The sequence below is a fragment of the Cornus florida genome, unplaced genomic scaffold (genome assembly GCF_030987335.1).
Source record: "Cornus florida cultivar Cherokee Brave unplaced genomic scaffold, ASM3098733v1 CherokeeBrave_3.0.0_Hap2_Chr10, whole genome shotgun sequence".
Classification (NCBI taxonomy): Eukaryota; Viridiplantae; Streptophyta; class Magnoliopsida; order Cornales; family Cornaceae; genus Cornus; species Cornus florida.
The window spans coordinates 87,114,123-87,183,282 of record NW_026775580.1 but is presented as its reverse complement, the minus strand read 5'-3'; the positions used below and the strand labels follow the sequence as shown (position 1 = coordinate 87,183,282).

The 69,160-nt window shown below is 34.0% G+C and overlaps 5 protein-coding genes, 2 long non-coding RNA genes, 1 other non-coding gene and 1 pseudogene across 10 annotated transcripts in view; 4 read left to right on the top strand and 5 right to left on the bottom strand.

Annotated features, from left to right (window-relative positions):
* Window positions 1-10,407: 10,407 nt before the first annotated feature.
* LOC132278665 (uncharacterized) lies at window positions 10,408-12,177 on the bottom strand. The gene is made up of 2 exons (XR_009471101.1): window positions 11,793-12,177; window positions 10,408-10,734 (listed from the first exon to the last, which is right to left on the bottom strand). It is a non-coding gene; the product is annotated as an uncharacterized LOC132278665 (long non-coding RNA).
* A 537-nt stretch (window positions 12,178-12,714) lies between these two features.
* LOC132278066 (class V chitinase-like) lies at window positions 12,715-14,905 on the top strand. The gene is made up of 3 exons (XM_059779893.1): window positions 12,715-12,825; window positions 12,937-13,047; window positions 14,351-14,905. Exons 1-3 carry the CDS (start codon window positions 12,715-12,717, stop codon window positions 14,903-14,905), a joined length of 777 nt encoding a protein of 258 aa, XP_059635876.1.
* Window positions 14,906-14,920: 15 nt separating this feature from the next.
* LOC132278065 (G-type lectin S-receptor-like serine/threonine-protein kinase At1g11303) lies at window positions 14,921-17,409 on the top strand. The gene is made up of 4 exons (XM_059779892.1): window positions 14,921-15,386; window positions 16,393-16,492; window positions 16,638-16,812; window positions 17,125-17,409. Exons 1-4 carry the CDS (start codon window positions 14,921-14,923, stop codon window positions 17,407-17,409), a joined length of 1,026 nt encoding a protein of 341 aa, XP_059635875.1.
* A 4,821-nt stretch (window positions 17,410-22,230) lies between these two features.
* On the bottom strand, window positions 22,231-24,854 carry LOC132279769 (uncharacterized). Its single transcript, XR_009471396.1, has 2 exons — window positions 23,114-24,854; window positions 22,231-22,943 (listed from the first exon to the last, which is right to left on the bottom strand). It is a non-coding gene; the product is annotated as an uncharacterized LOC132279769 (long non-coding RNA).
* A 53-nt stretch (window positions 24,855-24,907) lies between these two features.
* LOC132279768 (ABC transporter I family member 1-like) lies at window positions 24,908-32,117 on the bottom strand (annotated as a pseudogene).
* A 1,635-nt stretch (window positions 32,118-33,752) lies between these two features.
* LOC132278982 (uncharacterized) lies at window positions 33,753-35,814 on the bottom strand. Its single transcript, XM_059780898.1, has one exon. The coding sequence runs from the start codon at window positions 34,804-34,806 to the stop codon at window positions 33,949-33,951; it is 858 nt and encodes a 285-aa protein (XP_059636881.1). The 5' UTR covers window positions 34,807-35,814; the 3' UTR covers window positions 33,753-33,948.
* A 9,687-nt stretch (window positions 35,815-45,501) lies between these two features.
* Window positions 45,502-45,626, top strand: LOC132280635 (U6atac minor spliceosomal RNA). Its single transcript, XR_009471642.1, has one exon. It is a non-coding gene; the product is annotated as a U6atac minor spliceosomal RNA (small nuclear RNA).
* Window positions 45,627-61,589: 15,963 nt separating this feature from the next.
* On the top strand, window positions 61,590-62,291 carry LOC132278063 (uncharacterized). The gene is made up of 2 exons (XM_059779891.1): window positions 61,590-61,658; window positions 61,932-62,291. The coding sequence occupies exons 1-2, from the start codon at window positions 61,590-61,592 to the stop codon at window positions 62,289-62,291; spliced, it is 429 nt and encodes a 142-aa protein (XP_059635874.1).
* A 6,689-nt stretch (window positions 62,292-68,980) lies between these two features.
* The window catches only part of LOC132279766 (ABC transporter I family member 1), a 7,276-nt gene continuing 7,096 nt past the window's right edge, over window positions 68,981-69,160 (bottom strand). For all 3 annotated transcript variants that reach the window (XM_059781806.1, XM_059781807.1, XM_059781808.1), the window contains one exon: window positions 68,981-69,160. This exon is cut by the window's right edge and continues 991 nt beyond it. The gene's annotated coding sequence lies outside the window, so the exon portion shown is untranslated.

Sequence of the window (69,160 nt, the reverse complement as noted above, 5' to 3'; positions counted from 1 at the left end):
GCCTCTAACAGGGACAAGAAACCATCTTATATTAGGGACTGTGTTTCTTTTTTGGGGGTGTATTCGTTTTTCCATTTTGGATATGAACAATTGAAGAACACATTATATGGTATTTTACTTACCGATTTGCCCCACAAGCAATACACACACACTTCTATATGGTATTATTAATGCTTAGTTCACTACATATTATTCCTCTCCTTCAACAGTTCAGATTGCGGAGGTACTATTTTGTTGTGGCTGATGTCGATCAACGGTTTAAAGACCTCAAGTGCCAATTCTATATTAATGGGCATTATAAGTACAATGCATTTACCTCCTAATCCCACCTTTCTCTCCCCAAATAGAGGAAAATTTTAAACATCACTGCAAAACCCATAGACGGCTATAGATGGTATATTTTATTAATTGAAAATTTTTAATTGCTAGTGGTCTATTTTGCAACTTTAATATTTGGTGGTATATTTTGGTACATTATAAGTTATTTTCATTATGTATATAATTTTTTTTTATGATATATATATTTTTTTCCAGTTTTGTGATGAATAATGAAATGAAATTGAGGATGACCTGAAACTATAGAAACATAAAAGATAACATGGAGTTCAATCACATCATCTTGAAGTTTCAAGTTCAGCCATGTCAAGTTTAATCAAATTATTCTTTATGTTATCAAATAATTGCAAAAAAACATTCTATCTAAGGGTCAAATAATTATTTCAGTAGTAAAAAAGCTTCAACAAATATTTTTTCAAATAGATAGAAAACCTCTTCTGCCATTAAAAGCTATTTTAAAATACGGTTTCCAAACATCAACACATAAGCCAAATGGGAGTGAAAACTTTTGCTTCTCTTTTACTTTTGTGTAAAAGCAGAAGCAAAGGCTACGCCAAACAGGCCCAAAAACTCCTTTCTAAATCTCAAGGAGAGAGTTTAAGGGTGTGTCAACGAGCAATTTTTAATTGTCTGGCAAGCAATAGAAACTTCTGCTAACTCTGCTTATTTCCATGGAAATTGTTTTTGCATTGAATTTTTCTCAAGAAACAAATGTTAACGAGTTATTTTTAATTGTCTAGTAAGCAATAGATACTTCTGCTAACTCTGCTTATTTCCATGGAAATTGTTTTTGCATTGAATTTTTCTCGAGAAACAAATGTTAATGTGTAGGCATAAAGGGAATATTGAAGCAAATTCAAAAGCCACAATAATGTTTCCATGCTTGGCTATCTATGATACATTCATTGTAACTATTTCCATGAAAAAAAGGTCTTTTATCTTTGTTGTTTTCTACTTGTTTATCTTTAATTTACTTGTTCATCTTTAATTTTTCTTGCTTGAGTAATTTTCTCTTTTCGCCTTATCCCTCAGTTTTATTTCACCTATATTTTTACCAATAATTTTTTTTACCTCCTCTTTATTTAAAAAAAAAAATCTATTTCCATGAAAAAGGGAGGGTTTAACTTACTTTTACTGTTAAAAGTTGTGAACACAAGAAAGTTTTTATCTTTTTTATAAAATGAATAATTTCAATAGGATAAAGAATTTCCATCACTTTTCTGTATTTCTATATATAATTGCTTTGAGCTGTTTCTTTGGCTTACTGAATTTTCATAGAATATGTTGGTTGTCATTACTGGATTTAACTAGCGTTTAAGAACTACCAAACGTCTTTTAGTTCTCCAACAAAAAGATTTAGAGGCTGAACAAAAACTAAACGTAGAAATGCTAAATGATCTTTATATGATACATTTCTTCACAGCTCGAGGTTGGTGAGGATCATACAAACAAGCTACGCTTGTTAATAATATTGCTTACCACTGGAGCATCTGCTATTCTCCTACTAAGTGCCATGATTTGGTATCTGCGGAAGAGAGTGCTTAAATCAAAGGTAACCTCTGCCAACTGTGAAAATTCACCATCTTTTACCATGATTCAAAGAGACTAATACTTAATTATTTGGACCTTTTGTGTTTTATTTTTCTTTTTGTTTCGTTTCCAGGAACGGGGACAGACAAAATCATTCAAAGTCTAAACTAGGAATTAGTATGACGGCTGTTGGAAGTAATAATGCTCCTAATTTGCAAGTATTTAGTCTTGGTGACATTGAAGTAGCAACAAACAAATTTTCATTTGAAAATAAGCTGGGAGAGGTGGATATGGCTCTGTATACAAGGTAAATATTTGATCTCCATATTTATGCAGAAGCCTCGAAAGATGCTCTACATTTTTTTAGATTAATAGTATCCTTAATTAACAATGGTACAAGTTTAAAATGTGTAGTTTGAGGAATAGGCAAAATTGAGTTAAAAAAGGTGTAGTTGATATTTAAGCGTGGAAAAGAAGTGATCTCATAATGGAAAAAGTAATCAGTGTATAGTCTCGGGTATGCTTCGTTGAGTGTTAGTTCTATCAAATTAACACTAGGCATACTAAAATAGCTAAATTTGTAAAATATACAAAATGTGTGATGTTTGTTTTGGCAGGGTACATTACAGAAGTGACTACAATTAGATAGGAAAAATCTCGGACTCCTATATCTCCAAGAATACTCGAGACTCACAGTAATTCATAGAGACCTGAAAGCTAGAAACATTTTATTGAACAGTGAGATGGAGCCTAAGATATCAAATTTTGGTATGGCTACGACTTTCCAAAGAAATGAATTTGAAGCAAACACAAGCCGAATTGTGGGAACATGGTAAGTAAAATCTCTCTCAATAACATCTCAAACGGCACATAACAATTTTAGGTACTTATTATTTTTGTTGTTTCATGCAATGCGGTGGTTATGTAAAACATGGTATATACTCCATTATAGCTTCGGTTTCTGGTTTTGCAAATCATCAGTTGCAAGCAGAATAACTGTCTACATGGTCTCCAAGAAAATTTAAACCTTTCAGATCATGTAAGTTACTCTGGAGACCTTAAAATGGGTAATGAATGCACTTCAAAATTTCTCTCCCCAAATCATATAGATTCACAATATTGTATTGTTTCAGACATATGAGCTCTGAAAGAAGGCAATGGGATGGAGTTTATGGATCCGTCACTGCACGATACACATTCTTCGTGTAAATTGATGAGATGCATGCATATAGGTATGTTATGCGTCCAGGAACATCCGACAGACCCACGTTGGAAGTTTCATACATGCTAAAAAATGAAACTCCGAAATGGCCTGCTTTTTCTATAAAAAATGATATATGGAAAATGAATCTGCATTGCTGCAAGAAACTTGGTCAATTAATCAGACTAACAATTACCCAAATGGTAGCGCGGTCAATTAATCAGACAACAATTACTTAAATGGTAGCGCCATAAACGTCATTCCTCTTTTTTGTACTGTCGTATATAGTTCATAAAAGATATTAATCAAATTTTTGCTTTAGTTTTCCTAACAAAACACTGTTAATAAAAGGGGATTAAAAACATTTATCGTCACAAGAAGTCACAAGAAGTAAAAGCCCAGTTCTTACTTCATATGAAGGGGGTTACCTTACTTCCATTACCAAACTAAAGAAATTCCATCGATGCATACAAAGGGTAAGAGACCCTTTTTACAAAGCCTTACAAATTAAAATGTATACTATATATATATATATATACATGTATATAAGCAAAAATGGTGCGGCTCAGATCTGCTTTTGATCAGGGCAAGAGTATATCCCACCGCCATGGCTGCAACAACAGTTGCCTGTGAGAGAAGAACCAAATCTCTCTCCCACAGACCCTCTGGTTTGCCCTGCCAACAAACGGATCCGATTCTCAATGCCAGTATGATCCACTCAGAACATATATCATCACAGCCTCTTATAATGATGATTGATGATGATGGAAGAAGAAGGATATATATATATACATACAAACATACATACATACACAAAGGGCTGTTGATTCTGTAGGAAATGAAATCATTGGATCTAGATGAACTTCCTTTTTTTGTAGGAGATCATCGTTTACAGAGAGGGGCAACCACCCTTGGAAACATCCCATCCCTCTGAACGAGCCTCATTCTTCTTTTTCCGAGTGCAAACCCTACCCTTACTCAAAATCAAGATTACACTTGATTTTATGATTTAGTTTGCAAAACAAGAATTACAGAGCTTGATTAGTTGATTTAGGAAAAAAAAATTAAAACAAAACCCATACATACAAGTTAGCAGTTGCAGAGAGAGAGAGAGAGTGAGAGGGGGGGCAAGTTTGAGAGTTGAGAGCCAGCGGCTTAAGCTTGTGAACGGCGAACCCGAACTGGAACAGCGGGCGATGGGAACCGAAAGATATGGGTTTTGATTTTTTGAACAATCTGAAATGATATGCCGATATGGGTTTTGATATAGGTAATAGATCAGATCAGACGAGATTGTGACACAACCATGGCTGCAACAACAGTTGCCCTTGAGAATACAAAAAGCATCTCACAGACCATCCGTGTCGCCCTGCCACGAAACGAGTCATCTTCTCGATGACTGATTTGCTCAGATATTTTTCATCACACCCTTTTGCATGTAACAAGCCACCACCACCACCACCGGTCCACAACCACGAGGACAATAAAATCCCACACGCACACACACAAGACATAGATACACACACACACATATATATATATACACAATCTCACTCAGAAAAGGGGTTTTCCCTTTGAGAGTGAGATTGTGAGAAGGGCTGTTGATTTTTAGATGAAATCATTGGCTCTGGTAATCAACCGGTTTCAGAGAGGGGCAACCACCCTCAGAAACATCCCATCTCTCTGAAGGAGCCTCATTCTTGAGCTAACCCTAGTTTTCCATCCAATCCCTCTATTTATATCGGCCCACCAAATTTATTTCCATTTTTACCCCTATTTACATCTTGCGGTTGGCTCAGTTGATGGTCATTTCCGTCTTTTAGAAGGCATCTCAAGTGTCAGAGGAATTGGGCAAGGCCCAAACTTTAGTAGCGGGTCCAATGATATTTGCGCTAGAAACCTTGGTAAATTATAAGAAGGAGCAATTAAACACACTAATAACCTGGTGGATCTTGCAATTTCTAGAAAAGAATTCACTGAATGGGTTTCTAATATATTTTGATGAAAGGAATTTAAAACAAAAAAATTTGTTTAGTGAGTAAATTTTTTAAAGCTCTTTTAATTATTAATATATTTTAACTTGACAATTATATTCTTAATAAACTATGAATAATAATAAAGAGTTGAATTGAAATGTTAAAAAAAAAAAAAAAAAAGGAAGGAAAGGAAAAAAAATATATAATTTAAGTGATTGAGTGAAATTGCTAATTGTTGGGGAAGAAATCAGCGCGGCCTGGTATGACACCGTTTTTCTACAAAGAAGAGAGTAGAAGATTGATAAATCTTGACGACGCCGGTGTGGTGTCTGCCAAGAGTTCTCCGACGATCAAGTTAGTCACCGGAGGTCTAAAAGAAAGGCAGGGATTTAATAGTCGTTTTTCGTCATACCTGATTGACTGGTGTCTCATTCTTATAGCCGCTCTCCCTCAGTTCGTTTGCGAGATTAGAAGAGATTAGTTTGTTGCCAGATTTGTTGGGGAGAAAATCTATCCCTTTGAACTTGAAATTGTACCGAGGTTATCCTTACCCGGTTGAACTACATCATCTTATCTCTTGTATAAATTCTCCTTATCATCAGTTGCCCCACATTCCCAAGCTTGCTCGTCTGGCTTTGGAAATGTAATTTTTTTTTTTTTTACCCTCGTGCATTATTCCCGCGGGTACAAATTTTTTTTACCCTCTGTCACTGTTTTCGAGGGTATTGTTCCCGCGCGTACCTTTTTTTTTTTTGATTTCTTTTCCGAGGTGAACGGTACATCGAGATACTCTTCCCAATGGTGGAATTAATACAGATACCAAATCAATGTTTTGTTTTGGAAGGGTATGGGTTCAAACCCAAGGTTAATGACTCTTAGTGATGTAAAGTTGGATTTTTCTTTTGAAAATCCAATATTCTATTTGTAGATTTTATGGGTTTCAGTCAACTCATCCTTTTGGCAAGGGAATAATTACAGGCTCACTCAGCTCGTCCCTTTAGTAAGAGAATTAATTTTTACGAGTTTCACTCAGCTCCTCCCTTTAGTAAGGGAATTAGGTTTTACGAGTTTCACTCAGTTCGTCCCTTTAGTAAGGGAACTGTTTTCATGAGCTTTGCTCGCCTAATCTTTTTAGTAAAGGAGCTTGGTTTTTTGTTAGCTTTCTGTAAAACATTACTACATAGGTAGGTAACTAAAAACATAATATTTTATTGCGTAAAAAATGAGGGTCATCTATCTCATTGGTGATGGTGACTTTATTGGAAAACAAAATAACATTTGAGCGTGCTATCCTCCATTTAAAATGATTAACTGTCATGCCCCCAGTCTTTATTTTGAGTGACTTGATAAGGCTAATTTCAACCGTGAGGCAATTTTTATCATGCTAGCCTTCTGAGCCGAGTTGGATTTATTATTCCAGGTCTACTTATCCAGAGATGATACTAATTTCCTCAATTGATTGCTGCCCCAGAAGGCGCTTATTAGGGTTTGTCCCTTCATTGGCAACGAACTTTTGTAAGTGACCCAATTGAATCAGATTTCAATCTAATTCTTAAAGTCAAAATAATCATTCGTAGTGTACCCATGATCTCGATAGAACTTGAAATACTTATCTCGAGATCTTTTCACTGGATCAGACTTCATCCTCTGTGACTATTTCAAAGACGCATCGTCTTGGATCTGTAAGAATATATGGTCAATTGACATATTCAAAGGAGTGTAGTCGGTATACTTATTTGAGTCCTTCTCATGATATGTCATATCGTTTTGGCTAAGAATGATCTCTTATATTTGGTATATTTTTCATCCCTGGCGCTAGGGGCTAACCTCTTCTTGTCCTCTCATTCATTTTCCTTCCGTGTATTCATGGCGTCTTCAGCGTTCATGTACTTCTGCTCTCTGATCAATAACTCTGCCATGTTGGTGGGAAGTTCTTTTGATAAGGAGAACAAGAATCTGGAGGTTTGGAGTCCTCATATGAAAGCAGTCAAAGCTACCTTGTCATCCACCTCTTCTACCAACAACATCTCAATGTTGAATCGGGTGATATATTCCCGAATCGACTCTCCCTTCTGTTGCTTCACAGTTAGCAGGTAGGTGGCTGGCCTCCTATGCCTCTAACCTGTAATGAAGTGGCTCACAAACTGCTTACTCAGTTCTTCGAAGGTGTCGATGGTTCTTGGCTTCAACTTGTTGAACCAAACTCTTGTCGATCCTTTAAGTGTCGTGGGAAAGGCTCGACACATGATTTCATCCAGCATAGCGTGTAAATACATAAGAGCTTGAAAGGTCTCCAGGTGATCGAGGGGATCTTTGGTCCCATCGAATCTTTCAAAAGAGGGCATCCTGAACTTGCTAGGCATGGGGCATTTCATAACGGTGAGGCTGAACGACAAGTTGGTCCTCTGCACTAGGTTATCTATGGCTGTAGGACCTTTCCATTTCATAGCCTGCATTACATTTTCTATTTTCACCTTGAGATTCTCGATCTGTAGGTCGAAATAGGTAACTTTCACTGTCTTCTCCTCAACACAGAAGGTTGTGCCTGTCTAAGGCTGGGGATTTCACGGAGGCGGATGAGGAGGTTCTTTGTGTCAGTTCACGACTTGGCTTTGTTCTGCCTCGAACTCGTGAGGAGGATCGTTATCTTGGTCCTCCCCATTTTCTCCCCTATCATTCATAGTGAGAGGATATGGGTTGGACAATTCTTGTTGAGGTGGTGGTCCTGCTGGGATAAGATGTTGTAGGATTGCTGCATTTTGCTGGATCAACTGGTCCATACCCTGATTCAGAGTTTGGACCTGTAGTTCCAACGCTGTAAGCCGTTCCTGGTCGTTTGGGACATCTGGGTGTTCACTCGACCCTTTTCTTTGACTGGATCCCTACAACGATTTTTTTTCTCCAGTTACCATACCAGACCGCAAATGCATATACCTAACAAAGTAATTTATTGATTTAAGAGAATCATCGTTTCCCACAGACGGCGCCAATTGTTGGGGAAGAAATTCGTGCGGTCCGGTACGACACCGTTTTCCTGCAAAGAAGAGAGTAGAAGATCGATAAATCTTGACGACACTGGTGTGGAGCCTGCCAAGAGCTCTCTGACAATCAAGTCAGTCATCGGAGGTCTAAAAGAAAGTAAATGATTTAATAATCGTTTTTCGTCATACCCGATTGATTGGTAGGAAAAATTCTTATAGCCGTTCTTCCTTAGTTTGTTTGCGAGATCAGAGGAGGTTCGTTTGTTGCCAGATTTTTTGGGGAGATGATCTACCCCTTTGAACTTAAAATTGTGCCGAGGTTATCCTTACCGAGTTGAACCATGTCATCTTATCTCTTGTTTAAATTCTCCTTATCAGTAATGATGCAACAACGATTAATTAGCATAGTGAAGATCTAGGTATACAAATTTAACCCAATCTACATGGTAGAATTTTTTTCCCCCTTAACCACATGATAAAGGTTGAAATAGATGGAAAAAGAAAAGAAAAGAAAAATAAAACGAAAGAGAGAGATGACAGCAAAAATATTCCATTTTTATTTTTATTTATAACTATAAATCACTTTAATAGCGGAACGGGTAGCCTTCAAAAAAGAAAAAAAAAAAATTATATATATATATATGTGTGTGTGTGTGTGTGTGTATATATATATATATAGAAAGAAAAATTATTTTGAATTCTACATAGGATTGAATTTTGGATCAGAATTCATAAATCTTGGAACTCTTCAGACTATGAAGTCAAATAGGAGTCAATAATATTTTTTCCTACTACTCTTTAATCTTTTTGTTCTTCCTTTGTTGAATTATTTTTTAAAAATATTATTTTCAATAAAGTTATGTGAAATTTTGCTCAGCATTATTTTTTTTTATTTTTTGGGTAGAGAACGAAGGAAAAAGATGATATAAAAAATAAAAATATAATAAATAAAAAATAAAAATAACTTTTCAAAAAAAAAAAAAAAAGATGATACAAAAATAGAAAGATAAAAGTTTGCAATGAAATTTAGAAATGAAAATAGGTTAAATAATGGACAATATATGAATTTTTTATTTATTACTTAAAAAATTGTGTAACTTGCGGGAAGTCGATTAGGAAGCATGTTTTATTGGTTTTGGTCAATCGGACTTCTAAATCACTAAGACTTTTTAAAAATGCATTTTTAGAAATTTTACCAAACGCTCTTTATTATTTGCAAATGACTTTTTAAGCTTAGAAGTCCGTTTTGAAGTTACAGAAAGCCCAGCCAAATAGGCCTTAAAAGAACACATCTGCAAGCCATCTACTTTTTGTTCCAAAGGCCCATTTTGTAACTCCCCAGCTTTTTAAGCTTAGAAGTCTGTTTTGAGGCTACAGAAAGCCCAGCCAAACAGGCCTTAAAAGAACACATCTGCAAGCCATCTACTTTCTGTTCCAAAAGCCCATTTTGTAACTCCCCAACTTCACTCCCAAATTTAACCATATATATGTGTGTGTGTGTGTATGTGTGTATATATATATATATATATATTTATATATGTATATTTGTTTTTTGGATAACTAATGCTATGGTGATTAGGTAAATGTGTAAAGGGGTCTTTTATTGAAGAATCCCAGTTACTCCATCTAAATTTTTTTTGAATTTGGCGTTGGAACTTGGAATCAATTAATTGTCTACAAAGACCACTTCAAAATCATTCTACTTTTCTCCTATGTTTACAAGCAACGTTGTAGTTCCATTGTCACGTCCCAAATCCCACGACTCGGGTCGCGAAAAAAAGGAAGGAAAATAAATATAAAAATAAATAAATAAATAGATTCACTTGAGAAAATAAATAATTAATTGGAGAAAAATCGGTGTCATTTACCATATAAACAGCAACAACAACAACAACAACAACAATAATAATAATAAATTTTAAGGAAAATAATTTTTTGAAGGTTGGCAAAACAGTAGGCGTGAAATTAAAATGACAAATTGGCACATATGGCCAACAAGCTAGGTGAGTTGGACGATCTGCCAGTATGGAAAACATTGCCAGCCCCAAAATCCATTCCTAAATATAAATGGGAAAATAAACAAGGTATAAAATAATGCAGTATGAATGTAAATGTTATATATATATATATATATATCAGACCAAACATATTCATGGGGACAAGTTAGTACATGACTTTAATTAAAGGACCTATAATAAATTTAGATACATGGAAGCCACGATCACGATCCACTTGTGATTAAATTCATATCTAATAAATTATTTACATTAATCTAATTAAGTGCACCCGTGTTTACATACATCATATAGTGATTGTTTTAATTCCACCACAAGTCTAAAAATTTAATTTCAAGGTTATTAAATAGAAAATGGTACATATATAATCCAAGTAGAAATTATGGCCTCCATGGCCTCATTAAAACCATAAGGTGAGAAATAATGTTATGGGATTACATGAATTGAGATAAGAGAGGAAATTCCATAAGAACTCCAAAGATGGATGTGTGAGTTCCTAAGTCATTTTCCCCTTCCAACAGAATATTACAAACATGTATCATCAAATACATTATCCAAATACACCATGAGTTACAATACAAGTCTAAAAGTAAGCTACACAATGCATGTTACAATTATCACAAGTAGCTCAAAAATGTTGTCAATATCCCAATCAAGCTAGGGATGAGGAACCTCCTCTAGTGCAATGCCCTTTCCTGAAAAATATAAGAATCAACGGGGTGAGCAACGAATTGTTTCGTAAGAACGTCTTATGAATATAAACTAGGTTTCTCAAAATTCTATAAACATTGCATGGCCATACAATACAAGGAACATACTCCCTAACGTCTAGTCTCAAGGGAACCTAAATAGGATCATCCTAATCTAGCATAAATAATATTTATTCATTCATCAAGACAAGCATAAATAATATAGTGTAATGTACATAAATACACAAGTTGCAATAACACATAAATGTCAACTTGAAAATAAAAGTCGAAATCAATTAATGGGATAACTCGGAACACACCCACACTCCCGGTCACATAGCCATGCTATGCACCTAAATAAAAATAATTGTTTTTGGATTAAAAGTCTACCAGAAACTAACCGATTGACCAATATAAAGTGGGGAAACTCATGTTTCACCCGCGAGCGCCAAGCCCTCACATTCTCAAAGTAACAACCCCTGAGTATCTCCTAAAATCAACAAACAAATCCACAAAATAATTCATATACCATGATATGCCCAAATTGTACTTCACATGTGCACATAAATTATACTAATCACACAATCCATGTCCTATGGTCTAAGTCACTATAATGGCATACTCTTTGATTAATGTCAACAAATTGGGTATTTTTAAGTCATGTGATTTCATATTGTTATTATATCAAGTTTCAAGTATGTAAAAGTTTAATGTCATTAAAAGTTTAATGTCATTATAAAAATGTACATATTCAAAGTTAACCCTTACAAAATAACAAATATATAAAAATCCATGAACAACCACAAAATGTAAGACACTTTAATTACAAGTAATTGCACACACTAAAATCTAACACTTTAATAAATATCAATAATATAAAAAATGGAACAAATAGTATGTTACACATGAAAATTATCATAAAAACTCGATAAAACATTATGACATGTAATTAAATCATTATATAAGCTTTCTAATTCAACCCACACACACAAGTGTATGCATAACTCACACAATGGTCATAAAATTCCAAGAACTCCTAGGTTATAAGCACAATACACCCCTACCTCAAGCTAGGAGCAAACCTTAGCTACTCCAAAGGAAAAATGTGCTCCAAATCTGAAATTGATTGAGGGGTTTTGTTCCTCTCGTAGTCCCCGTCAACTTCCCTTCTATGCAAGCTCAAAATCTCAAAGGTTGGAGGTGAAATGGTTGAAGTAAAATGAACAAGAAAAGAATGGGAGAGAGAAGAGAAAGTGTCGGTGGAGTGGAAGAATGAGAGGGTTTGGTTTGTCTTTCATTCTCTCTCTCTATACAAACACACATATACATGTCACACACATCCTCATCCACATATATCTCATCCACTAGTCAATCTAGGCCCCATAACATAACAAAATGAAATAAAAAAAATGTATATAAAAAGAAAAAAAAAAAAAAAAACTTGGTCATCACATCCATAACTTATACTACTAGGTTTGAAAAAATTACCGTTATTACTTTGACTTATTCTGACATTTAGTACATGTGAGAACGACATATTGATACTCCTAAAGTTTTCTTATCGACAAATTTATTGACTAAATTTATTAAATGATGAATTTCTCATTTTCTGCTATAGAAAACAATACAATATATTATCATAATATAAGTAAATTATTAACTTTTCACATTCCAAGTCATTTTAGACAACGAGTGAATGGGTTTAGGAAATTTGTCCAAACATCAGGAAATGTGTGTAATTTCTGTACAAGTATAGATACGTACAAAGTCAATTGGGATGTGGGCTAAGGAAGACCAGGCCCAAAGCTAATCAAAAGCACTGGGCTGAATATTAAGCCCACAAAATAGCATTAAAGTATTAAACCGAAGGACCGTTAGACTCAACCTCTGTTGCTCGTCAGAGTTGCCACTAATTTTCGAATCCGGTGGACCACAAGTGGTGCTCACTGCTCAGCTTGCTCCTGTGTCGGAGCAGCTTAGAAAGAGATGTCCGGAGGGCCAACGAAGAAGGATGGAAGGTCTCAGTTGTGTCGAACTCTCCTAGCCGAAGCTGAATTTTTCATTGATGAGGGGCGTAACCTCTCTTTGATTGAGCCTGTGATTCTTGATAGAACCATATTCCTCTGAAGATTCTTCTATTATTCTCTTTCCGAGTTTGTTGACAGAGTTGCTGTTGTTCTTGGGTTTCCCTAGTGATGCGACATCCAGCCAATAAGGTCTGCCCCAATTGTGTTTGCAAAAAGTTCCAAATGGGCCGAACAAGTGCGACGGGGTTTCTGTAGAGGAGAGACAGAGGCTGCAGACATTTGGAATATGGAGGTACGTAGGCCATGGCTTTGCTGTCTAATATTGGAAGTCCGTTCTACAAAAACTGACAAACAAAATTTTGAAATGTTCTCTACTTTTCGAAGTAATCTGAAAAGTTAAAAACGTATATAAAAATTGAATCAAAATCGGTTATAAGATTCAAAGTTCTTGACTTTGCAAATACAAGGGATTTTATTGCATTAAAGTTAGTGTTAGTTTCTCCTTTGTCAGCTCAATTTGATTAATCAAATCATCTGATTCGGATATTATGTTGAGTAGCTGGTCCATTTGTGCTAAACATATTGGAAGTCGAACAAATCACCATAACGCTAATGAGGCAAGTGCGACCGGCCGGTCACACTTAAGTCGGGCCGATGGCACTTGTTCTTGTCATAAGCACTGCACTGAGTCCGATTGGTCGCCCTAGGTGACAACCCCAACCATAAACAAGTGGCCGATTAAAGAGTGATGGGTTGCGCGCCAGAGTCTATATTAAACTCAAGAGATTGGACGTCAACTATCCCTTTTATGGTTGATTTAGGCGATTGTGCAGAAGAGATAATAGGAACAACTTTCTACTAAGTTCTTACTTCCTTGATGTAAGGACTTGAAGGTAAAAAATATTAGAATGATAATAAAATAATGTGGGATGTAAATGAATTGAAATGAAAACTGCATAAAGGAAAATGGTTATAAAGAAATTGCATGGCTTGAAAATAAAATGGTTCCTTTATTTATAGTAAGTTCAACCCAACCTCTTTTTCTAATTCTTTGCTGCAGTATCTTCTTTCCTTGATCTTCTTTACTTTTTGAATTTGATTTGAGTCAAACCTTTGGTGAGCCAGGTCCTCTGCAGGTTTCTTCAAATATCATTCTTTTTCATTAGGACCTCAGTTGCTGAGATTGAGTTACCTTCCTCATACGTTGACTTGCTTCTTTGATTTACTCAAACCCCAATCCTTAAATATACGTGTTACCATTTACTGCCGCATGTGGTTCCCTAAGTGGCCAATTCCCATGGCTTCACATCATGGTCACCTGTTGCTACTTAATTCGACCACATGAAGTAAAAAATGTTTCCTTGACATTAAAGAATAGACTGAAGAATTACCCAGCCAATAGTTTTGACTGAATTGAGAATAGTGCCCATTCAACTTAATCCAGCTAGCTTTTAAAGGTTTGGACTGTGTAAAATAGTGAGGAGAATAAGTGCAGTTGAAAATGTTTGAAGCATAGTTTTACGTCCAAAATGAACTTTTTTTCAAGACCTAACAGTATGATTACCCTCTTCTCCCTCCTGTTTCTTCTTTTCCAGCTTCCATACTCAGCTTCTGGAACACTCACATGGATTAAAGCTGGTTACTGGTATTCTGGTAGCGAATTCCCTACCACTGATATAATTTCAAGTCTCTTCACTCACCTTATATGTGCTTATGCAGGCCTCAACTCTTCCACATACCAACTCTCCATCTCTGCTTCAGACGACAACTACTTCTCCACCTTCACCGACACCATCAAGCAAAAGAATCCGTCAGTCGTAACCCTTTTATCCATTGGTGGTGGACTAGCCAACTCTTCACTCTATTCTTCAATGATCAGCCAATCTTCTTCTAGGCAGTCTTTCATTCAGTCTTCAATAATAACAGCAAGATTCTATGGGTTTCATGGCCTAGACTTTTGTTGGGTTTCGCTGAGTACTGAATCTGACATGGCCAATATGGCCATCCTTCTTGATGAGTGGCGAATCGCTATAGAATCCGAGTCAAGAAACTTTCGTAGGTCGCAACATATTCTAACAATGGCTGTTCACTACTCACCATATCTTGGTGATTCGGTTAGTTTTCCAATTGAGGCTATGTGGAGGAACTAAGATTGGGTACATGTTATGGCATATGATTACTATATGCCTACATGGGCAAACAATACAGGGGCACATGCTGCTTTGTATGATCCAGCAAGTGATCAAGATACTGATTATGGTATAAATGCGTGGATTAATGATGGATTAGCAGCCAACAAGATGATTTTGGGGTTGCCTTTCTATGGCTATGCATGGACACTAGTGAACCCAAATGACAGTGCAATTGGTGCACCTGAAAAAGGTCCAGCCAAAACCAAAGATGGGTCGATGAAATATAAAGACATCAACAGTTACATTCAGAGGAATGGAGCTGTTTCAATGTACAATGCAACTTATGTGGTGAATTACTGCACTATCGGATCAACTTGGATTGGTTTTGATGATGTTGAGGCTGTCAAAATTAAGGTTGCTTATGCGAAAGAGGAGAATTTACTAGGTTACGTTGTGTGGCAAGCGCCTAATGATGACAATTGGGTGCTCTCTCAAGCTGGTAAGTGTTGTATAATTTATAATATATATTGTGATTCTCTCAACATGTACAATGTGGGAATTGACAAAGTCAGTTGAGTGGCCTTAATACTGATTTTTCTTGCTAAATGTTTTTAACATGGAATTACCCAAGTCAGTTAATTAGCAGGACTGTTCTTCATAATTTGAACTTTCTTTCAAACAAAGAAAATGACTTCTTTAATTGTTTAAATAAGAATTGGTCAAGGAGAGAGTTTAAGGGTGTCAAGTGTCAACGAGCTATTTTTAATTGTCTGGTAAGCAATAGAAACTTCTGCTAACTCTGCTTATTTCCGTGGAAATTGTTTTTGCATTGAATTTTTCTCGAGTAACAAATGTTAATGTGTAGGCATAAAGGGAATCTTGAAGCAAATTCAAAAGCCACAATAAAGTTTCTATGCTTGGCTATCTATGATACATTCATTGTAACTATTTCCATGATAAAAACATCTTTTATCTGTGTTGTTTTTTACTTGTTTATCTTTAATTTACTTGTTCATCTTTAATTTTTCTTGCTTGAGTAATTTTCTCTTTTCACCTTATCCCTCAGTTTTATTTCACCTATATTTTAACCAATAATTTTTTTTACCTCCTCTTTATTTACCGTAAAAATCTATTTCCATGAAAAACGGAGGGTTTAACTTACTTCTATGTAGGCATAAAAGAAAGGGAATCGTACTGTTAAAGTTGTGAACACAAGAAAGTTTTTATCTTTTTTATAAAATGAATAATTTCAATAGGATAAAGAATTTCCATTACTTTTCTGTATTTCTATATATAATTGCTTTGAGCTGTTTCTTTGGCTTACTGAATTTTCATAGAATATGTTGGTTGTCATTGCTGAATTTAACTAGCGCTGCAGTGAGAGTGTTGTTTTTCCATAAGAACTACTAAACGTCTTTTAGTTCTGCAACAAAAAGATCTAGAGGCTGAACAAAAACTAAACGTAGAAATGCTAAATGATCTTTATATGAGACATTTCTTCACAGCTCAGGAGGTTGGTAAGGATCATAAAAACAAGCTACGCTTGTTAATAATATTGCTTACAACTGGAGCATCTGCTATTCTCCTACTAAGTGCCTTGATTTGGTATCTGCAGAAGAGAGTGCTTAAATCAAGAGGCAACCTGTGCCAACTGTGAAAATTCACCATCTTTTACCATGATTCAAAGAGACTAATACTTAATTATTTGGACCTTTTGGTGTTTAATTTTTCTTTTTTGTTTCGTTTCCAGGAACGGGGACAAACACAATCATTCAAAGTCTAAACTAGGAATTAGTATGACGGCTGTTGGAGGTAATAATGCTCCTAATTTGCAAGTATTTAGTCTTGGTGACATTGAAGTAGCAACAAACAAGTTTTCATTTGAAAATAAGCTGGGAGAGGGTGGATATGGCCCTGTATACAAGGTAAATATTTGATCTCCATATTTATGCAGAAGCCCCGAAAGATGCTCTACATTTTTTTTGATTAATAGTATCCTTAATTAACAATGGTACAAGTTTAAAATGTGTAGTTTGAGGAATAGGCAAAATTGAGTTAAAAAAGGTGTAGTTGATATTTAAGCGTTGGAAAAGAAGTGATTTCATAATGGAAAAAGTAATCAGTGTCTAGTCTCGGGTATGCTCTGTTGAGTGTTAGTTCTATCAAATTAACACTAGGCATAATAAAATAGCTAAATTTGTGAAATATACAAAATGTGTGCATGTTTGTTTTGGCAGGGTACATTACAGAAGGGACTAAAAATAGCGGTGAAAAGGCTTTCGAAGACTTCTACACAAGGATTTGAAGAATTCAAAAAAGAGGTTATGCTTACGGCAAAGCTGCAACATCTAAATCTGGTAAGAGTTCTGGGATTCTGCACTGAGAAAGAAGAACAGATGCTGGTCTACGAATACATGGCGAACAAAAGCTTGGATTACTACATCTATGGTAAGCATAATTTGATGGTTCAAATAAATTTTTCTGAAAAAGTTGTGCAATTCTACATGGGGGTTGCACTTTAGAGAATACTTCTATTGTGCAATACCACACGAAGTTCATGTAAATTATATGAATTGCTGCATGTGTTTCTTCTATTTTTTGCTTCATAAAACTTCAAAAAGCTGCAACTAATCGTCATATTTAAATGTAATTTGATGAAGATCCAATTAGAAGGCTACATTTAGATTGGGAAAAACGAGTTCACATCAATGAAGGAGTTTCTCAGGGGCTGCTATATCTCCAAGAATACTCAAGACTCGCAGTAATTCATAGAGACCTGAAAGTTAGAAACATTTTATTGGACAGTGAGATGAAGCCTAAGATATCAGATTTTGGCAAGGACTTTCCAAAAAAATGAATAACAATTTTAAATACTTATTTTTCTTTTTGTTGGTTCATGCAATGCAGTCGTTATTTCTGCCCTGAATATGTAAAACATGGTATATACTCCACAAAATCGGATGTTTATAGCTTCGGAGTTCTGGTTTTGCAAATCATCAGTGGCAAGCAGAATATTATGTTAGTTACTCTGGAACCTTAATTTGGGTAATGCACTTAAAATTTCTCTCTCCAAATTATATAGATTCACAATATTGTATTGTTTCAGGCATTTGAACTCTGGAAAGAAGGCAATGGGATGGAGTTTATGGATCCGTCACTAGACAATACACGTTCTTCGTGTAAATTGATGAGATGCATGCATATAGGTCTGTTATGCGTCCAGGAACATCCCACAGATAGACCATCCACGTTGGAAGTTTCAGACATGCTAAAAAATGAAACTATTGCTATGAATACTCCGAAATGGCCTGCTTTTTCTATAAAAAAGGATGAAGATATGGAAAATGAATCTGCATTGCGGCAAGGAACTTGGTCAATTAATCAGACAACAATTACCCAAATGGTAGCGCGATAAACGTCATTCCTATTTTTTGTACTGTTGTATATAGTTCATAAAAGATATTAATCTGATTTTTTTTTTTCGGAAAGTATATTAATCAGATTTTTGCTTTAGTACATTCATGTTACTTCATGTACTAAAAATTTCAGTTTTCCTAACAAAACATACTGCTATGACCCATGATCAAGGGCTTAACCGGCTTGTAATGAATCTTAATTGTTCTACAGTCCATCTCCATATATTTTTTTTTATGGCTGTTAAAGTTCAAACACAACCCTTGTATTTTAATTTAATAAAAGGGAATGAAAAACATTTAGGCTCAGTTTGGAACAATGGAAATGGAGAAAAAAGAAAAGAAAGGAAATGAAAGAAAATAAAAAGTTGTATTTGGTATAAAACGTTAGATGGAAAGGGGTGGAACCAAGTTAAATAATTCGCTCAAACCACTGGCGCTCCATCGCTCCGTGGCGAATTGGCGTTTTGAGAGCGAATTCGCCAAAAATTCACGTTCTCATGTTTTTTAATTCACGCTCTCATGTTTTTGAATTCGCGAATTCAATTTAAGAATTCGTTGGTTTTTAAAGTTCAATTTGATGAATTATGTAAGGTAAAATCGCGTATTTTGTTCAAGAATTCGACGACTTTTGACAATTCTTGACTTTTGACAATAAATTCACGAATTTAGTGTGAATCTTGAGAAATTTCGATTTTACCCCCAACTTAAATAGACTAAATAAGGTTAATTATGTCAAAAAGTAATCAATTTAATTTAATTAAGTAAACTCTATCCTTTATAGGTAAAAATTAAATAATACAATATACTTAATATTTAATAATACTTATTTATTAGTAAAGAAATAAATGAATGAATAACTTTGCATATTCTGATTGTGATTTCTCAATTTTCTCTCTGCTATTAAGTGTCGGGTTTGTGATTCTTGAACTTCTTTCACTAGTAATTGACTCTTGATTACTCTTATAATCTTATTCTCGTTCCATCATTTCATATTCTCTCTGCTATTTCATATATTTTTCATATGTTTTTGAACATTGCTATTTCAAAGACAATGATTGTCATCTTTTGAACATTACTATTTCAAAGACAATGATTGTCATCTTGAGAGTTTAAAAAAAGTTAAATGTATAAAAGATAATATTTTTGAACATTACTTTTTCTATTATGTTCTATTCACTGTTATGTTTTTATTTTTATAAAGTAGCTTGTTTGATTGTCATGTTTGTTAATTTATGCATTCTTATAAAAAAAAGTTATATTGGTTGTAATGGACTCATATTTGATTCACTATTTTGTCTTTTTATTTGCATCAAATTTATTTAAAACATATATTTACTATTATAAATTAATATTTTATATATTTATAATGCGGCGCTCTAGTGGCGCTTCCGCTTTAAGATTTTTTGAGATATGTCGCTCTCGCGCTCCAGCTCCCGCTCTCGTTCTATGTGACTTAAGGCGGGAATGGTGGGGTTTGGAAGGAAAGACTAAAGTATAAAAAGTAACTTTTGTTCTCCTACTAAAAATAAAAGAAAAGGGGAAGAGAGGCTAATGTGATTTTGTTAATATCATATTTACTCTTACTTTTGGCCTGGTATTTTGACAATTATACTATTTAGGTTAGTCAAAATTAAGACTTTCTGATATGCTTCAGGTTCTGCTTCTTCAAGCTAGTTTAATTTTATTATAAACTGTTTTTTTTGACTCTTGTAACATCACTACATATTTATAACCCAAATTGTTGTAATATATCACATAGTCAATTATTTTACTGCTAATTAGGATTCATGGGTACTTCTAACAAATACAGATTATACAGGTGGTCACTAATGACAAATACAAAAGCGTGTTGCACCGTGTGATTGCTCAAACGGCGATAGGATGTTGATAGCTTCTGCTGATTTTCCAAACTCAGCTTTTGACATAGACGCTTTGTTTTGTGGGGTTCCTATTAATCAGAGTTCTAGTTGGTTTGTGAAGAGATTAGCAATGGGCTCATTTTTCTTTTTATTTTTCCAGCTTAGTTGTGGGTGTCATGCTAAAAAATTACATACTAAAGCTAGTAAAATATTTTTTTTTAGAAAATATATATATATTTTTAGATAAAATATTTATTTAATTTTTACTTTGTCAGTGTTTAGCAAAGATTTACGTCAAAATTGAGGTCGTCCAGTCCATCAGGGCATGTAAAATAATTTCGAAAATTGATGGTTAAATTATTTTTATAAAATTTTAATGTTTTATCAAACACCAGAAAATAAAAAAATATTTTAAATCCAATCCTAATCTTATACATTTACCTCTTAAATATAAAAAAGTATAATATTATTTCCTTTCTTTTCCTAATTGTTATCATTTTCTTTTATTTTCTTTATTATTTAACAAAATATTATCCTTTCCTTTTCTTTCCCCAATTATTACAATTTTCTTTTTTTTCCTTTATCATTTAACCAAACATTATACTTTTTACTACTTTCCTTTTCTTTTCCTAACTTTATACTTTCCTTTTCTTTTCCCTACTTCTCCTTTTTTTTTTTTTCCTAACTTTATACTTTCCTTTTCTTTTTTACTGTACCAAACATAGCCTTGTTGTCACAACATTATATATATTCAACTTGACACTTTACTGTAAAAACACCAATTCTTACTTCATATGAAGGGTGCCTTCCATTACCAAACTAAAGAAATTCCATCGATGCATACAAAAGAGTAAAAGACCCTTCTAACAAAACCTCACAAAAGAAAATGTATACACATATATGTAGTATACATTTTGATATATATGCATGCATATAAGGAAAAATGGTGAGGCTCAGATCTGCTTTTGATCAGGGCAAGAGTATATCCCACCGCCATGGCTGCAACAACAGTTGCCTGTGAGAGAAGAACCAAATCTCTCTCCCACAGACCCTCTGGTTTGCCCCGCCAACAAACGGATCCGATTCTCAATGCCAGTATGATCCACTCAGAACATATATCATCACAGCCTCTTATATTTTGATTGTTGATGATGATGATGGAAGAAGAAGGATTGGAGATGCACCAGTCCAGCGCGCGCACACAAACACACAAATATATATACACACACACACACACACACATACACAAAGGGCTGTTGATTCTGTAGGAAATGAAATCATTGGCTCTAAAAGATCTTCCTTATTTTGTAGGAGATCATCGTTTACAGAGAGGGGCAACCACCCTTAGAAACATCCCATCACTCTGAACGAGCCCCATTCTTTTTCCGAGTGCAAACTTAAGCTCGGCCCAAGTCATCTATTTATGGGCCCTGCTTTTCTTTTCTTTTCCTTGTTTGCCCTTTTTATTTTTTCAGGTTGGTCGATTTGGGTAGCCTAGTGTGAAGGGTATTATGGTCATTTAGGTTTAACAAAAAGAACAAGCATGACCTGTCATATTGGTAAAAGATGGAGGATATTTGAGCCATTTAATCCCCTATTCCCAACTAAAGTGTTGTTTGGGTTGGAAATTCTCAAAGTTCATTCGCCCATCAAAGCCATTCGACTTTCAAACACACATGTAAACAAAACCTGATTAAAAGAAAAAATGTGACACTAATAAATATGAGATAAAGGCAATTAGCCAACGCTAACTCTACATTAGTAGCTAAAGCTAATATGTATTGCTTTTTTCATTCCAATACCGCAATGCCACAATGTTTCAATTCCTAGGACACAATTTATTTTGCTGTAGTTTCAAAATGCAATCAAATTATGTTTTGGTCCTTATCCAACTCTGAAATCATTCTTGAAAAAATTGATGTGACCCTAAATGAATTTCTACAACCTGGAATTTTAAAAAAATGTCAACATTCCCCCTTAATTAAGAACAGTGAACATTCCAAAACTGATATTTTTCTAATCAAATCTAGTTTTTGTCATGCTTTACCCTAAACAAAGGGAATTTCGGTAGTTCAAATCTAAAATTGTCAGGATTTTAGAATCCAGCAAAACATTACATGAAATCACCAACAAATAATACATATATGCTGTACTGAAATGCAATGGACAATGAAACTACAATTTCTTTCAACTCTCAAGCAAACTAACTGCCTCCATGTTGAGGATTGCACTTCTCCCTGTTAGAGTTTTCAAAGCTTTTATTTTTTGCCAAACTTTTCAACCTTCCAGAAAGCCTCTTATAGTTCAGTCCCAGTTCTTGCAGGGTTAATTACATTACCAATTCAATTCTCTAACCAGCTCCATCAGGCATGTCTACTAAAGTCATCCTTCGAGGAAACCTTGGTGGCAACCTCAAATGCATTGCATCATCAATCTCAATTGGCAGATGTGTGACCACAATCACAATCCCTCCTTTCTTTCAGTACTCCACCAACTTAACCCCTTCAGTATCCAATGCTACTGAAGGCTTGCCTAACAACCAAATTGGCCGATCAATTGCCAGCAACCTTGCAAGCTGCACCCTTTTCCGTTGGCCCATTCAGAGCATTCTTGCTTTATCTTTTGCCAATCTTCCAAGCCCCATAAGCTCTAGTGCAGGCAGAGATCCCCCTTGCTTGCCTTCATGGGGGCAATCTAAAACCATCATCAAAATACAGCACCACCTTCCTAATATGCCTGTCGTTACACACCACCTTGCCCATGAAAGTTCCCTTCTGCCGGCTTAAATCGGAAAAGGAATATAGAAGTCCATAAACAACAATAAGAAAAAACCAGTGGCAAGCTAAAACCATCATCAAAATACAGCAGACACAGCATACCATGTACACGAAAAAGAAAATTCAATTCTCAACACTACTATAAATAACAATCATTCAGTTACTCAAACCTACCAAATGGTCTTTTAAGTTGAAACCGCTATAGAAATGGTCACTTCGACGACTTCAATCCTTCCAAGAACGCCCCCACGCCCTTGTTGAGTTTCTTGAGTTCTTCCTTAACTCCATCCACTGCAGCCTCAGCATCATCTTTCCTTACATACCTAGGGACTTCAGCACGTTTAGAACTATCACGCAAAAAAGAAGTACAAAGCTTAATTACATTCTCGTATCATCGAGCACCAAAATAGAAGGAAAAACAAAGAGTAAGCGTAACTAAAGTTTCAAAACAACACGAACCTCTTTGTGATCGAATCATGAAAATAATATGAACATATTCTAAAGTATTCATCCAAATCCAATTCATCACCATGTAAAGAAAAGCTGTAAAAACTATGTTATAGAACAGAACCAATATTTTTCCTCAAGTTTTTTATAGCTTCGTTAGTTTTTCTCAAGTCTCTTTTATTCTTATTGTTTTCTTTTCTTCCCTATGGTGTTTTAAGGGTTAAAATTAAGAAAAGAAAAATCACTCCCTTGAACTAAAAATAAAATTCAAAAGAACTACACTGAAAATTCATACTACAAGAATTTTCTGAATCTGATAGAATTGATTGGTCAGCTCTGTTGCCTAATTAGAGAAAGAGTATCCTACCCATCGGACCAGACCCGCAGAAGGGATTTTATGGCTAACTTTGACACTGCGTATAATTAACCTTCAATGGAGTGTGGTGGAGGCTTAGCTTTAAAAGTGGCTTCAGATTTTCTGCATCATGTGAGTACTGCGAGCAGAGATTTTGGTTCATAAACGAGCTTTAAAGATATTACTGACTTGGGGATATAGCAGGAATGTGATGGGATATTAAAGTTTTTTTTTTCTTCTGCGACAACACCTATTACTGCTATCCGAGAGGTTGCAATGGTGCTGATCATTGTGTGAGCAGAATTGCTCTTGAAGCTAAAAGGGGTGATTGTGACTTGGATATTTGGCCTTCTGAGTTGTTGGAGGCTTTGGAAATGGACTGTTATTCTTCTTGGGGAAAAAGAAGAAGTTGAAATAATGACATTAAATCCTCTGACTGGAAAAAAAAGAAAGAAAATTTTGGACAATTTCACATCCAGAACATAATACAAATGCAAACAATGTTAAGGGTCATTGAAAATTGCTTCAAGGCAAATATTAAAGCATGTTCAAGGTCTGCATAGATAAAGATACTGCAAGCTTGTGAATGCAGCTGATATAGCCTAACAAGAACATTCCAAAAGAGCAAGGCCAATGCACAATGAATGATTCACAGCCTAAAATGAGAGTTTTGCTTAGCCAGTGCTGCAACTAGATTCAACAAATCAAAATGAAAAGAAACTGAAACAAAAACAATATGCAAAATCACTCACAATGTTTGACAACCAAAGCATACACAGGGGACAAAGTCTTAGAGAGGAAAGCTATATCATGAACCACAAACTAAAAAAAAAAAAGGGTTAATGAGCAACAAACAAGTGCAGAAACAAAAAGTTACAGTTAAACAAACAACCAGGGCACACACTAAACTACAACTCACCACCAAAACAACGATAAACTACCAATAAGGCCATGGACATCAAGGATATAGCCCCAGAAATCTGAAACTAAACCAGAATGCAGTGAAATATCAACAGCCTAACAAGATAAATATGTGAATAATTGTACAAAAAAATGATTTGTATACCAATAAGGCTAAGGCCATGGACATAAGAGGGATGAATGTTACAAACTGCAGCAATAGTGTTTTTTTTTTTTTTTTGGGGGGGGGGGGGGGGGGTTGGGTGTATATGATGAGGTAAGACATGATGTTACGGTATTATCTGTGAGCATTCTTGGAAATCATCTTTGAGCTATTTTTTTCTCTTGTCAGCTTTAGTTACAAATTCAACAGAAAAAAAAATAAAATAAAATACATTGCCCAGTGCATTACGCCTACGTTGGCTGCTGGGAGGCGAACAGCAGAAAAAAACCTAACCTTTAGTATTATATAACACTATTATCAAACAAAAGAAACTTAACTCAACAGGACTGCAGCTAAGGAGCACAAGGATGCTTAGAGGCCACAGATGAAGCAAGCTAGTCTGAAGGGGGTAACAACCTGCAAATTGGAATACAGAAGAACCATCCAAACAGCTAGAAGTTGAAGTTCAGGCATATTTAAATACGAAACCTTTTGCTTCAATAATGAATATATAGTAAATATCAGTTACTTAAGAGTTAAAAAAAAAGAAGAGAATTTTGCTTAACCAGTGCTACAACTCAAAAGGAAATACACAGACCAGAGCATACTTTGGGGACAAAGTCCATCACACATGAAAGGCTTAGAGAGGAAAGCCATACCATGATTCATGAACCGCAGACTCAAAAAAAATAAAAATATATACACACACAGTTTATTAGAAACAAACAAGATTAGAAACAAAAAAGTTAAAAGTTAAACTAACAGGAATTCAGCAGCAAACTGAAACCCATGCACACACTAAGAATTGGGATGAAGAACGAAAGAAGGTTTTCTTATATGATGAGGTAAGACATGCGATTATGGTATTACCTGTGAGCATTCTTGGAAATTATCGGTGAGCTATTTTTTCTCTTGCTAGCTTTAGTTACAAATTCAACAAAAAAGAATTAAAATAAAATATATTCCCAGTGTTATTTTACACAAAGTGGCTCCTCTAAGACTTGAAGTGTTTCGAACCAAAGACTTGTTGGTCTGAGTTTTTACCAGTGTACAAGACAATGTATGACCCCTATATTCAACAGAAAATGTGTTTCCCAATACATTTTCACCTAAATTGCTAAATAAGGAGTGAATAGAAACTTCTCTAATTTAGTAACACAACAAGGTGGGACTGCAAACTTCTTTCACTGTAATCATGCTAATCAGATAAATTTCTGTCACAAACATTATCCACTTCAAGTCAAAAAGATGATGACAAAATAGAAGTGGAAGAGGACTTACTATTTGCTGAAGCTAAACGAGAATGCAGTGAAATCACCAAGAGCGCATAGGTAGACCAAACAAGACAACGTGTCGATGGGCATCAATCAATAAGAGCAATGGCAAGGAATGCTTCAAACTGCAGCAGTATTTCTGTTAGGAACAAAATCAGAAAATTTCAGCCCACTAGTGTACACCTTATAGTGTAAACTCTTTCGAATTTTGTTGACATCAGTCCTCTGCACACTTTCGAATTTCTCTGTGCAGTGCTTTATGAGTTTCTGCAATCTTTTGAGAAGCAAGATTATGAACTTTTAGTGGAATGACAAATTTCTTGGGATAAACTGTGTGAGTCAAAGGAAGAGGGTGGCTTAAATTTCAGGAATGTTGAAGCCCTTAATCTAGCTCTTTTGGCAAAAAATGCTTGGAAATTTGACGTGGACAACTCATTACTTTTCAAATTGTGCAGACAGGGAATCTTGGGTATGGAAATGTTTTGCAAGGTATGGAAATGTGAACTTGTCTTTGCTCACATACATTAGGGAGAGACAGTTGAGCTGGAGCTTGTACCGGTGGAAAACCCCTGATTCAGTTATATTGTGACCATTCCAGAGGATCTTACCAGCTGAGGGTCAAGATAATCCAGCTAACATGCATAAGAAATTACTTTTGCCTGAACCATTCGTGCCCATCAGCACAAGGGCACCGCCATCATGAATGGAGACATTTACATTGTTGGCTCTGAGATACATATATTACACTGACATCAAAAACAGGCTTCGCTTCTAACACCTCGAACAAAAACTTTCTTTGACAGTTCAGAAACAAACATCAAATACTTACTACCCAAAACAGGGTTTCCATATTTGGGTCTTTTTCGAGGGCCAAAAAAAAAAAAGAAGTAGAGAAAGATTAAATACCCAAAATTAAAGCAAGTTTAGTTAAGCAATTTACAGTTTATTTAATCAACGCCGCGAATGTAACATAGAAAATCATGTTTTGCCATGTAAAATTGTTTAATGAATAGACTTTGGGACATTTACTTATTACTTACTTTATTGCTTCACCTTAAAAAAATACATGATAAGAGTCAGCAGACACTATATATATTACAGTGTTAAATTTGATAAACATAAAAGATAACATAGATGTTCCACCCAAAATTCAAGAAAATAAAAAATGACCTAAAATTGCCACACAAAAGATACAAATAGATCACTAAATTTAAAGAATTGTCAATCCATTGAATAACAAAAATAGTTAATACCATAACAACTTACATAAACTATATATGAACTATGGTAGAGCAAAGTGATCGGCACATTGGGCAAGAATTGTTTTTTGGCAACCAAGTGCGCAAACAATCAAGATGAAATATATGCAAACATGGCGTGGTTGCGATCTCTGTCCTTGTCAAGGACCTTTGCAGGCATATTGAACAATTATCTACTGATGGTGAGGTATGATCATTGTTCAATCAGTTGACTTTCACTGCGGTCTCAATATCTTTGAAAAGAAATATTGGTTCACCAGACCTTAATGTGCTTATAATTTCCAAATGATCATTCCTTGGCACCTCCGCATAGTTTGAAACATTATTGTTATAATCCATCAAGTCCTCATCCTCATTTTCTTGTTCTAAATCATCAACACAGTCAACTTCATGTTCTTCTTCAACATTTAAATCCATTGAATCATAGTCCATGTCCTCATCATCTTCTTGATCTTGATTTTCCTCCATTGAGGAAACCATCTCTTGTTCTTCATCTTCAACGTTGCCATATTGGCATTCTTCTTCTTCTTCTTCTTCTTCATTACGAAAATCTTGGGAAGAAGTGGTTTTAAAAAAAGTACTCTCCGCAAAAATATCAACCACGACAAACAATTTTGGACTTTCTTGAATTTACTGTGGTGGTAAACTGAAAATTACTTACAAGGTGCTTAATTAAAAGTGCTGATAGAATAGATCATTAGTGTCTAGCAAGAAAACTTTCTGGGATTGGGTAGGCAAATCGAACATCGATTATAAGGATTCTCGAGGAAATAAGTTGTGAGACGGAATGGAAGAAAGATATCCTTCACTTTATTCTGAAATCAATCTTGACATCCCCAACAAGAATATCAGTTGATACACTGATCATCAAGATTCCTTCAGATTCTGAACCCTCGTTATTGAAAATCCTTTCGTTCCATTCGAACACACGAGCATCTGCTTTACGAATTCTTTCAACTACTGCCATCTCCCTGTTTCTCTCCTTACAGGACCAGCACTAGAAGAAGAATGACGGCGGGACCTGGGTTCTCCACTGTTTTTTTTCAATTGGGGTTTGGATTTGTGATGGGTGGAGGTTTTGGGTGGTGGTTGTGGTGTTTGCAGTAGGCGGTGATGGAGGTTTTGGGTGGACAGGGTTTTGCACCGGTGGCTGTGTAGTTCGGGACAGTGTTCGGCAGTGGCAGAGCCTTGGCTGCTTATTTGGGTTAGGGTTTGAGAGGGGAAAGAGAATAAAAGAATGAGGATAGGGTGGTGTCGCGATTCCGGTGGTGGTTTGGTCTTCAATTCTTCGGATTAGGATTTAGGTTCTTAGTGAGCCAGAAAATGGATGCAGGATCAGAGAGAGACGCTTCCTTCTCTACTCAATGATAAGATTTATACTAATATATTTCTTTGGTAGCAACTTTCTTGTCCGTCCTTAACTTTAAAACAAAAAAAAAAAAGTTTCTTGTCCGTACTGTCGTTTAAACATAAAATAGAACAATTTACTAAAATGCAATCAAAATAGGTTTTGGCCCTTATCCAACTCTGAAATCATCTTGATGAAGAGCATTCCAAAACTGATAATTTACTAGTCAATTCTCCTTTTTGTCATGCAACCAGCCACCAATAATTTACCCTACTAAATGCAAATTTTGGAAATTCAAATCCAAAATTCTCTGTATTTTTCAATCCAGCAAAATATTACATGAAATCACCAACAAATGATATATTACGCTGTTCTGAAATGCAATGCAGAATGAAACTACAATTTCCTTCAACTCTCAAGCAAAGCAACTGCCTCCATATTGAGGACTGCAGTTCTCCCTGTTAGACCTTTCAAAGCTTTTGTTTTTTGCTAAACTTTTGCACCTTCCAGAAAGCCTCTTATAGTTCAATCCCAATTTTTGCAGGGTTAATTACATTACCAATTCAATTCACTAACCAGCTCGTGGAAACCTTGGCGGCAACCTCAAATACATTCCATCCTCAATCTCAATTGGCAGATGTGTGCATGTGCCCACAATCACAATCCCTCCTTTCTTTCGGTGCTCTGCAATAATATACTCCAGCAACTTAACCCCTTCAGTATCCAATGCCACTGAAGTTCTCACAACCAAATTGGCTGATCAATTGCCAGTGACCTTGCAAGCTGCACCCTTTTCCATTGGCCCATTGAGAGCATTCTTGCTTTATCTTTCGCCAAACTTCCAATCCCCATAAGCTCTAGTGCAGGCAGAGACTTCCCTTGCTTGCCTTCAAGAACTTCAAACCACTGAACATTGTCGAGGACTGTGAACTTGTCTTTGATCAATGATCACATCCTTGAGGGAGAGCTGAAGCTTGTACTAGTGGAAAACCCCTGATTCAGTTATACCATGACCGTTCCAGAGGATCTCACCAGCTGAGGGTGCGCAAGAAACTGGTTTTACCCGAACCTTTGGTGCCCATCAGCACAAGAGCACCACCATCATGAACGGAGACATTTACGTATCGCAGGATTTGTTGTGCATTTCTCATGCAAGAGACCTGGTTAAGGAGGAGCCGAGGGAGTGGGGGTTTCCTGAAAGACATTGAGGTTTGGAAATGGAAATTTATGGTAAAAGATTTTGTGAAGAGGAATTTCAAAATTAAAACTGGGTGGGGGAGGGAAGTGAGAGAAGGTAATGGCAGAATCCAAAAGCCATAACTGTCCTTGTTTGATTTTATGCTTACAGGAGCTAATTGGTGTGCTACAAAGGAATTTCCCCTGTTAGAAATATAAACAAAACAAACCAAAGAAAAAGAAAAAATAACAATCACGATCTTGGATGGGTTTGAATTGGAAAATAGTCTGAAATCAGGACCTAAATCAAGAAATGAACAATTCAAAATAAGGTCTAATTAAGAAATAGTGAACCAAAAACAGGTGAAGGAGAAACCACAATCATCTGCCAGTCTAATAGAAAATGTGTTTATGCCATGGATGCACAAGAGAGTATAAAAGGAACAATTAGCAAAATGCAACGCCCAAGTCAGCAAACAAAACTAATGAGAATGTCAAAACCTGCAAAAATGTTCAATTTATAGAGGTTCCAGAGGTCCACTACTAAATATCGGCCCCATTGATTATAGTAGAGTGAGAAGTAAGGATTGCCTTCTTCACTTGATGCTGTTTATTTTCGGCTGAAAATTAAACAGCCAATAGTTATCAATACTCAGTTTTTTTTGAGTCATTTACAGTTCAAGCATCTTGTTTTGGCCAAACAATGAAGTCTGTCAAGGCAAAGGTCTACTACTTAAAACAAGTCATTCGTAATTACAGATTAAACTTAAAAGCAGAGCAATGTAGCTTTCTTGATAAATAGTACCATGATATAAACTCTTATATCATCACAAAACCATGCTTGAGTGTAAATAAAAATGACAATAATCTACTTCAAGAATTGAAATGTTAACTAGCAAGCTCTATGGTACATAAAAAAGAAGTCGATTAATTTCTTTCAATGCCAGACTTCTCAACAAAACAGATTCATTCTTCCGAGTTTCTTGACAGTTGGATTACTATACATTCATGGGCAAATTAGCTACTAGCTATGTAATAGAAATAATTGTAACACATTGCCTGAATTAATGAAACTAAAATCACAAAAGAGCCCAGACTATCTCATGTCAATAACTCAGACTCATTTACTTCAATGGTTTTCAGTCAGTTCGTTGTCAAAATCACCGCATAGGTTAGATAGCTTGAAACAGTAATTCCGAAACCTGATGCTCTATTGACTTCATCGAAAGAAACATAAATTAGTAGCTTTTTTCTAACTGGAATAACTACATTAACTGAGGCATTTTATCGAACAGTTATCATTCACTAAAAAGTTCAAGTTTTGGAGACGAGATGGGTAATTTTATTTCGATGATCATAGAGGTGAGAGTGGCATATAAATACCATATGTACGCCTACACTATGAACATCACTGAGATACATATACCTCATTGACACCGAGAATGTAACCGTAGTCATTGCCGTCGCCGACCGCCGCCACATGCCCCAAGCCGATGCTCCGCCTTTGAAGTTTGATTTCAGTCACCGATAATGTAGCCGTCCGGTGAATTCCAAGAATGAACAAGACTAACCAAGTAACCTCAGGTTACACATCACTTAAGAAACACACTTGTACCCCTCCCACAATTATTAAAAGGAAATTAACTGCAGTCCATTTCATTTTTTAGGACTAAAATTTTATTTTAATTATGCTTTTTTTTTTTTTTTTTTTTTTTTTTTCAAAACAAAAGGAGTTAGTGGTTAGTTATTAGCGGAAAAAAAAAAGGTGCAAGCATGAGCATAAAAATCAATCCAATTACTTGAACAACACTGACACAAATTTTTTTTTTTTTTTCATTTTTAATAAAGTACAAAGTATAAGAGCAAATATAATCTGAAAAATCATAAACTTTTTCTTCTTAACAGGGTTATCCTTTCATGATCCATTTGTTGAAAAAATTATAAAAATGTTTATGTGGCATCAATATTAATTTCATTTTTCAAAACAAATATATCATATTATAATAATTAAAGAAAATAACAAAGATGCCCATTCAATTGTGTCATCTATACCAATAGGCCTGTGGCCTACCGGTACAAGATTCTTACTTTCCAAAAAGAGGTCAGGGATTCGAACCGAAAAAAAAAAAAAAAAAAAGCAAATAAATATTGTGTCATCTATTAATTTTTAAATTTTTTTATTTCTCTGCTAATGATAAATCAAATAAATTAAGCCTTGACAATCAATCATCCAGACATTTCATCATCAAAGTTTAACACGGCCATCTAATAATTTATCCACTTAAAATTGGTAACATCTTAATAATTCTAAAAATATAATTATTATGCATAGTTAGGGAATACATATAAATTTTTATTTATCTACTAACATCATCTATGCATAACTATTATTAGTAATATATATGGTTTGCCATATTGATTAATACACAGTTTTTTTTAAAGTTCAATACGCAATTCGTATGGACTGTTTACAATTTTACACTAACTTTATCCGGATTGACTTATATATTGTTTGATGTTCACGCTACATCTATGTGTCTTCTCCCTCAAGCTTGTTTGCTAGCAAGCTTCAAAGTAACTTTTGGAAAGAAAATTTTCAATCAAGATTGATACAGAACGTTATATTTTCTCATAAGTTTTTGTTAATAGTAAATGATTAGTAAGGGGAAAAAAAAAAATTTGTTGCAAGTTTGTCGTGATCAATGGGACTAGCAAGTGTCCTTATTGAGTAAACAAATATTTATACCTTTATTCAGTAGAAATATTGCTATTGCAATTTTAAATGGAGATTAGGTCGATATTGAAACCAGTATTCTCTATCATTACAGTTTATAATTTCAACTTTCAGGTTTTGTAATACAATTTAAAAGGAATTTAGATTCATTTCTGCTAATTGATTTGTTTGGTCTATGGTCAGTTCTCGAATTTCAATAACATTCTGGCCCAAATGCAGGCCTAAAACATCTCAGCCCTTTCATGTTATAGAACGTATAATATTTAGGCTTCGTTTGTTTGGATTTAGGCTTTCTTTGTTTAGATATAAAATATTTTTTAAAAAATATTATTTTATTTTCTTGTGTTTGGTAATATATAAATATTTACGAAGAAAAAAAAAAAATTAAAAGTTAACAAAAATAACTTACCTATTAATTTTTGACAAGTTATTTTACATGTCCCATCAGATGGACTGATTCTTAACCTTGTAGACCTTTATCAAATATCAAAAAAGTAATATATATATATATATATATATATATATATATATATTACCGAAATAAAGAAAATATTTTTCAAAACAAACTAATAAAGGTAAATGATACTTAAGCCCAATAATTAGACTAGAATGGCAGACATAAGTATCATTTTCCAACTTAAATAAAAATGAAAATTCGCTGTGACTTGTCCTCAACGACTTGGAAGTGATTTAACATATTATTTTGTAAAGGAAGAAAAAAAAACATAATGTATTATTTTGTACCAACTCCAGAGTAAACTATGCCATAAAGATGAATGATAATGGAGGTGTGTGGTTCGAGTATGTTTAAAATGCATGTGCACGAGAGTTAAGTCGTCCTCATTTATTCATACATTTTAGTACTTTCCAGATTCATTTAAATTGCATGTGCTTATATGTAAAGCCTTCCTCTGTTTCTTCTCATGTTCTACTGGACTCAATGCTACTATCATATCTGTAGAAACAAGTACTGATTTGTTTTAATTATTGTGTTATAAACATAGACACATATAAACTTAACCAGCCAAAGAAAAAGATGTATATATTATATATATATATGCACAAAGAAGGGTAGAAAAAGAAAATTGACTTAAAGTTATTATAAAGAATCATGTTATAGGGATTGAATCCTCCTAAAGTGCAAACAAGGGCGTGGATTGAGTCGAAACTTTATTCGATTTGTGTAAGGGTGCCTTGCACGGGTCAATTCCATAAATTAATAGAGACAAATCCCCAAACACCCCGGTTAAGGAAAAAAAAAAAAAAAAAAAACTCACTCTTGAATCACAAGATTAATTAGAGAGTCAAAATCACATAAACTAATTATACATGAACTATGGTAGCACAAACTAATTATATATGAACTATGGCAGCACAAAGTGACCGACACATTGGGCAGGAATTATTGTTTGGCAACCAATCGAAGATGCAATTACAATGGAATACATGTGAACATGGCGTCGTTGCGATATCTGCCCCCCTCAAGAAGCCCTTCAGACATATCGAACACCTAGATGTTCGTAATCTATCATCATCAATCAATGTCATGAGCTTCATTGGCGCCTCAATTTCTTTCAAAACTTCAGGAATTTCATCATCTTCTTTGTCATATTGGTCATGATTTTCCTCCACCGATAAAGTAGTTGATGTCTCCATCTCTTTTTTTTCAACTTCATCGTTTTCATATTCACTACCATTGCCTTCTTCTTCTTCTTCTTCTTCTTCTTCTTCTTCTTCTTCATCATCACCACCACCACCACCAAAATCTTTGCCAGGCAAAGAAAATTTCATGATAATTTCGTCATCAGTGATGTCAACAAATCTCTCCACATAAACATTTACAACGATGATGATCTTAGACTTTCTGGAACCAAGATTGAAAATAAATTGAAAATTACTTTCTAGCCACGTAAGGATGCCTTTTGATAGAGCACGAGCATTACTATAATCCAAGAAAACTTTTGTGGACAGAATGGATGAATCTAACATTGTTTGTAAGGATTGTCGAAATAGTAAGTGCAGGTGATTGAATGGAAAAACACGAACTTTCTTATATGGGAATTCATCAATGACTTGGTCAACACCAGTACCAGTGAATGTACGGATCATCAACAATCCTTTGGATTCTGAAACCCCATTGCCGAAAAAGTACTCCTCCTTCCCCTCGAACAATTGAATTTCTGTGCCATAGATCCTTTCAACCAAAGCCATCTTCTCTCTCTAAACCAAAAACAAAAACAAAAACAAAAACTAGTACTGAAGATTAATTCTAAGGATGTATATATAAAGCCGACCTGATTTTGGGATCAGGTTATATTCACCGCCTCTCTTTTCTTTAGTTGCGAACTTCCTTGTCCTTGTTGGCCTCTAATTGATGTGTGTGTATAAAAAAAGGTTTCGGAGTAAAAACACAAAATAGGAAATCTTTTTGAAAATTGAAACTTTTTTTTTTTTTAAGCAAATACGACAATACTCTCCACACGTCATAATATAATTGGATTACATGTTTTTAAATATTAAAATTACAAAATAATTAATTTTTTTAGACCCCGCTATTATGAGACCCATTTTTTGCCAAAATCACCGACACCAAAAATCATTATGACTTAATACTGCAAAGCCCAATTCTTACTTCCTATAAAGTGTTCCTTTACTTCCATTACCAAATTAAAGAAATTCCTTCAAAATACAAAGAGTCCAAGATCATTTTCACAAAACCTCACATACACATATATGTATGTATAGAAGAAAAAATGGGGAGGCTCAGTTCTGTTTTTTTATCAGGCAAGAGAATATATCCCACCGCCATGGCTGCAACAACAGTTGCCTGTGAGAGTTCGAGTTCGAGTTCGAGTTCGTTCTCCCACAGACTCTCCGGGTTGCCCCGCCAACAAACGGATCGGATTCTCAATGCCACCATGATCCACTCAGAACACATATCATCACAGCCTCTTATAATGCTGATTGTTGTTGTTGTTGTTGTTGATGATGAAGAAGGATTGGAGATGCACCAGTCCAGCAAACACACAGACACACACACAAATATATATATATACACACACACATACACAAAGGGCCGTTGATTCTGTAGGAAATGAAATCATTGGCTCTAGATGATCTCCCATCCCTTATTTTGTAGGAGATCATCGTTTACAGAGAGGGGCAACCACCCTTACAAACATCCCATCCCTCTGAACGAGCCTCATTCTTTTTCCGAGTGCAAACCCTCAGCTCGGCCCAAGTCATCTATTTATAGGCCCTGCTTTTCTTTTCTTTTCCTTGTTTGCCCTTTTTACTTCTTCTGGTTGGTTCAGACTTCTATGACACGGTGTAAGGATATTCTGGTCATTTAGGTATAACAAACGATGACCAGGCATGGAAGATACTTCAGTCAAATAATCCCCCTAGTCCCCAATTTGAGTTTGGGAACTTTAAAAGCCTCAGTTAAAATTTTCTTTAATTTCATCCAATTTAATTCTGCAAACACAACCTTTAAAACACAATCTAATGCAGAGAAAACCTGATTAAAAGAAAAAAGATTAGACACAAAATATGAGTTAAAAGCAATTAGCCAACACTAACTCTACACTAATTGCTTTTATCATTTGATAGGAAAAGCCAACGCCTTCCAATACCACAATACCATTCATTATTACAGCTATAATGGACAATGTTTTAATTTCTGGGACTCAATTGATTTTGCTGCAGTTTCAAAATGCAATCAAATTATGTTTTATAAAAATGATGTCAACCGGGATGAATTTCTACAACTTGGAATGGGAATTTATAAAAATGTCAACATTCCCACTTACTTGAGAACAGTGAACACACCAAATACGATATTTTTCTAACCATTTCACCTTTTTTTCATGCGATCCGCCAACAAATTAATTTACCCTAAACAAGGACAATTTTGGTGGTTCAAATCCAAAATTGTCAGGATTTTATAATCCAGCAAAACATTACATGAAATCACCAACAAATAATACCCTAAACAAGGACAGTTTTGCACCTTCCAGAAGGCCTAGTGCAATCCCAGTTCTTGCGGGGTTAATTACATTTTCTGATAGAGTTCTCAAACCAGCTCGATCGAGCATGTCTACTAAAGTCATCCTTCGTGGAAACCTTGGTGGCAACCTCAAATACATTGCATCCTCAATCTCAATTGGCCAATCAATTGCCAGAAACCTTCCAAGCTGCACCCTTTTCCGCTGGCCCATTGAGAGCATCTTGCTTTCTCTTTTGCCAATCTTCCAAGCCCCGTAAGCTCTAGTGCAGGCAGAGACCTCCCTTGCTTACCTTCAAGAACTTCAAACCACTGAACCTTCTTCTTCTTGGTCGTGATTTTCCTCCACTGATAAAGTAGTTGATGTCTCCATCTCTTTTTTTTCAACTTCAACGTCGTCTTCTTCTTCATCATCATCATCACAATAATCTTCGTCAGGCGAAGAAAATTTCATGATAATTTCACCATCATTGATGTCAACAAATCTCTCCACATAAGCATTTACAATGATGATGATCTTGGACTTTCTCAAACCAAGATTGAAAATAAATTGAAAATTACTTACTAACCACGTAACAGTATCTTTTGATAGGGCACGAGCATTACTATAATCCAAGAACACTTTTGTGGACAGAATGGATGAATCCAATATTGTTTGTAAGGATTGTCGAAATGGTAAATGCAGGTTATTGAATGGAAAAACACGAACTTTCTTATATGGGACTTCATCAATGACTTGGTTAACACCAGTACCAGTGAATGTACAGAGCATCAACAATCCTTTGGATTCTGAAACCCCATTGCAGAAAATGTACTCCTCCTTCCCCTCAAAGAATTGAATTTCTGTGCCATAGATCCTTTCAACCATAGCCATCTTCTCTCTCTAAACCAAAAAAATGTAGTACTGAAGATTAATTCTAAGGATGTATATATAAGCCGACCTGATTTTGCCAATCTTCCAAGCCCCGTAAGCTCTAGTGCAGGCAGAGACCTCCCTTGCTTACCTTCAAGAACTTCAAAGCACTGAACGTTGTCGAGGACTGTGAACTTGTCTTTGATCGCATCCTTGAGGGAAAGCATGTTGAGCTGAAGCTTATACTGGTGGAAAACCCCTGATTCTGTTATATCATGACCATTCCAAAGGATATCACCAGCTGAGGGTCGAGAGAATCCAGCTAACATACGCAAGATAGTGGTTTTGCACGAGCCATTGGTGCCCATCAGCACAAGGGCACCACCATCATGAATGGAGACATTTACGTGTCGCAGGATTTGTTGTGCATTTCTCAGGCAAGAGACCAGGTTAAGGAGGAGCCGAGGGAGTAGGGGTTCCTGAGAGACGTTGAAGTTTGGCAATAAAAATTATTGTCAAGGATTCTGCAAAGAGTTTCAAAATTTTAAAATTAAAATTGAGTGGGGGAGGGGAGTGAGAGAAGGTAATTTCAGAATCCAATAGCCATAACCGTCCTTGTTTGATTTTATCTTGCAGGAGCCAAATGGCATTTGCCACCAAGGAATTTCCTGTTGGAAATATAAAGAAAGAAAAAAGTAAAAAGTAAAACAATCATGATATCTGATGGATTTAAAGTGAAAGATAGTTTGAAATCAGGATCTAAATCAAGAAATGAATAATTCAAAAGAAGTTCTAATTAATAACACAGTGAACCAAAAACAGGTCAAGAAGAAACCACAATCATCTGCCAGTCTAATAAAAATTGTGTTTATGCTTTGGATGCACAAGAGAGTATAAATGGAATCATTGACAAAATGCAACGCCCAAGTCAGTGAACAACGCTAATGAGAGTGTAAAAACCCTGCAAAAATGCTCCATTTATAGAGGTTCCAGAGACTGAAGTAACTGAAGTCCGCTATTAAATATCAACCCATAGATTATAGACGATTAGGATGTAAGGAATGCCTTCTTCACTTCATGCTGTTTACTTTCGGCTGAAAATTAAAGCAGCCAATAGCTTTCAATACTCAGCTTTTTTTGAGTCATTTACAGTTCAAGCATCTTGTTTTGGCCAAACAATATAAGAACCTTAATCCCCCTTGATCCCAAGTTTTATACCATTGAACACCATCCAATGATGTCCGTCAAGGCAGCTCTACTACTTAAAACAAGCCATTCGTAATTACAGATTAAACATTAAAGCAGAGCAATGTAGTTTTCAGGATAAATAATACCAATATATAAACTCTTACATCATCACAAACCATGCTTGAGTGGAAAAAATGACAATACTCCATTTAAATAATTGAAATGCGAACTAGAAAACTCTATGGTACATGAAAAAGAAGGTCAAAGAATTTCTTTCAATGGCAGGCTTGCTCAACAAAACAGATTTATTCTTCCTAGTTTCTGGACAGTTGGATAGTACATGGTTGGTCAAATTATCTATTTAGAGACCCACAAAAACAAAAAAAAAAAAAATCAGAGATAATTGTAAATGAAACTAAAATCACAATATAGCCTTGCAACAGTAATTCCAAAACCTGATAAATTAATTGAGGCATTTTATCGAACAGTTATCATTCACTAAAGAGTTCAAATTTTGGAGACAAATGGGTAATTCTCTTTCGATCATAGAGGTGAGAGTGGCATATAAGTACCATATGTACGTCTACACTATGAACATCACTGAGATACATATACTTCATCGACAGTTCTAACACAAACATCAATTACTTACTACCTAAAACTGGGTTTCCATATTTGGGTTAAGAAATTTAAAAAAATAAAAATAAAAAGCAGAGAAAGATTAAATACCCAAAATTACAGCAAGTGTAGTCAAGCAATTTACAGTTTATATAATCGACGCCGCGAATGTAACCGTAGTCATTGCCGTCGCCGACCGCCGCCTCATGCCCCAAGCTATGTTACGCCTTCGAAGTTTAATTTCAGTCACCGATAACGTGGCCGTCCGGTAGTTTTCAAGAATGAACAAAAGACTAACCAAATAAACCCAACTTACAAATCATTTTATTTTTTTTATACTTCGTATATAATTAACAAAATAACATATTTATATTTAAAGGCATAAAATAATTCTAAAAAAAAATCTGTACAAAAATCTATCGATTGAACACCACAAGTTTGCCACTACCTAACCTTCTGTGCGTATCATTTGGCCTAGAGTTATTCATGTTGTGTTTGGCTGAGTATTGAAATTGATAGAATTTTAAAATAAAATAAAAAAAATTGACTCAATTTTTTGAATTATTTTTTTCAATTCCATTGATTTCAATTTCAAAATTTTAATTCTATAACTGTCAAACATAACTTCAATGATGTTGATGATTATTTCATTTAGATGAACCTACCTAGACATTTGGCACGAACAAATTGCATCTCTTCTTTTCTTTTTTTTTTTCTTTTTTTTTATTTTTCATGTCTTTCTCAATTCTATTTTCGCACAATGAATACAAAGATACAAGTACCAATCCAAAATTAATCACCTCATTAGAATGAAACTAAGAACCTCATTAGAGAGAGATGCAAATTAATAAAAGGCGATTTTTATTATTTTTTATTTTTGGGTGTAAGATCACGAGATCTGATTGAGCCCCTGTCTCTTCTCGTGTTCCACATCTCAATGTTATGTTAAAACTGGACATTTATTTATTACTTCTTTATATTTCACAACTATAAGTTTTACCTTAGAAATCCACCATAGGAGTCAGAAAAGACTGATTAATTTGTATTAATTGTGTTAGAAAAGTTTAGAAAAAGAAATTTCATTTTTTTCTCTCTCCTAAAACAAGTGTTTCATTTGAAAAGTCAATAAATTACTTTTATAATATTTCCAATTTAACCTTCTTGTATAAAATAAACCATCTCATTAATATGAATCATTAGAGATAAATCTAGTAATTTATTCACTACTAATATAATAAAAATTAAAATTAAATTTTTTAAAAAGAACACATTCGGATTACGAAAACGGAAGGAGTAGTAGTGTGTATATATAACAAACAAAAGACAAGATGGACCTTAGAACCAAAATGGCACCCTTGAAACACAAAATGAATTAAGAGGGGGCATGACATTACTGTCAGTACATTGAAGGAAACATTTAAAAGGCAAAACTAATTATTATAGAGGAACTTTCGTAGCGCAAATTGATCTACACATTGGACAGGAAGTATTGTTTGACAACCACTTGGAGATGCAATCGACATGGAATACATGCAAACATGGCATTGTTGCGACATCTGCCCCTGCAAAGAAATCTTGAAGACATACCGGACACTTATCTGCAGCTACTAATCTATCACCATCCGTCAACCTGTTGATCTTCACCGTTGCCTCGAATTCTTTTAGAACTTGCCATGGTTCATGGGTCCCAATTGGTTCAATAGGTAGACACCACCTTAAAGTTTCTAGAATATCCAAATACCCACCCCTAATTTCTAACTCCGCCACGTTATGACCATCATCCATCAAGTCCTCATCCTGATGATCACTTCCTTGTTCATCATCATCAACATTTATATCCGTGTCCTCGGCTTCTTCTTCTTCATCTTCGTCACTCAAACAAGAATTAATTGTGTTTTCTTGATCACTACTGTTGTCAACAAATCTCTCAACAAAAACATCTGCAACAATGACGATCTTAGATGACTTTTTCGAAGTGAAAAACTGAAATTTACTATTAAGGGACATAAAGATAGCATCTGATAGAGCACCAGCATTACTATCTTTCAAGAAAATTTGTTCGGACAGAATCGACCGATGGAGCAATAATTGTAAGGAATCTAAGTCCTCGCGATTGAATGTGAAGACACAGTCTTTCTTATCTGGGAATTCAGTGACTTCCTCAACACCAGTACCAACGTATGCACGGATCATAAATAATACGACGGATTCCGAAACCTCAAGATCGCTGGAAAAGTAGTGCTCCTCCTCCTTCCACTCGAACACACGAACGGCTTGGCCATAAATCGTTTCTTCAAGAACATCCATCATCTCTCTGTGTAAACGAAAAACCTCTCCCACAAGTAAGTAGTGATGACCTAATTTTAAGGATATATATATATATATATATATATATATATATATAATAGAAATTAGAAAGCGTGTAGCGTAAGCAGACCTGATTTTGAGATAAGTTCCGCATATTCACCGCCTCTCGGTCTTTATTTTGCAAACTCGGTTCTCCTGGTCCTTGTTGGACTCTAATTCGCCACTTTTGTAAAGATATACATTAAAGTAACACAAAATAGGAAACTTCTAGGAAAAGTACATAAAGCAATTATAACCCTACTATATATATTTTTAGTTAATCCGGTGTTCAGGATGACACGAACCCTTAAAATCTTTAATAACCCGACTAATCTTTGAGGACCAAAAAGAGCACCTTCCTATCCGGATATGGTAAGTCACTGCAGAGGCAGTAGAAGCTAATCACAAACAATACTCAATGGGACTCGAACCCTAGATCTTGGGCTTACTAAGTTCTAAAATTCAGTGAGGAAACCGCTCGACCATATCTGAAGTGGATATTATAACCCTACTCTTGTTACTGTACGGTACATATGTCAGGTAATAATAACCCGTTTCAACACACATGTCCGACACCGACACGGCACCCTTTTTGGGCTTGTCCGTGCTTCATAGGTGAATGCTCTTCATACAGGTAAGAAAGTAACGTACTTTTTCTTGAAATAGAAAGGGAAAAAAAAAAAAAAATTCATCCGGGTCCTAATATTTAGGGCTCTTTTGACATTGCCATTAAATTAAAAGAAAATCCTTTTGTAACTACAACTATCAAAAAATTGTTTAAGTGTTTTGTAACATACTATAATAAGTGCATCAGTGAATGTTGTTTTTACATGTAAGAAAGTCATCTATTTTTCTTAAAATAGAAAGGGGAAAAAAAAAATTCATCAAGGATTGGGCTCTAATAAAAAATTGTAAGTGTTTGGTGATATATTATGATAAGTAATTTCTATAATTAAATTATATTTAAATTTATTTAGTAATAATATTTTTTAAATACTTATATTACTTATTTTTTTGGGTAGTGATATTCGCGCTCTAATATAATATTTGGAGGCGCGGGAATCCCATTCTCACTCAAGCAAAATTACAATAAAACCCCTACATATATTACATGCAAAAGAGGTATAATTAAAAGGGGTCTCTCTCCCCTTCCTCCATTGCCATTTGTCAACCACTGTTTTTTAATTTATTATTTTAGAAACCTATTAAAAAAAATGAAATATAAAATCAATTATCATAGAAGAGTAGAAAGATTTGCTGGCAAATCAAAGGACAAAGTTACTGAACATAGAGTTGAAATTTCAAATTGTGAATTTCATTTACAATTAATTCCATCATGATGTTACCAATTGCCATTCAAATCGAGCTTCAATTTACAAATTGCGTGAAATTCATATCAATGATGAGTAGAACAAGTTCTGTTCCTTTGATAAGGTGATTGTAATGGTTGTGTCACCAATTTTATTCAGTTGTAATTGGTTTTGGAGGCCATGAGAAGATGAAATTTTAGTGTTTGTAAAGGAGAGGAATGTCTTTAGGGTTTGTAGGGGGTGGAAATGATTAGAGAGGAGAGAAGAGAGAGAGAGAGAGAGAGAGCAAGAAGGGGGCTTTTCAGTCATTTAAATTTAATAAAAATATTAGGGGAGTGCTGGAGTATCTTCCCTTTTATAATAATATTCTTTAATATATATAATGTTACTTTGATATATAATACTGTAACAACTTTATAAAAACAATGGATGCGATTGTATTTATAAAAAATAGGGTTAATTGCATTAAACCTCCCCGAACAATTTTTTCCTTCTCAAAAAACCCCCCCTGAACTATTAAAAAGATACTTAACCCCCTGAACTATTCAGTTTGCTGCAAAATGTTAGTTGGCCGATTGAAATCTAACGGAAAGAAAGGCAAGTTTGTCACGTGACTTGGCAAATATTCAGAAAGACAAAAATAACCTTATAATTAAATGAATATTATATATACGAGTATATATATATATACACGCGCGTCCACCCTCTCTCTCCAACCACCTTCGCTGTTCATCATGACCATCACCACCACCGCCAGTCCATGGCTGCCACCGTCACCACCTGCCGCAGCCGCCACTGCCACCGCTCTCTCACCCTCACAAAGATTCTTCTTCCTTGACAACCACATCCACCGTCCACACCCATTACCACCCCTATCTCTCTCCAATCCACCTCTCTCTTCTTCTTTTTTCTCTTTAACGTCGAACTCCGTCACTGACGAGAATGACGAAAAGGTGAAAAATCATTCAACAAAAATCATTTGTTGCAAAGGTCAGTGTTTGGAGGGGAATTGATTGAAAGAATAACGCGTATTTTTTGGGCAGTTGCGATTGGATTGGTTTGGTGATCGGCTACAACAGATTTTTGGGGCTTTTGTGACTGAATCTGTAGCTTTTACGATTGGGTCTTGCGGCTAACCCCAAGTTGCCAACACATTTGATAGCAGTATATAAGTTGTAGGATTATCAGGACAAAGCTTCACAAGATTTCGCAGTAGCCGCCTGACCATGAACATGGGTTTGGATCGGATCAGTTCCACTAGAGGGTGCGGCCGCGAACGATAGAGCTAAGAAGGATGAGGGCTGCTTTGTCGGCGGCAAGGGTTGGCCTCCATAGATTCCGGCAGCGATCTGCCTTGTGTTTGGGAGATTTGGAGAGGTTCGTGAAAAGGAGATTTATATATGTTAAAGACCCAGATATCCCATAAAGCTTGTGCCGGATGTTAACTCCCCCACACTGCTGCCATGTGCAAAGATGGAAGGGAGAGAATGAACTAAGAAGGAAGAGAAATAGTGTTGTGCATCTAGGCCACTTCAGCTTTTCACGTGGGTCAATTTTAAAGTCCGGTGATTAAATGTATTTTATCATTTCTCATTTTTTTTTGTCCACAGTAAAATTATTAATGATAGGATGACTTGTCAAATTTTCATTGGATATGGAGATTACAAAGGCCACATCAACTAAAGTTGGATATGTATAATGGGCAAAATGGTAATTTTAGTTTTTAGTTAACGGTTGTTTAACACCTTGGGGTTAAATGCAACATTCTTTTAGTTTAGGGAGTATTTTTTAGTTTAGGGGGGTTTCTTGCAATTGGCTTATAATTGAGGGGGGTTTAATGCACTTAACCCTAAAAAATAAAAAGGATAAATTTTCGCTTGAAAAAGAATCTGATGCTTCATGACCAAAGAACTTAAATTATTAGGTGGTACTAACACTCCACCAATTACTTTTCTATCTGAATTCAATATGAAACAAAACATCTAATTTTTGTGCTATAAATCCTTTTAACCATAGCGATCATCTCTCTCTCTGCTACCCAGCCATCCTCCGTCTCTCTGAACAAAAACCCTCTTGCACAAGTAAGTACCGATGATTAATTTTAATGATTCATATACTGAAAGTATAAATCATGTTCAATTCACTGTCTTTCTTTCTTTATTTGCAAACTTCTTGTCCTTGTTGGACTCGAATTGGTCCGTGTTTCTTAAGATATTTAAATACAAAATAATTAACTTATTTTATATGATCAATATTATTATTTTTATATGTTTAATTAATTAATTTTAAATGATAATTATCTATTCTGAAATGTTTTAAGAGGTCTGACGTTATTACTGTCAATATATATATATATATATATATATATATATATATATATATATATATACAAGTATATATATATCTAAATACAAGACTAAACAAATTTGATAAGTGAAATTTTTCTTTACATGTAAAAAGTTATGTACTACGTATCATTCTTTTAGGAAATTGAAACTCTTCTAGAAAATTTTGAGATCCTAGCGGAAAAAAAGAAAAAGAAAAGAGATATAAGAAAACAAATATTGAATATGAGGAAGAGAAAATTCATGGGGCACAGGAGAGATGATTGGCATCTCCCCTAGCAGGGACGGGAACAGCCTTCAGGCTTACCTGTTAACACATCCGGTTAAGGCTACCCACTTCGGTGGATCTCTAACCCAACTTTTATTTACCGAAAAAAAACAAAAGGAAAAAAATTTGATGGGGGCACTTTAGATATTTGGAGCAAAATATAAGAAGATTTGAAAAGAATGCAAGGGAGGGAGAAAATCTGCCTACACTCCCTCCGTCCCTGATCCCAATAAGTCACTGCATGGGTTGGTTAATTGATTTGTTTGGTTTAATGGGTCAGTTCTCAAATTTTAATAATATTCTGGCCCAAATGCAGGCCAAAAACATCTCAGCCATTTCATGTTATAGAACGAGATTCACATGGATCCCTTTTTATAACATTTAGGCTCAATTTGTTTGGATATAAAATATATATATATATATATATATTTGATTTTCTTGTGTTTTACTACTTTTGTAGTCTATAAATATTTAGGAAGAAAAAAAATACTATTAAAAGTTAACAAAAATAACTTATGTATCAATTTTCGACAAGATATTTTACAAGTCCCGTTTGATGGACTCGTCTTTAACCTTGATCTAAACGTTTACCAAACACTAAAAAAGTAAAAATAAAAATAAATATTTTACCTAAATAAAGAAAATATTTTTCAACAAAAATATTTGACATCAAGACAAATGGATAAAGGCAAATGATACTTGAGCCCAACAATTAGACTAGAATGGCAGATACAAGTATCATTTTCCAACTTAAATAAAAATGAAAATTCGCTGTGACTAACATGTTGAAAGAGTGGGTCTTGAATGTAGTCAATAATGATTATTTTTTAATTGTGGATTGCTTAACAATGCTTATATATATTTGACATTTTGCGCTGATTAAATGTGTTTATGATATTTTCTATTAATTAATTACATGTATGTATTGCTTTGATAAATGGTAGTAGGAATAGTCTTAGAAAAGACATTATTGTTAGATCATTATTGATACTTCTCATTTATAAACTATATTGATAGGTTACTAGTGTTGTGGTACATGGAAGGGACTATGTCATTTAGGAACATATAATCGCCATGACTCGCATTGGTAGTTTATTTACTATGGTATTTATGATGACCAACTTAATGAGTCAATCTGATCTATGGTGCACACTAATGACTATTTTACTAAACCGCTACAGAAGTTATCATATGGGTCAAGTGGGAGACTGTAAGATATTTTTTTTTTATATTTGTGGCCCACATGGTTTAGACACGTGATTTACTTATATTATTTGGTAGTTAAATAAAATATATATCAGATTAATATTATATTATTTGGTCAAATTATAAATTACCTTTTTGGTAAATAATTATTGGAGAAGTGTTTTCCTATTTATTCCCTACTTTGATGGAAAGTGGAATTAAAGTTACTAAAAGTAAAACTGATCCTCTTTTTGCTTTTGTAAAAGTGCATATTCCCATCAATTATGTACACTAATGAAATAACACGTATAATGATTTATGTGTGCAAAAGACCAAGGGAGATAAATCAGTTTCCACACTTTGACTTGCAGTTTATCATATTGTTTGTTTCGCATAAAGGATCTCGACGTTTGCCTTGATATTTACGATATTTGCAATTATAGATTGAGATATTTATATCTAACTATTTATTTATGCATTATAGGTATGTGAGAATAATAAAGTTCTAAGATTTGATATTCATATTTATTTGTGATTAATGATTTGTACGAATAATTAAAGTTTATATGTGGTATCAGAGCTTACGGTTTATGAACTCATTATTTTTCATTAATGTTGCATAAGTTTAAATTAAAATTAAATAATTTAATTTATTAGATTCGACATTTATATATACATATATAGTAGCGTTCTTATGAAACTATTTATGCGTGATATGTTTTGATCAATTTATTGGCATCAAACAATTAATCAAAATTATGTGCCTCGATTTCCAAACTTAAATAAATTATTGAAAGTTGAATAATGATACATAGTTTACATTATAGTTTCCATATATAAAAAAGCAGATGCATAAATATGGGCATTGATTCATGATTAGTGTGGGTGCATGATGGATTAGTATAATGGATCGGTGAATTTATTTTGGTTTACATGCATCGATTTCTAAGCTTATATTTTGATTTCCATAAATTGATTTTTTAGCCTCGTTAAATTGCCTGATAATTGAATTCTATATATGTATTTAATTCTTAATTTTCGTGCATGGTCTAATATAAGTTAATGACAGAGTCACATTTAGTACTTGACACGAAATTATAGAATAATCATATATGTCAAGTTAATGGTTATGTAAGTTAAGTTTGTAATTTGCATGATTAAATAGTTTTATAGATTAATTTCTTTAATTAGAAATCTGAATTTCTAAAATAATATGTGAGTCTAGATATTTGATCTTATTAGACATGCAAATAAATTATTATTTTATACCCATACTTACATACATGATGAATAATCAATTTAGGATTGATTCAATTATGATTTTAGAGTCCAGAAATAAAATAATATATTTTACTATGCATATAAAATAAAAAATGATATTTTCTTAAAAATTTCGGACTATTAAGTTTTTGGGAATGAAGTTGTTTAAACTTTGATCAATCAATATAAGTATGCGTGTTTAATGTTTAATGGGTAAATTAATGATAAATTAGTAACTAACTAATTAAATATTCATGTTATAAGAGGGTTAGTAGCTACCAAAGTGGCCTAACCATAATGATTGATAAATATTAATTTTAGTAGTAAATATAATTAATGATAAATTAGTCACTACCTAATTTAATATTTATATTATGTAAAGGTTGGTAGCTTCCAAAGTAGCCTAACCATAATAGATGATGATTATTAATTTTAATATTAGACATAATTGCAATATTTCATGAATAATTGATACTTATGATTTTTTGTGATATTCATGAATATTGAGTTTATTTAATTATGAGAAATAATTTCCCAAAGGGAATTGATTTTCAGGTGATTAAATAAAAATTAAAGAGTTGTATGTATTTTTTAATTAAGTAGATATAGGATATTCAAAGGTAACTTATTTGTTTAATTAAATAATGCATCCCTAATAAAGGTATACATATAAATACATATAAGTATCATTATTAGTATTTTATAATTGCCACCCAAAGGGATACTATAGTTATATATTGTATTTATATTTTTAAGTTATACATATGTGTTGTTAACTCAAAGTATTTTTGTTGTGAGCATTTTATCTTATTATGTTTGTTTTATTACAGCCTTTAATTCGCATACTACATCTGTTCTAATTCTCAATAGGATTAACTTCTCATAATGGAATAAGTAAGTTAAGTTCAAAATTTAGGTGTGCTAAATCTTAATTTAGCATTTTAAATTGAGAAACCTACTATTATTATTGATAAAGACAGTGAGGAAGAAAAGATACTCCATAAAACTTGGGAGAGATCGAGCAGATTTAGTATTATGGTTATGCGAATAATTGTTCCCCATAGTAATAGTAGTAAGGAATATTTGTCTAAAAGAATGTTTTCGTATTGTAGATAAATATCTAAAACGGAAATTATTAATTTATATCACTACTATGCATTTTTGTTGGTACTTTTACCATCTTAAGATAACTAATGTTGCTACAAAATTGAGAACCTTATGGATGATTGTGGATGAGAATTTTCTTATTCAATTTATTCTCAATTTTTGTCTACTCAGTATGGGTCATTTCGAATTAACACTATTAAGACAAGTACAAAGTGTAAGAATTGACTATTATGTTAATTTAGGAGGAGATAAGGCTTAAGCAGCAGGTAATCATTATGTTCATCTCATGATTTAAGAAGTTAGAAAGAAATTTGGAAATAAGCCTGAAAGGGCATTAAGTGAGCAACCACTAAAATTAAAAGATTTAGGTCAATTTACTAAAAGGAAGTAATGTAATAATGTAAAAGTGTCATTTATGTATTGAACATTTTTATAAAGATTACATGAAACATAAAGAATGATTCGAAAAGAAAGATAAGTCTTTTAAATTTTGTATATTTCGAATCACTTATTGATATTCCTTCTAATACATGATAGGTTGACTTAAGTACTAATATTTATATTTCTAATAGATGTAAAGATTTCTTATGCCTAAATCACAAATTCAAATGAGAATTTCTTATTTATGAGAATTGGGAAAAAGTTTTGTTGAAACCATTTTGAAATCATTGAGATATTTTGTTTAGTCTTAGATAATGGATTTTATTTAAATTGTTTTAAACTCTTTATATTTTTTCAATTTCTTTAAATTTGATTTTATTTCAAAACTTTATATTAAGAATTTTTCCTTTAAGTTTGATAATGATGTTTATTTAAGAAATTCTAATTTGTGAGTTAGGGTATTATTATTGATGAATTCTGTAAATTCAAATTTGATAGTTTATTTATTAAAACTCTTTTGATCTTGCATTATAATGTTAGAATTAAGCGTAACTCAATTAATAAAAATTCATTTATTTTGTGGTATAAAAGACTGGATAATATTTAATGAAAGATTAGAAAAATTAGTAAAGGTTGTGATTCTTCTGTATCTAAACTTTACTGATTTTGGTGTGTGTAGATTGTATTAAGGGTAAACAAACCAAACACACAAAGAAATGAGTTACAAGAAATACAGAATTTCTTGAAATTATTCATACAGATATTTGTAAACCTTCTGATATTCCATCTTTTGGTATAGAAAAGTATTTTATTGCCTTTATAGTTGATTTTTTTACATTATGTATATATCTATTTGTTGCATAAAAAATCTCAAGCAATGGGTACCCTTGAAGTATACATAAATGAGGTTGAAAAACAACTAGATAGAAAAGTGAAAATCATAAGGTCATATAAATGTGGTGAATATTATGGAAAGTATGATAAAATGGGTTAATATTCTAACCGTTTGCTAAACTCCTTGAAATGCATGGCATTTGTACTCAATACACTATGTTAGGCATGCCACAACAGTAGCGTGTAGCTGAAAGGTGTAATCGTACTCTTATTGATATGGTTAGGAGTATGTTAAGTAATTCCTTGTTACCCATAATGTTGTGGATGTTAAGTAATTTAAAGGGTACAAGTCTTATTATCCTAAACATAATACGATAATTATTGAAATCGGTAATGTCAGATTCATTGAGAATGGTGAAATAAGTGGGAGTGATAAAAATAAGAATGTGATCATTCCAGAAGTTAGGGTACAAATCTCTTTACCTAGAACTTTTAAAGAAAAAATTGTTCCTTCAGTTGTTGAATCGTATAACAATAAAGAATGATTGAATGATTAACAACTCCATGATTAGATTGTCATCAATGAATAGATTGTAAAAGAACCTTAAGGAATAATATTAAGACGATCTTAAAAAGGAGATCTGCTATTCCGGATGATTATGTGGTATATCTGTAAAAAATTGATTTTGATTGATTTTCTGAATGGGAGTTTAGAAAGAGGAAGTCCATATGGAATAACTTGAAGGCTTTACATTAGAGAGTAAAGAATACATGGTTTGTAAACTTAAGATGTCAATATATGAACTTAAACAAGTTTCCTGACAACGGTATATTAAATTCAATGATACCATTATTTCTTTTGGTTTTAAGTAAAATACTGTTCATCAGTGTATATACTATAAGGTTAGTGGGAGTAAGTTTATATTTCTGATTTTATATATATTGATGATATTTTGTTTGGTAGTAGTGATATTAGTTTATTATATGAAACTAGAAGTTATTTCTAAGAACTTTGAAATGAAATATATGAATGAGGTATGTTACGTGATATGAATAGATCACCTGAGTTATCTCAGAAAGTATATATTGAAAGAGTTCTAAAAAGATTTGGTATGGAACATTATTCAACCAGTATTGCTCCATACATAAAATGGGATAAATTCAATCTAATGTAATCCTAAAGAATGAGTTAGTTAGAAGGTAAAGAAACGAAAAATATTCCTTATGCATATATTGTGGAGTTTAATGTATATACAAGTTGGTAGGGAATAAAAGATTATATATTCACACTTAGGAAGACATTTTTATGAATATGTGTATAATTATTAATTCACAATTGTTTATTTGTTCCTTTTGGCTGGAGGAACAATATTATGAAAAAGTGTAAAGTAATTTATTATTACTTTGTCTATTATTAAATTTTAATTTGTAGCATACTTTGGGGTTACAATTTATGGTTGCAGAATTTATTTCAGGACTTAGAATTATGGGTTTCATTTTCAGATTGCTGAAAATTTGTGTAACAATTGTTAACCTTCTTGTATGAAAAATGATAGGTATTCTAAAATTAAAATACTTTATCATTACAGAAAATGTTTAGAAATAACGAGTGTCTATTAAACATATAAGCACACAACTTCTGATTGTAATCCATTAACGAATGGACTAGCACCTAAGACATTTATGAAACATGTTGAAAGAATGGGTCTTGAATGTAGTCAATGATGATTATTTTTTAATTGTGGATTGCTTAACAGTGCTTTTTATATATTTGACATTTTGCGCTGATTAAATGTGTTTATGATATTTCCTATTAATTAATGTACATGTACGTATTGCTTTAATAAATGGTAACATGAATAGTCTTGCAAAAGACATTATTGTTAGATCATTATGGATACTTCTTATTTATAGACTATGTTGAATAGGTTACTAGTGTTGTGGTACATGGAAAAGATTGTGTCATTTTTGGACATATAACCACCATGACTCGCATTGGTAGTTTATTTACCATGGTATTTATGATTACCAATTTAATGAGTCAGTCTGATTTATGGTGCACACTAATGACTATTTTACTAAATCACTACAAAAGTTATCATATGGGCTAAGTAGGAGACTGTAAGATATTTTCTTATATTGGTGGCCCACATGATTTGGATACGTGATTTACTTCTATTATTTGGTAGTTAAATAAAATAAATATCAGATTAATATTATATTATTTAGTCAAATTATAAATTACCTTTTTGGTAATTAATTATTGGAGAAGTATTTTCCTATTTATTCCTCACTTTGATGGAAAGTGGAATTAAAGTTACTAAAAGGAAAACTGGTTCTCTCTCTGCTTTTATAAAAAGGCATATTTCCATTAGTTATGTACACTAATGAAATAACACGTATAATGATTTATGTGTACAAAAGACTAAGGGAGAGAAATCAGTTTCCACACTCTGACTTGCAATTTATCACGTTGTTTGTTTCGCATAAAGAATCTTGACATTTGCCTTGATATTTACAATATTTGCAATTATTGATCGAGGTATTTATATCTAACTATTTATTTATGCATTATAGGTATGTGAGAATAATAAAGTTCTAAGATTTGGGATTCTTGTTTATTTGTGATGAATGATTTGCACGAATAATTAAAGTTTACAAGGAATCCAAACCCGGATAGAGAAGGGAGGCAAATCAAAAAATCTGAAAGGCAAAACTGTAATACCCCTAATTTTCAAAATGATAGTCTCGGTATTTTGTTTAATTGTTTTATTTAATATTTTACTTGGTTTAATTGTGTTCTGTAAATTCTTTGATTATTGTTTTATTTAGTTAATTTTTTAATGGTTAATTGTTTAGTTGCTTGAATTATTTGACTTAATTGTGATTAATTGCTTTATTTGAATTATTTGCTTTATTTGAATTAATTGCTTAAGTTAATTATTTAATTGTTTTACTTGAAGTTATTTAATTCAATTTCCTTATTTATTCTATCTTAACGTGTCAGTATAGAAGGTTGCACACAGATAGTATTACATTAGGGTTATAGTTTATATAGCCGTCAATGTTTTAAACCTAGGTTGTTCAATTGGCCGATTAGGTTTCACATTAGGGCTTCAACTAGCTTTAGGTTTGTGTAACCTTATAAATAGATGTAATAATGTTGTACTAGGGTTTTTTTTTTAAAAAAAACAAAACCCAAAACACGTCTGTGGAAATAAAGATGAGGAACGGAGGAAGTTTGCAGTAGGAATCGTCGGACATCGTAGAAGACAACGTGGAGATTTTTAACAAAAATCTTAACAAGGCAAGTGTTATCCTCACTCTCTCCCTTAGGTTTCGTGTTCTTTGTATTCTTAAACAATTTTAGGATTAATCAGATCAATTAAAACATTCTTTGTTTGTGCTTAAACCGGAACTGGTCTGTAAGTTTTCACGCTTTGTAAAACTGTTAAGAACCTGTTGTTTGCTTGCATGAATCTCTGTTTAAAGCAATGTGTGTAATGTTAACTGGACTTAGGCACGAACTGAGATGTACTGGGAGTGGGTTACAGTCTCCGGAAATCATGGCGTGAGGTAGCAAAGGCGTACAAACGATGATAGAGGGCGAAGAGACGAGACAGAGAGGGAGAAAGCCGGCTCTCCCTTGGAGAGAGCCGGCTCCCTTTTTAGGTGGAGGCGGCTCCAAAAAGTGGAGCCGGCTCCAAGGTCTAAAGGAGGCTGCTCCACTTTTTGGAGACGTCTCCTTTGGTGAATTTTGTTTTCTTTTCGTTCTCTGTAGGTTTTTCATGCAGCCGAGGGATTTCTGGGATTTTTGAATGAGTTTAGGTCTGAGTGTGGAAGGTTTAAATGAGGCTCATGGCTGTGTTAAGGTTCCAAGAGGTGTATTAATAAACTAAATACCTAGGTAGCTTGGACAGTGGATGGTTTAAACAAATTAACGCGCTGCTTAAAGCTAGAAGATTTAAATTGCTTCATCAGTTATGTTAGTAATTATTCTGGAATGAACAATATAACTGGAACATGTTTCACCATGTATCATGATCAGTTGCTGAATTACATCTGTTTTGGAAGAGTTAGTGTTCAATAATATTAAGATTCAGACAACTTAGCACTACTGGATTCTGGGAAATACCATGGATTAAGCATGTATATATACATACTGTAATTCTGTCTTGATACTTGCATTAATACTATTAGTATCAACTGTTAGAGGAATGGACTTGTTAATAGTTACTTTAAATGTCTGTGATATCAACTGCTGGATGTGGATTTTACTGAGTCTGTGAAACATTAGAGATTAAGCATGCCTATGTATATGCTAAAGTTTATTTTGATGCTTTCATTAGTACTGCTAGTATCAATTTTTGGAGCATAGACCTTGTTGATATTTACCCCAAATGTCTGTGATATCAACTACTGGATGTGGAATACTATTAAAATTTAAACTTAGTATTATATCGGATTTTGTGTAACAGTATGTACTGACTATGTTTAGTCTACTTATTGATGCTCACATCACTACTGTTGTTATCAATTATTGGATATATGGAATTGGTTGATATTCGCTTCAGTTGTCGATATTATCAATTGCTGGATGATTGGATAGTATACATCGGTATGGGATGGTGGTATACTAGGGACGGTTTGGTTTCAAAATACCAAAACCTACCTATTCTGGATTAATGAATGGATTAACTAAAAGTTAAATCTAATGGATTGTAGTGTCATGGCAACAACTAGTTGAGCGGCACTACTAGGATTCAGGATGGATTTTAAATATATTGTTATGGTACCTCGATGTGAGCTTGAGTTTCAGGATCGACGGTTAGGGAGCGTATATGTATTGGAATGCATAGCTGGATACGATGGTTAGAGGTGTACCCTGTTTAGGTTTAGGTACACATGCCCACTTCGTGTGCGTTTTAGCATGTTACCTCTATTCAGGTTGAGACCGGCCTGTAGTCCAGTGAGAGTCCTTTAGTGTGACTATATATATATTTACGGACTATTAGCTATTGTTGAATTGTTTAGGATGTACATGCGTATCGGGCCTCTGTTTGGATTGTAGTAGTATAGAACTTGCGCGTGGGCCTGACCCACTTCTATTTTTCAGGTACACGACAGTTCCAAGCTTAGACGTGTTCGTGCTGAGCAGAGGTCTTCACTCTTCCGACGATGTAGGGCTCTCTCCATAGTTTTATTTCTGGATGTTTATTACAGTTGTTTTATCTTCCGTTTGGATGTTTAATAGGGGTCCACTAGAGATGGATTCCCGAGTTGTAAACTGATGAAGTTTTGGAGTTGGGTTTGATGGATTTTAATAATTATATTATTTTGCGAATTCTATTTTTAGTTCCTTTCAGCTTTAATTTCATTTCTTAATTCATTTTGTATTCCGTGTTCGTTATAAAATATTAATTGTTTGATATTCCCTCAGGCTCGAGCCTGGGCCTGATCAACCCGTGTCTCGGATCTGAGGGGTATCACAAAAACACACCAAGATAAAATTAACACTAACATAAAAACACAAGAACTTATAACGATACCCGGATTGAAAGGAAAATTTGGCATTGATTGGTCAACAATTCCTCCAAAACATAAAACCCTCGGTTGAACATCTCGCTTCGCACAAGGAAACACCAAAGAAAATGATCCAAATACTGCCATGAAGACAACTTTATCTCTGATGAACAAAGAACCTCGACGGGGCGAGGAATACACACTCCCATGCCCCTCATCACCCTTGATTGATACTCAGATCGAACATACGAGAAGACCCAAAAGGCGGTGCAAAGAAAGTATCGTGGAGAGAGAAAGAGAGGTGAGAGAACGGCCAAAGTTGCTTAACTAAGTTCTAGATTGTTCGTGTCCTAAAACTTAATTCTTTAAACATTTGTCATAGCTAGTCATTTATTGTGCCAGGCTGGTTTTCTATACAAGGGATGTGTGAGTTCATTTAGTACTTGAGTTACAAAGTTCTTTTTTTTGCGTCACTTCTAAAAACTTAGTAGATGCCCATATATATTTAAAAAAATTATTTTATTTTATTTTTTTATATATAAATAGAGTTAAAATTCTTAAATAAAAAAATAACTATTTTAAATATTTATTTTTTAATATGATTGATTTAAACAAAATAATTACACATACATCAAGAATTATTATTAAAGTCACAAATACCATCTTTAAAAACGTACAAAAACTTTTAGCAAATATATCTCTACTCTTGTTACTGTACATATTTCATCATATAATTGGATAACGTGTTTTAGATATTAAAAGTTCAAAATAATTATTTTATCTTTATATGATCAAATTAATTCCAAATGGGTAATAACCCATTTCAACATGCCAACTTCATCAGTGAATGTTCTTGATTCATTCCAAATGGGTAATAACCTGTTTCAACTGGACCAACTTCATCAGTAAATGTTTTTCGTATATGTAAGAAAGTCGTGTAAAAAAGCCACTTATATATATATTTTTTTTAAATAGAAAGGGAAAAAAAAATTCATCAATGTTTGCATTCTAATATTTAGAGGTCTTTTGACATTGTTAATAGATTAAAAGAAGTCCTTTTGTAGCTATAACTATCAAATAAGTGTTCGGTGATATATCATAATAAGTACATTAGTAAATAAAATAAAAAAAATTACGTATTTCTCTTGAAATAGAAAGGTGAAAAAAAAAATCATCAAGGATTGGGGTCTAATATTTAGTGCTCTTTTGACGTTGCTACCTTTTGTATAGTTATAAAAAAATTGTTAAGTGTTTGATGATATATTATGATAAGTAATTTCTATAATTAAATTATTTTTAAGTTTATTTAGTAATAATATTTTTTAAAATACTTATATATTACTTATTTTGTTAGGTAGTGATATTAGCGCTCTAAAATAATATTTGTGGGCCTCCAATCCCATTCTCACTCAAACAAAATTACCTTAAAACCCCTACATATAGTACAGGCAAAAGACTTATAATTAGGGGTGCGCAAAAGACTTATAATTAGAGGTGCACAAAAGAATCATAGAACCGGAATTGGAACCGAAATTCTCCCGGTTCCAGTTCCAGTTCTTAAAATAAGGAACGGTTTAGACCGGTTCCGGTTCTTAACTCACAGTTTGGTTCCAGATCCGAACATATATATATATATATATATATATATATATATACACACTAGTGGGCTGTTGGCTGTGGAGTGTGGGCTGTGCTCAAATAATCATTGATTGATTGATTCAATTGGATTTAATTTATCAGATATTGGATAAAAAATTAAAATCACAAATTTTGTCTATCAAAACCTAAACCTAAGTTTACCTAACCTCTCAAACTCACTCCGCACCTCCGCCTCCCTTCCCCTCCTCTGCTCTCCTCTGCTCTCAGCCTCTCGCCCTCTCACTATCTCAAGTCTCAACTGGTCTCTACTCTCTATCTTCTCAGAACTCAGAAGTCTCCATCTTCTCAGATCACACTCGCGACTCTCGCGGCGCCGACTCGCCTCTAATTCAGTGATTCGTGGATTCGGTCTGATTGGTCTCTGTCTTCTCAAATCTGATAGATCTTCGGCTTCCGGTCTCAGTTTGGTAGGTAAGTATTTCAAATCTGACAGATTTTCTTTATATTTCTTGATCATCCATAACAACGTGGTTATTTTGAGATAGGATTTTGTACTTCTGTAACTTAATTTGTTTTAGTGGGTATTTTTACATGCATTTGAGCTATAATGGCTTTCGTGGTTCTTAATTAGATAAAAGGATCAAACTTGGTTTTTTATTTTTTATTTTTTATTATTATTATTTTTTTCCTCTTAAACATGATTTACCAAGTCTTTCAACAAGTGGTATAAAATGATTATTATTATCATGCTTTATGTTAGAAAATTTTAGTTACATTTTTTAATGTCAAGACTTGGCCTCAAAGGAGTAACAATGTTTAGATTTATTTCTGTTTTTATTTATTTTTATTTTTAGAGCATTCATTTCTATATATATATATATATATATATATATATATATATTTTTTCCTCAATTTCTTTTCCAATTTGTGGATGTGGATTTGAAATTATTTAGGGTATCACTATCATTTTCCAACTTAGAACATTTTTTCTCCTCGTGGTTTTGTCAAAAAAATAAAACATATATTTATGATTTTGAATGATCACATGATTTGTTTTGTTCTCTCTTTCCCTTGATTGTTCTCTCTATTTGAGTTTAGTGCTTCTACTGGTTTGCCAAATGTCAATTTTTAGTTTCAAATTCACTGCATTCTGTAACTCTTGGCTTTTTTTAAAAGGTGGGGAAGATGCTTTCTGTGTGAGCAGCTACAATAGAGGAGTCATTGCTGTTGCTGATGATGCTTTATAATGGACTATTAGATTTCATATCGCTATTAGTGAATGATGTTGGATTGTTGAATGTTGATTCACTTTTTTATAACTTTTTTGTAATTCTAATGGAGTAACTAAATTTATGGGATGTAATATTTTTATATTGTGTCTTTATTTATGTTTTTATTTTTGTTATTGTATTTGTATTTTTTTTTAAGGGAAATTAAAATAATATTGAAAAAGTCAACTTGGTCAACGGTTCTATGGTTTCAGGGTTCGGTTCCACGGTCTACGGTTTCGGTTCTGGTTCCATTTTTTAAGAACCGTTGAGTTCGGTTCTGGTTCCGGTTCCAACAAGAACCGTAAAGATCCGAACCGTGTGCACCCCTACTTGTAATTCAAAGAGGTCTCTCTCTCCTTCCTCCATTTCCAACCACGGTTGCATATCTCCTTGAATCCTTCAACCACGGTTTCTCTTTTAACCCTACAATCTTATCAACCCCTCCCCCTTCTTCCAAAGCTTCAATTTTACTGGAGTATTCTTGAGCCTTTTGATTTCACTCTTTCGATGAATATATTCAGGTTTATTAAATTTGATTCCTCTATCCTTGGTCTATTCTTTTATCTCCATTAGCAATTCATCCACTTTATATTTTTTAATATAAAGACCCCATAAAATTGATTTGATCGGAGGGTACTCGGCTGGCGAGTGGTTCCTACAAAAGAATTCATTTGTGCAAAATTTTACTTCAACAATTATAATTGGAATGTATTTATTATGTGAAGGGGATAGCACTCAGTTAAACTGAGATATTCTCTTAATTTTTTGGTTCTCCTTTCGCCTCAAATTTAATTGGCTGGGCTGTTTTGTGCCTAGCCACTCTCGATATTTAGTGATTTTATTGGTTTGGGTGTGTTGTGTGCTTCCTTAAGTTTTGTTAGGATAAATTGTAACGAACCAAGAAATAATCACGAAATAAAGCAAAAACAAGCATGATACAAGACAAAAATAGTTATGTGGCTCAACATAAGTTGTGACTACCCTCTTTCACCGTCTTTTCTACAATTTGTTGTGTTTTCTCTTGTCTTGCTCCAAACCTTAAGCACCTTAACATACGGGTTACAAACCCGCAATCAAAAAAAGAATATCAAAACACAAAGCTCACTTTAACGATCCGGTCCGAAACAACAATTCGAACCACGACATCACAAACTTGTACTCTTATTATTCACACTTGAATCACAAGAGAGAATTAATGAAAAAATCAAAGTCATTATAATATAAATAAATTTATATATGAACTTCAGTTGCGCAGAGTGATCGACACATAGGGCAGGATTTATTTTTTAGCAACCACGTCAACATGCAATGACTATGGAATACATGCGAACATGGTGTCGTTGTGACATACGCTCCGGTTAAGAACCCCTGTAGACATATGGGACACATATCTGCTGGTGGTCTACGATGGCCAATCAATCTGTTCATCTTCAATGCAGGATCAATTTTTTTCAAAACATCAGCTGGTTCATGAGTTCCAACTGGTAATTCAATGTTTAAATAACGTCTTAACATGCTTACAATTTTCAGATGGGACTTCTTCCTTGCTTCCAAATAATAAGCCGCCTTCTCCCCAACCATGTTTGAGCCAATACTATTATCATTATGATCATCAATCAAGTTCTTATCCTCAGCTTCTTCTTCAACTTTTAAATCAGTTGAATCACCATCGTCCACTTTTTCATCAGCAAGTCTCTTGACAAAAACAGTTGCAACGATGACGATCTTGGACTTTCTTGAAGCAAACGAGTTTGGCATGGAGGTAAGCTGAAAATTACTGACGAACCAAAAAATAGCTTCTGATAGGATAAGAGCATTAGTGTCTTCCAAGAAAACTTGTGCGGACCGAATGGTATCGATCAATGATGGTAAGAAGTGTCGAGAGAACAACAGATGGAGAGAGACTTGTTTGACAACATATTCGTCTTTCTTAACACCAGTATTACTACTGGTACATAAACGGAGAATGAGGAATCCTACCTCCTCATTGCTGGAAAACTCTTCCTGCTTCCACTCGAACATATAAATTCTTGTTTTATAAACTCTTTCAGGTACCTCAGCCCTCTTCATCTCTCTCCCGTACCCACCTTCCATCTCTCGATCTCTAAACAGAAAACCTCTCTTCTTTAGTTGCAAAACTAGCTTACTGGTCTACGTTTTGTGTCTTTATATATATATTGAAGTAGAGATACCATAAAGATTAATGCTAAGAATAATTTTGTCAACTCTAAAGCAGTGTCCAACAAGGATTAGTCTCTCTCCTTTTTAAGTCGCTTATAGAAATCCATGTAATTTTAAATTATATTACTTTTTTTTAGGAATTTTCCTTTGCAAAATTATATTACTTTTTTTTAGGAATTTTCCTTTGCTACCTAATTTTCGATTACGGAAATAGAAATTTTTTGAAGTTTGGTTAGGTAGCAAAGGAAAATTCCTAAAAAAAAGTAATATATTTTTGCCCAAAATTATATTATTTTTGCCGTAACTCACTTTTTATTTCAAGTCTCTATTTTAACTGATAACTTTATTGTAACTTAATTATTTTTGGACAATACTTGAGTCCTCTCTTCGGAGGATAAAGTTCATTCTCTTGGTTGATGTGTCTCAATACAATTTAGACACATATTTTAAATTTAAAATTTTTAAAAAATAATTATTACCCATTTTCTTACTAGACTACTAGTTAAACATAATCCAAAGTTTTTTTTTTCAAAAGAATATGTTTGTTTCTATACCCAAATTGAAAAATTACTAAATTTATGTAAAGAATGTATTATATCAAGTGTTGAATAGGGAAGGAATAAAAACTTCAAATATTATATGAAAATTTAATTTTTAATTTATATTTAAATAGAGCTTTTCTTGTATATTTTTTTATTTCTTATTTTTGTTAAAGTTAGATGTATCTTTTTGCATCCTTCCCAAATTCTAGGCCTTACAAAAACTTGTTGGACTATAATTCGTCACAGGTTGGTTTTTGAGGGTGCTCTCTGGCATCCTTCATTTGTGGCCTCCAAGATGGTCTAAAGTTTATGGGAGTTTTTTGACGTACAAAAGTGTTGTTTGAATGTGCATTTGACTCTTAATCCTTCGGTTTCCCCTCTTTCTTAGTCTCTTCCCCCTTTCGGCAAAATCAAGTGCAATGTTGATGCATCTTTTTTCCATTCAACAGGCCTTGGGGAAGGGGAGCTATTTTCAGAAATTTAGATGGCTTGGTTCTTCAAGCAGTTGTTTTTAAACAGTTTTCGGCTTTATCTCCATTGGTGGCTGAAGCATTGGCTTTTAGACTTACTGTCATGTGGGCTTGGGTTTTTGATTTTCAGCACGTCTGGTTTGAAAGTGATGCTCAAACTCTTGTGGAAGCTTTGCATGTCGGTTCTAGGTGCCCTTCAAGCATTGCCTCATGTATTTATGATATTCGTACTAACCTGGACCTCTTCTCATGGGTTAAGGTGTCTCATGTGTGGCGGCAAGGTAATCGTGCAGCCCATGCCCTTGCATCACTCTCTTCTTCGTGCTTGTGTGCTGATTCTGTAATCTCCCATCTTCCGGCGGAGGTGCTTCAGTTGGTGGAGTTGGACTACCGTCCTATTTTGTGTTAGTTTTCTTCTGTTTGCCAGGAAAAAAAAATAAAAAAAATAAAAATTATAACCCACGTGTTTTAGATATTAAAAGTTCAAAATAATTAATTTATCTTCTATATGAGGGTAATAACCCATTTCAACAGGACCAACTACATCGCTGAAGAAAGTCAAGTATTTTTCTTGAAATAGAAAAGTAACAAAAAAAAATCATTAAGGATTAGGTTTTAATATTTAGAGCTCTTTTGACATTGCTATTAGATTAAAAGAAGTCCTTTTGTAACTATAGTTATCAAAAGATTGTTAAGTGTTTGTAAATGTTCTTTTTATAGGTAAGAAAGTGACGTATTTTTCTTGAAATAGAAAGGAGAATTTTTATTTTTATTTTTATCAAGGACAGGGCTCTAATATTTAGCGCTCTTTTGACACTGTTATTACATTAAAAAAAGTCTTTTTGTCAATATAGTTATCAAAAAAATTGTTAAAGTGTTTGGTGATATATTATGATAAGTAATTTCTATAATTAAATTATTTTAAAATTTGTTAAGTAATAATATTTTTTTATATTACTTATTTTATTGGGTAGTTAATATTTACGCTCCAAAATAATATTTGGGGCTCTCCAATCCCATTCTCACACAAACAAAATTATAATAAAACCCCTATATATATTGCATGCAAAAGACTTGTACTAGCAAAAGACTTATGCTGCGTTTGGTGTACAGGAATAGAATAAAATGAAATGTCCATTTCAACCATTCCTTTGTTTGGTATGCAATTTAAAGTATGAATGGCCATTCCATTAAAATGAAAATTCATTTCTGAGAATGAAAATTTATTCCACAACTAAACCTATGGAATGACCATTCCATTCTCAAGTAAATTTTTTTAAAAAATCAACTTTTCCAAAAAAACATCATGTTCCAAGTCCAAAAATCACCACCATCTTCCACCACAACCACCTCCACCTTTCACCACCACCCCCAACTACTTTTCACTACGTACCGACACCGCCTTTCACCACCGACGCCGCCTTCCTTTACCCCAACCATCGCCTCTGCCACTGCCTTTCACCACCGCTACTGCCACCACCGCCACCACCTTCCACCACCACCACCACCGTCACCTTTCACCACCTTCCGCCACCACCGCCTTTCACCACAGCCACCGCCTTTCACCATCGCTACCGCCACCATCGCCTCCACTATCACCACCATCACCTTTCATCGCCACCGTCTTCCACCACCACTGCCGCTACCACCTTTCACCACCGCCACCACCTTCCACCACTGCTTTCTGCCACCACCTTTCACCACCACCAGTACCGCCGTTGCCGCCACCACCGCCATCGCCTTCCACCACCTTCTACCACCACCGTCGCCACCGCTTTTTGCCACCGCCACCGCCTTCTACCACCATTACCGCCACCGCCTTTCAACACCACCACCATCGTTTTACACCACCGCCGCTACCGCCTCCACCACTACCGCCACCACCACCTTCTACCACCACTACCATCGTCTTCTACCTCTACCACCGCCACCGCCTTTCACCACCTTCTACTACCACCGCCATCACCATCGCCTTTCACCACCACCGCCGCCATCGCCTTCCACCACCTTCCATCACCACCACCACTACTGTCTTCCACCACCACCACCACCACCACAGTCACCTCCATTGGCTTCCACCACCGCTAGCTACACCACTATTTCCTTCCACCACCTCCTTCCACCACTGCTACCTTTCACCAACACTGCCGCCTAGCTTCCAACACCATTACCTACACCACTACCACTTTCCACCTCTACCACCGCCACTACCACCATTTATTTTTAAAATATTATAGAAGAATGTCATTTTGTTAATTTAATTTATTTTTTACTAACAGATATATTTTGGAGAATTTAATTTGAAATTTATTACATTTTAAATTTAAAATTGGTCCAACTAAACACTAGAATAGTTATTATCATTCCAATCCTACACATTTCATATTTACAACCAAACAATATAATGAGAATGGTCATTTCATTCCATTCTCATTCTCATTCTATTTCCATTTGCATTTCATTCCTACACTCCAAACACAACATTATAATTCAAAGGGGTTTCTCCCTCCTTCCTCCATTTCCAACCACTGTTGCATATCTCCTTAAATCCTTCAACCACGGTGTCTCTCTTAACCCTACAATCTTACCACCCCTCCCCCTTCTTCCAAAGCTTCAATTTTACTGGCCGGAGTATTCTTGAGCCTTTTGATTTCACTATTTCAATGAGTATATTCAGGTTTATTAAATTTGATTCTTCTTTCAATGAATATATTCAGGTTTATTAAATTTGATTCTTCTATCCTCGGTCTATCCTTTTATCTCCATGCTTCTCCATTAGCTGTTCATCCACTACTTTATATTTTTTTAATTTATTATTTGAGAAACCTATAAAAAAATGAAATATAAAGTCAATTATCATAGAAGAGTAGAAAGATTTGGCAAATCAAAGGACAAAGTTACTGGAATTTCAAATTGTGAATTTCATTTACAATTTATTCCATCATGATGTTACTAAATGCCATTCAAATCTAGCTTCGAATTACAAATTGCGTGAAATTCATATCAATGATGAGTACAGCAAGTTATTTTCTTTGATAAGATAATTGTAATGGTGTGTCTCCATTTTTATTCAGTTGTAATTGGTTTCGGAGGCCATGTGAAGAAGAATTAGTCAGTTGTAATTAGTTTTGGAGGCCATGATCGAGAAGAAGACATTTTAGGTAATAGGAAAGGAGAGAAACCGAGAGGGAGGGAAGGGGACTTTTCAGTCATTTAAATTTAATTAAAAATATGAGTGGAGCGCCAGAGTTTCTTTTTGGATAAAGAATATCACTTCCCTTTTATAATAATATTCTTTAATATATGAGAAAAAAAAAAATAATAAAAAATAAAAATAAAAAAAAAATAACAAAGCGCCATACTCTCATGTCTCAACACGGTTCATGGACCTCATGGTATAGTTACACGGTTACACCGCGTGTTTTTAAAGATACTTAAATACAAAATAATTAACTTATTTTATATGGTCAATTTTATTTTTTTATATGTTTAATTAATTAATTTTAAATGATAATCGTCTATTATCATATGCTATAAGAGGTTTGACACTCTTACGGTAAGAAAAATAAATATAAAAATAAAAAATAAAAAACACAAGCCCAAACAAATTTGATTAGTGAATTTTTTTTCTTTACGTGTAAAAAGTTATATATCATCCTTTTTAGGAAATAGAAACTCATCTAGAAAAATTTGAGATCCTAGTGAAAAAAAAAAAAAAAAAGAGATATAAGAAAACATATATAGAATATGAGGAAGAGAGAAAATTCATGGGCCACTTTACACAATTCATGCAAAATATACATAGATTATAAGATGTACAAAGAATGAAAGGGCGGGAGAAAATCCGTCTACACTCCCTCTGTCCCTGATCCCAATAAGTCACTGCATGGGATCAGTCACTGCATGAGTTGGTTAAAGTCTCCCTAACCAGGCCTTGACCAAACCATCATGAACAAGAAGTTATTAGTTATGACCAAACTATCATGATCAAGAAATAATCACGATATACAATAAAAACAAGCATCATACAAGACATAAATATTTATGTGGTTGGGCACAAGCTTTGACAACGTTCACGTGAAGATCCAGCGAAAAAATTTACTACTCAAAAATTCAATAGATTTCAAGTTTCAATCCTCAAATCTTAATTCTTGCTTTCACCCTCTTTTTTACAATTTTTAGTATTTTCTCTGGTCTTATTCCAAACCTTAAACACCTTTACATACCGATTATAAGAAAATACTAAATAACGCTCACAACCGGCAAGCAAACAAACTTATCAAAACACAAAGCTCACTTTTAACGATCCATCCGAAACAACAATTGGAACCACAAATCACAAACTTCTACTCTTATTATTCACACTTAAATCACAAGAGAGAGAATTAATGAAACAATCAATTCATAATAATATAAGTAAATTTATATATGAACTACAGTAGCGCAGAGTGATCGACACATTGGGCAGGATTTATTTTTTAGCATCCACCTCACCATGCAATTCCTATGGAATACGTGCGAACATGGTGTCGTCGTGACAATCGCTCCCTTTAAGAACCCATGTAGACATATGGGACACATATCTGCGGGTGGTCTACGATGGCCAATCAATCTGTTCGTCTTCACCGCAGCATTAATTTTTTTCAAAACTTCAGCTGGTTCATGAGTTGCAACTGGTAATTCAATGTTTAAAAAACGTCTTAACCTGCTTACAATTCCCAAATGGCGCCTCTTCCTTGCCTCCAAATAATAAGCTGCCTTCTTCTCCCCAACCATGTTTGAGCCATTATTATTATTATTATCATCATCATCATCCATCGAGTTCTTATCCTTAGCTTCTTCTTCAACTTTTAAATCCGTTGAATCACCATCATCCACTTTTTCATCAGCAAATCTGTTGACAAAAGCGGTTGCAACGATGACGATCTTGGACTTTCTTGAAGCAAACGAGTTTGGCATGGAGGTGAATTGGAAATTACAGACGACGTACAGAAAAATATCTCTTGATAGTCTAAGAGCATTAGTGTCTACCAAGAAAACTTGTTTGGACCGAATGGTATCGATCAATGATGGGAAGAAGTCTCGAGAGAACAACAGATGGAGAGAGAATTTGACAACATGTTCGTCTTTCTTAGGAGTACCATTACTAGTAGTACATAAACGGAGCATGAAGAATCCCACCTCCTCATTGCTGGAAAACTCTTCCTGCTTCCACTCGAACACATTAATTCTTGTACCATTAACTCTTTCAACCGCAGCCTTCATCTCTCTCCCGTACCCACCTTCCATACCTCTCGATCTCTAAACAGAAAACCTCTTTCCTCTAGTTGCAAAACTTATTAGTCTTTGTGTCTTTATATATATATATATATATATATATATACATACATATATATACATTGAAGTAGAGATACCGAAAAGAGTAATGCTAAGAGTAATTTTGTCAACTCGATCTAAAGCAGTGTCCAACAAGGATTAGTCTCTCTCCTTTTTAAGTCGCTTATAGAAATCCATGTAACTTTCCATTACGGAAATAGAATTTTTTTTAAGTTTGGTTAGAATGCAAAGGAAATTTCTAAAAAAAAATTACTCCAATATATTTTTGCGCTCACTTTTTATTTCAAGTCTCTATTTTAACTGTCAATTTCATTGTAATTTAATTATTTTTGGATAATACTTGGTCCTCCTTTTGGAGAATAAAGTTCATCCTCTCAGTTGACGTTGCTCAATACAATTTAAACACGTTTAAAATTTTAATTTTTTTTAAAATATTCATTACCCATGAATCCCAAAGATTTTTTTATTTTTTATTTTTTATTTTTTCCAAAAGAATACGATTGTTTTTGTACCCAAATTGAAAAATTACTAAATTTATTTGAAGAATATAGTGTATCAAGTGTTGAACAGGGAAGGAATAAGAGGAAAATTTGATATTAATCTATATTTGAATAGAGCTTTTATTGTATATATATATATATATATATATATATATATATATAGTTTTTGGTCTAGTTAAATCTATCTTTTACATCCCTTCCAAGTTCCCAACGCCTTCAATTGACAGGGCCAATGATTGGTTTTTTTTTTTTCCTCTTTCTCTAGTTGGTGGAAAATATAAAAATATATATATATATATATATTAAAAGTTTTTGAATGCTGGTTGGTGCAGTTTTGTGTCATTTATGAGCTTTTATTGGTTTATATATTGTTTTACGTATTGAATAAAAGTTGTGTTTTTTTTATTGATATAGATAAATTAAGATTTCAGATTGAGTTTGGGTATGAAGATTTGTGGGAGAAGGGAGTCATGTTAAAAGAGAGATTCTAAAAATCTTAAATAGGGAAAGGAAAAAAAAAAAAAAAAAAATTGGATTTGTGTTTAACTACTAAGAAGTTGAATAATAACCCTTATTAAAAAAAAATTAAAATTTAAACATGTGTCTAAATTGTATTGGCCCACATCAGTTAGGACCTAAGTATTGTCCATTATTTTTCTACTTTTTTTTCAAGACCAACAAATTCATCTGTGGGTTTCAAAAGTCCTTTAATAATAAAAATAAAAATAAAAGTCCTTCAAAAGTCCCTCTGAGTAGAAGAAAGTTTGTTTCTTGAATTGAGAAACATCAGACCAAACAAATCAAATTAGTACTAACAATCTAATACATTCCTTTGAAATTGTCTTACACAACCTAAAGTTAAAATACCCCTCCTTCACCTCCGCGATAGTTAATCCTTTCAACCGCAGCCATCATCTCTCTCTCAACCGAAAAAAAAACCAGAAACCTCTTCTGCCATGAATTATTTAGCTTATTGATTTCACAAGAAGTTTTCAAATCACTGAAAATATATATGAAATGGTTAATAGCCCACAAACAAGAAATTTCCCACCAAAATGAACATGCAAATTATGGAATTAGATGTTGCCAATGGTTCGCATTTGTATCAATTTTATCACAAACGGTATATAGAGAGACCTTTTTAGTACAGACCAAATCAAGATGAATCTGCAAATGGCATGCTAGTTTCAAATTCAAAAGGTTCTGAGATAATTTTCTAATCAATTCTCCTTTTTAGTCATGCAACCAGCCGACCAAATAATTTACCTTAATAAATCCAAATATCAGAATTTCAAATCCAAAGTAATCGGCATTTTTCAATCCAGTAAGATATTACATGAAATCACCAACAACTAATATATATATATATAATGTTCTCAAATGCAATGGACAACGAAACTACAATTTCCTTCAACTCTCAAGCAAAGGAACTGCCTCCATA

Bases quoted from the DNA above. Each gene is read 5' to 3' on its own strand.
- LOC132278065 (XM_059779892.1), top strand. From the start codon at position 14,921: ATGGCATATGATTACTATATGCCTACATGGGCAAACAATACAGGGGCA. The intron at 15,387-16,392 runs GTAAGTGTTGTA...ATTTCTTCACAG, and splicing joins TTGGGTGCTCTCTCAAGCTG to CTCAGGAGGTTGGTAAGGAT. The intron at 16,493-16,637 runs GTATCTGCAGAA...TTTCGTTTCCAG, and splicing joins CTACTAAGTGCCTTGATTTG to GAACGGGGACAAACACAATC.
- LOC132278982 (XM_059780898.1), bottom strand. From the start codon at position 34,806: ATGGCTTTGGTTGAAAGGATCTATGGCACAGAAATTCAATTGTTCGAG.
- LOC132278066 (XM_059779893.1), top strand. From the start codon at position 12,715: ATGTCCGGAGGGCCAACGAAGAAGGATGGAAGGTCTCAGTTGTGTCGA. The intron at 12,826-12,936 runs GTGATTCTTGAT...TGCGACATCCAG, and splicing joins ACCTCTCTTTGATTGAGCCT to CCAATAAGGTCTGCCCCAAT. The intron at 13,048-14,350 runs GTACGTAGGCCA...CTTCTTTTCCAG, and splicing joins CAGACATTTGGAATATGGAG to CTTCCATACTCAGCTTCTGG.
- LOC132278063 (XM_059779891.1), top strand. From the start codon at position 61,590: ATGTATCTTTTTGCATCCTTCCCAAATTCTAGGCCTTACAAAAACTTG. The intron at 61,659-61,931 runs GTTGGTTTTTGA...GTTTTTAAACAG, and splicing joins TGGACTATAATTCGTCACAG to TTTTCGGCTTTATCTCCATT.